Genomic DNA, 55,911 nt, shown 5'->3' with positions numbered 1-55,911 from the left:
TAAATAGTAAGAGATAAGCACCAAGTTGTGTACCAGGTAAAAACACATCCCATTCTGCCAGGGATGGCTGATGTGCTGACACTAAACAGGAAGAACATTAAAGAGGAAAACCAATTACCTTGCTCATTCTTGGTTAAATGGAGCAAAAAATATGAAGCTGCAGAGAGCAGGGAGGGGCACCCAGAGCAAACACTCGCACCTGAAGAAACTCTACATGTGAATAAGCAGCAAAGCCTTCCAGGCAGGTCTGGTTTTTTCCACTGTGCTGTGACCTCTTCAGCAGAACAGCACATGCTTGTCTGCAAAAAAGTCAAAGCCAGTTTCTGATGTGAGGTCGCTGGCCACTACCATGTATGATTACAACCATGCATTTTATTCTGAAATGTCCTCAGCATGTCCATAAAGACAGAGGGACAATATGATCATTATGCCACTCATGAAAAAGTCACTGTTCCTCGACTGCAACTTTCAAAGCACTTTAAAAAAAGTATTTCAAAACTAAAAATAAAGTTTTTTTTTATTAAACTCACTATATCATAAACTACTGGAGACAGTAGCCTGGAAGAGGCTCAGGGAAGACCTCATCACTCTCTACAACTCCCTGAAAGGAGGTTGTAGCCAGGTGGGGGTTGGTCTCTTCTCCCAGGCAGCTATCAGTAAGACAAGAGGGCATGGTCTTAAGCTCTGCCAGGGGAGGTTTAGGTTAGATATTAGGAAGAAATTCTTCACAGAAAGGGTAATCAGGCATTGGAATGGGCTGTCCAGGGAAGTGGTGGATTTACCGTCCCTGGAGGTTTTTAAGATGAGACTGGATGTGGCACTTAGTGCCATGGTCTGGTAACCACAGCGGTAGTGGATCAAGGGTTGGACTTGTTGATCTTGGAGGTCCCTTCCAACCCAGCTGATTCTATGATTCTACACTCCTAAGCCACAGTTCGCACTGGAAGCTGCATTTGTCCCACTTGGAGCAAAGAACAGGTTCTCCCGGCTCTCACAAACCGGACACATCCGAGTTTTCTCCTGTCATTTCGCTGTTACCAGCACCCAGGGCCATAAGACGTCGATAAGGGGGACCAGCCTAGGACACCATCCCTGCAGCAGCAAAGGGCTCAGCCCTTCCTTTCCCTGAGGCACACGATCCGTCAACAGCTCTTAGGGCGACAGCTCTATGTCATGCCTCCTCTATCATCCCCATCCCGGGGATGTGACTCCAAAGGACCGAGGTGACGCGGTGCGGCGGCACGACCGCGGGACGGCCGCTGCAGCCCAGGGCCCGCAGAGACATCTCCCATCACCCCTCCTCCTGCTCCGCCACCTCCCAGTCCCTGCGCTCCGCGGTTCGATTCCAGCCCCGCCCCGACAAGGCCGCGCCGGGGCGGGGCGGGCCGGGCCGGCCGATATTAATCGCGTTTGAACGCGGGGGGGGCCGTGGTAGTGGTGTCGGTGCGGTCATGGACACCTCTGTGCAGCTCAATACCGGGGCCAAGATGCCCATTCTGGGGCTGGGCACATGGAAGGTACCGGGGCTCTCCTTCGCCGGCGGCGGCGGGTGCGGTGGGAGGGAGAGGAGCGCGGCCGGAGCGCGGCCCGGACCTTGCGGGCGCTGTCGTGACCCCGGCCGGGCCGCTGCCAGGGCCCCCTGCTTTGCTTTGTTTTAATCGGAGGTTGCTTTCTTAATTTTTATCTTGCTGTGAGAAAGGCTTTCGGTAATGCGTTGACTATAGTTTGGGTTTTTTGTTTGTTTGTTTTTTTACCATGGCTTTTTTTTTTTCCAGTCCGAACCGGGGAAAGTAACAGCTGCGGTGATGGCTGCTATCGACGCTGGATACCGTCACTTGGACTGTGCCTTTGTGTACCAAAATGAAAACGAAGTTGGGGAAGGGATCCAGAAAAAAATCAAAGAAGGTGTTGTGAAACGAGAGGACCTCTTTGTCGTCAGTAAGGTATGGATCTGGTGATATAGGATACCAGGAGACACCTTTTTTTTCCCTGAGTAACCTCCGAGTTCTTTACTTTCCTGCTCTGGGATGCAGTATTCAGAACATCCCTTAGACCATTCCTGAGACAAGCTTCTTACTTTACCTCATTCTGTATGGAGAATTATGCAGAGTATGTGTCACAAATGTAGGTGATGCTTTCAATTTTTCCTGCCGTGAAGTTATGCTGTCCTTTTTCAATCCGGTATCTGACCTTATAGTAGCTGTTTTTTAATATAAGTCTTAGTGAACGAAACAAGACTGCTTCAGCTGTATGCCAGGACTTTGTGTGCTGCCACAGCACATGTTGTCCAGTATCACAGGCCAGTCCTGCTCACAGAGCAAACCCCCTTTGAAGAGCTGTAGGGTGACCCAGTTTCACATCACCTTCTGGACGGGACAGGCACTCTCCTGAACAGTACAGAAGGTTTCTGAGAGATTTAACCCAGGAGGTTATAGTGTGCCTTGGCGTTTTGTTTCTAGCTGTGGTGCACGTTTCACGAGAAGCCTCTGGTGAAGGGAGCCTGCCAGAAGACTCTCGCTGCTCTAAAACTGGATTACCTGGATCTCTACCTCATCCACTGGCCTCTTGGTTTTAAGGTACAGTGACAGCAATGCCCTTGGCTTTGTCTGTTGTGATTGGCACTTTAGAAGAGCTATATGGCTTTATAGACTAGTGATTGCTCCAGCTGTTACAGATCATCACGTGTCTGCTGTGTGCCAGCACTGCTCTGCTGCTCAGCTTTACTGTGGCCACATGAGCCAGGCTGTTGATCCTTACCTTATCAAGGTTTATGCTTGCTTGGCACCTGCTGCCCTTTTGATCATGGAAGAGGTAGACCTTGAAGTAGGGGTGGGTTTCCCTGCTGCAAGGAGAAGTTATATCTCTCTCCTTTTGATTATTGCCTGTGTTGCCTTTTATGAGTCCAGAGCATGCTCAGCTGACAGTGGTGTGGTTCCTTCTTTTTGCTATACTTTGCTGTCTTACAGAAGTTCTTTCCTCTGCACGTTACAGAGTCACATCATAAGAGATTGTTTCTGTCTTTAATCACTAAGTCTTTTAATACAGTACAGATTAAACTAACCTTTACTATAGATGCCTTAGTGTTTCATAGACCTTGGATTTCAAAATTCGAACTTTTTAGTTCCGAACTCTTTTACTGACTGCATACAAAGGAACCGGTGTTGCAGTTTGAATTTGTCCAAGGTTAGTCTTTCAGTTAGAACTTGGTCAAAATCTTCTTTATACTTCTTGCTTCTGGCATAACTGTTCTCCATGGCATCTGTATTTTTAAAATGAGTTTCATGTGGACAGAACTATCACAGTGAAAATATGTTGTTGTGTAATAATGTATCAGTGGAAAATAACTGTTTTGAATGAAGTTGATACTTGGCATGTAGTCCTAACTGGGACACAGGCTGCTCCAACTTTCTCTGTGCCAGCAAGTTAAACACTGAGTCTTCCCATGAAAGAGACCTGTCAGCAGATCTGGTCCAGTATAAACTGAACATGTTCCAGGTCCTAAGTGGGTCCTGATTTTGCATTCCAATAAAACACTTCAATACACCCAGATACAAACTGTGTATTTTTGTAAACTGGCTATAGTCCTACTTTCTGTAGTACAAGTGGAGACTTAAGTTTCGTCATTTTGATTTTGATGAGCCACGAGGCAGACACAGTGTCCACCTCAAGTACCTGTCCTTACTGGGTTGACTGCTAGCAAAAAAAAAAGCCATAATACCATGTGAAAACAAATGAAGACTGGAGACTAGATAGTGACTGTTAGTATCTAATAAATTAGTATAATAATAAGTATTACTTGTTCTCCAGTACAAATTTGTAGTATGTTCTTCAGCTGGTGTTAACCCAGCCTCCCAATAAAGAGTGTTTCAAGTATTTTCTCCTTCACTAACAGGCAGGAGAGGAGCTGTTCCCCACAGATGACAAAGGCATGGCTATCCCCAGCAACACAGATATTCTACAGACATGGGAGGTAAGTTTAGCTGCAGCATGAGAATAATGTGTTCTGGTCTTAGCAGTCTCTACCATGTTTTCATTACCTTCAGCAGTCTAAACTGTCTCTTGTGTTTAGATCTGTTTGTAAGGGCTCACTGGTACAGTAGTGTTTGTTGAGTATAATTTCATTACTTGCAACTTCTGACTTGCTGTGAATATCCCCAGTCTCAAAGAATGAGTCTTTTGAGCATTGGTGACAGGGACAAGGCACAAATACAAGAATGCTCCAGGTGATTTTTCCTCGAACTCTGAAAATCTGAACACTTATTTCAGGGTTCTCATGAAGGAAACAAAGCCATATCAGGAAGAATGTGTTCTTCAGGCCCTGCTTTGTGTGCTAGAGGCTGATTTTGTTTCTTTCTGTTAGGGAATGGAAGAGCTGGTGGATGCTGGTCTGGTAAAAGCCATTGGAATCTCCAACTTCAACCATGAGCAGATTGAAAGAATCTTGAGCAAGCCAGGGCTGAAATACAAGCCTGCAAATAACCAGGTAAGCTGCAAAGTGACAGCAAGCAAATGTTTGGATGGTGGTGTTTTTTGTTGTATGGTGGTTTCTTGTTTTTTTTTTAAGAATGACTAACATCTTGTTTTGAAATAAGGTTATAGTAAGAGATAATGGAGTATACACAGCATATTCTTTCAATCCCACCCTCTAACTGCTTGTGGATGTACAAGGTGTTGGTTTTTTGTGGATTTTCTGCACTGCTGCCTGGAAATCTGACAATGAGCAGCTCCAGAATTGCTTTCTGTAGGTGTTGAAGGAGGGGGAACTCAGATGAGGTCTAAAAACTTCATTGACACAGCTTAAAACTTGGTGTATATATAGAAAATTGGATGACCTCTTCATAACTCATCTGTGGAGAGGCCAGTTCCTGATGACTGAGAGAACTGATCAAGAACATGCTTTATAGACCCCTCAGAGACTTAATGAGGGTTAGGAGGAAGGAGGAAATCTAGTTGCAAGGTAGGCCACGGAGTAGAAGTGTCCAGGTACATAAGCAACACTTGAATAAAATCTTAGGAAAATTCAGACTGTAGGAAAACTTGGGAGATAATCTGCTCTAATTCACAGCTCAGAGGAGCATCAGCTGTGAGATCAGACCAGCTTGTCCAGAGCTTTATCCATCTTGAAAAACTGCAGGAATAGATACTACACAGCTTCCCCAGGAGATGTACTCTGCTGCCTGACCCCCTGCCTTGGTTGTGTGGTAGAGGGAAGGAGTTTTCCTATATCTGGTGTCAACCTCTCGTTTCACCTTGTATCTCATGCCTTCCTCCATGTAGCACTGAAGAACTTGGCTTTGTCTTTGGATGACCTTCTTTTAGGTACTGAAAGCTGTTGCTAGGAGGCCTGAAGCCTTCCCTTCTCCAGGCACAACTAGCCCAGCTCACTCAGCCTTCCCCAGGACAGCGGGTTCTCCAGCCCTTAGCCATCCTGGTTTCCTCTGCTCAATTCATGGCAGTCTGTCAGTCTTTCTTCTACTGAGGGGGGGCTGGGAATGGGGGGAAAACTGGACACAGTGTTATGAAGATAGTCTGACAAGTGTGAGTAGAGGCGGATGATCACTTCACACAATTTACTGTCTGTGTTCCTGCTGCCAGGGCTCCCTGCTGGCTCATGTCCAGCTCAGCCTAATATGGCCCCCAGGCTGTTTCTAGCATACTTGCTTTGCAGGCAGTCAGGCTCCAGCCTGTGTTCTTGCCAGGAGGCTTTTATTTCCCAGGTGCACGGCTTTGGACTGTTCCTTCCCATGTGCAGGTCTTCATGTGCAGCCTTAATGAATTCCTTGAGGTTTTTATTTGTGTGTTCTTCCTGCCTGAGTGGGTCCCTCTGAAATGGCATCCCTGCCCCTGTGTGTATTGACTGGTCATTCCCCAGTTTGGTGTTGCCTTAAAGTTTGACACGATTGTAGCATGGCATAGGTTGTTAAAGCGGACAGGTCCCAGGATAGACTCCTGTGAGGTCTAACTAGTCTTGACCTTGATTACTATGGTGTTTGAAGGACTGCAGTCCCAGTTATTGATACCTCATTACTAGAACTGGGTAATTTATTGTGGCAGCTTGAACATGTGTACTGAAAAGGGGGTTTGACACCTTTTTTTTCAGAAAGCTAAATAGGAGTGTTAGTCTATTCAACATAAAACTGAAATGTTCTGACGAGCAAAAGAAATGATTCTCTGATGTCTTTTCATTATCAGTCCCAGTGTACTTTTAGAGAACTTACTGTAAGTTTTATGATGGCTTTCAACCTCTGCCACACTTCATTACCACTGTTGCTGTATAATAATGACCCTGGTCTCTTGCACAGAGGTCACTATCTTGGACCTCTCCCACTTGTAAATGTTCTCAAGCTCTGATTACTATAAGCAAGTTTAGCCCAGAGCAAGAGATCTTTGGTCTGTGTCCTTCTGGAAAGAAATGCTTGCAAGCCTGAAAGCTTGTCTGTTACTAACGCTTATCAGTTGGCCTAGTAGTGATAGTGCTTCCTGAAAACACTTTCTCTGTGCAGATATTTCACATGTAATCTACTATCTTCATGTCATTCCCATTCTTAATTTCAGTGCAATCGGGATGTGTGTTGTTTTCATTTGTAGTGAGAAATTAATTTGACAAGGTAGTAATTACGTTACAATGATACTGTTACTTAATTCAGTAAGGAACTCTGACTCTTAAGTACACACACACACATGCAGCGTGGATTTCAAAATCTTAAGATGATTGTTTAAATGGACATCATAGGCTTTTCATCCTGGTTCAAATGTAATACTAGCTCAGAAGTTTTTCAGTGTGGGTGCCAGTAAGGATGACTTTGCCTTACTTATGTCGTATAAATTCTGCCTGTTGAATACTTTTGAGTAGCTGTCTTTCTGGAGCTGCTGAAGCTAAATAAACCTGTCCCAAAAACTGAGCTACACGTTCTGTTTAATATTCCAGCATGGCTCAGAAGGGAAACAGGCATGCAGGCTTCTGATAACAGCAAGCAGCCAGAACCACAAATAAAGTGCTTGAGGCTGTAAACTGATCCTATGTTTTGCACTCTCTTATTTCACCTGCCAGCAGCACGAGTTTCTAGGGACCTCCCTCAGAGTGCAGCTGCAGGAGTCTCGAATGGCAGGGTCATCAAAATGGTTCTTGATGTTGTCTGCTGAAAGCAAAGTAGTACTCCCTGGTGTGAAAACTATCCTGAAAGTCCCTCTATGCAAAGTATCGAATATTCATGTTCATTCACTACCTCTTGACACATGAGTAGTTTCTGTTCCATACTGCATATCTGTGCATTTGCTTGTCAGAACACAGGTCCACTGTTAAGGAGTCTGTGTTCTGTTGTGTAGTTATTCTTGTGGAAATTCACGTGAAGTACCCATGCATTTATAAAAAGTCTGTAATGGACAGTGGGCCGAAGGTCTAAAATCTGTAGCAGGTAACCATTCTCACCATTTGCAGACTGGAGGTGTTCAGTGGTGAGTATTGACACAAAGCAAACAAAACCAAATTAAACAATACTGTCATTGAAGTAAATATGGTAGCTGTAAAAAAAAAAAAAAATATTATGGCATGTTTAATTAAGGATGAAAAGAGAACTTTATACTTCCTGGTCTGTAATCCCGTTGCTGTGATTTTACTGTTCTCCTGTGTGTGCATTTTACTGAATTGTCTCATTGAAGCAATTATGTAGCTGGTCATTCCATGTGTTGGAGATGATCTGTATCAGCAAAGTTATAAGGAGTTTTTATACAGTCCTTGAACCCTTCATTGCAAGGAGAACTACAAATAGTAGAAAAGGGGTGGTGGCATACAGAAAACAAAGGCTGCATGATACTGTTTAGAGACTCTAAGGTAAAACAAAAATTAGCCTTTGATTAAAAACTGATTCCTGGAACATGTTAAAGCAGTTAAGTCACTGTCAATCTCTATACTTCTATGTTGCCAGGTTGAATGTCATCCATACCTTACCCAGGAGAAGCTGATTAAGTACTGCCAATCCAAAGGGATTGCTGTGACAGCATACAGTCCCCTTGGCTCCCCTGACAGACCATGGTAAGATTGCTTTGGAAGGAAGCTAATGTGGATTATGCTTGAAGCAGTGAGACTACTTGTGCAGCATTAATGGTTCATTCAAATACAGATCTCTACTAGGTTGGATCTATGGAGATTTCTTGCCATTCATCTTCTTTCCTTTGTGTAGGGCTAAGCCAGAGGATCCTTCCCTTCTGGATGACCCCAAGATCAAAGAGATTGCAGCCAAGCACAACAAAACCCCAGCACAGGTGAGTAGGTGGCAGAGTACCACTTCCTGTAGCACAGCATAAAGGACAGTTAATGGCAATGTAAAGGACAGGGTGGTTTTTCTTTCCCTGTCACCTGTGGTGTTAAGTAGCAATGCTGGTATGTTTACTGTGAGGCCTTCAGTGCACGCTTGCAAAGGCACTCTGACCATCACAAGAAAGATGTTGTTGACCCATCTTCAAGGCTGTTGCTGTCCTTCAGCCTTCCCATCTCAAGTCCTGTTGGAGAGAAGTGAACACTTGAATAGCCTACTAAAAGTCTTGGTGGGAAGGAAAGAAACTGAGTATTGCTAAACTGCATGGCAGAGGAGAAAGGAGACCTATGTGGGGCTCCACCACTTCTCTATTTGCACTTCAGAAGGTACTGCTTAGAATTCAGGTATGATTTGAAATGCAGCTCCAAGTAATGGGCTAATTCTGCTGAATTGTACTGTTTACATCAAATGACTGCTGGAACAGGTTCTGCTTGCCTAGAACAAGAACCCTCCTCTCTCTGATGCAGTGATATTGCCTCTTGCAGGTTCTCATTCGGTTCCACATCCAGAGAAATGTGATCGTGATTCCCAAGTCTGTCACACCACAGCGCATTGTGGAGAACTCCAAGGTGAGGCAGTAGGAGTGAGCTGGGTGCTGCCCTTCAGGGCTTCTCCCTGCAGAGCAAACACAGATCCTTTCTCACCCTTCCCAACTGATACTTTAACAAGAGGACTGGGCTTTTTCTCTCCTTTGTCTAATGAGGACTGAATTTAAGATTACAGCTGGAGAGCAGGGCTGAACAAAGCTTTTGGAAACACTGTCCTGGTGATCTGAGCAGTCACGTTACACGATGCTTCCTGTTCTATGTCTGTGAATGAGTCATCTGACAGCTTGTTTGGGGACTGAATGCAGTAGCACACCACAAAAGACTTCTGTAGAGCAAGCATTGTTAAGAAAATGGTTCAAAAATACCAGGACTATGTTGCTGCTTTTGATTCAGTGATCTTGGACTGAAACCAGTATTAGGATTTTGCTTCCGAACGCTTAGTTGCATTCAGTGGAATATTGAAGTCTTGCAGCTGTTTCTCTGGAATAGGACAGAAGGATGCATCTTTCACAGATGGAGGCATTGTGCAACATTTCAGTGCTCTCCAAACTTCTTAAAATAGCTGGTGCATGTGACTGCAGCTTGATTTTTTTTTTTTTTTTTTTTTTTTTTAATTCTTGTCTCTCCCTGCCCACCTCTCTCCAGAGGGGTCTCAGAAATCCGGAGAGCTGTCTCTTTCCTTTCTCTTCATGAAACAGTCACTTTTTCTAACAAGCACTCTACACTGTGGACTTGTTCTTTAATATTGTGATTTTTTTTTTGTTCGTTTGTTTGTTTGTTTTGTTTGTTCTGTTTTTTTTTTTTCTTACAAGCACTGATTTGTCAAAGAGGTCATTTTCAGCTTTTTCTCTTATTAGGTGTTTGACTTTGAATTGACTAAAGAGGAGATGGCAACTATTCTCAGCTTTAATAGAAACTGGAGAGCCTGTGCAATGATGATGTAAGTAACAGCTTAAAGAAAAGAAACTGTCAAGTTATCACATAGTTCAGTATATGAAGTTATAGATAGTAGGCTTAATTTAAATTCACAGTATGCAAACTCAGTTTCCAAAGGGGTCATCCTCAAAATAACTTTCCAGAGTAAGATTTTTCAGTGTTCATTTTTTGAACCAAAACATGGTGAGCGTAGACCAAACCTCATTTTCAGTTCAGTCTCCAAGAAACTTTTAGTAGCTAGAATTGCAACAGGAAGCTTCTTATTCATATTGGAGAAATGAGCATGATGCAGGCTTAAATTATTGATTAACTTTGCTTGTGGTATTTTGTCTTTATGCCGTGACCCCTAAGCATGTTACAAAACCTGTATGTTGTTCAGGAGTTGAGAAAGTGGACGAACACTCAGAAAGCAACAGGAGGATTTACGACTTGAAAGCCTAAAGCCAGATAGGAAATCTTTGTTGGAAAGCTGCAAAAAAAGGTCCTCTGTCAGTAAACAGCAAAATCCTGAGTTAGTTGTCTGCAGAGCACCTAGGTCACAGCACCTGAGGTGCTTGGAGCCCAAACTACAGAAGGCACTGAAAATCTTTTTGTTTGCAAACGCAGCGTCACCAAGGAAAACAGAGGAACTGAGTCTGCTTTTATAGGGTTCATCTTCCCCCCCGTGGTGGTTCTTTGAAGTGGTTACAGCTGCATATAATGTCTTTCAGGCATAAGATAATCTTTGCTTTTTCATTTCCTCCAGGTGCAAAAATCACAAGGGCTACCCTTTCAATGCGGAATACTGAAGATGGTTTCCTGCCTTTCTCCAAGTTCTCAGATACGCTTCTACTGTTGCCTTTGAGTTGTCTATGTAGCTTTTTCACTGCATCAGACACCCTTCCACACCCCTAATGTTTTTCCTTTTTTTTCCCTACAAAGATGCAGTATATGTACTCAGTGACTTTGTGCTGTTTTCTTTTTTTTGGAAGAAGGAAATGCTGAAATGGTTCTGAAGAGCACACTGTGTGGACTAGTAGATTGTCTTTGCCAAAACAGCATGTCTGGAATTGGTAAGCAGAGAATATTGAGCAAGCTTGAAAAAGCAATCACTTTTATTTTGGAATTCTGTGAATTGGAGCTAGTGCCTATTGTTTTCTGGAAGGACCAGGATATTGGCAGATGTTACATAATGAGGTCTACTTTTTTCTGATTACTTTTGGGTTTGGTTTTGTTTCTTTGTAAAACTCCATACTTTTTTCTGTAGTTGGAAGTACAAGTTGATTTTGAAGTGTACAGCAGTTTCTACATGGGGTAGCTCTTCAAAGAGTGTATAGGTCCTGGTTTCTTGGTGATATAAATGCTGATTTTGCTTATAATAAAATAGTTTCATTACTGTGTGTAATGAGATGGTTATTTCAGCAGTGCTCAAGTGATAGTAGTGCTGGAATAGCTGGGTTATATCAGCTGTCTCTAGAGATTACATGAAAGCAAGGAAAATTATCCCTCACAAAATCATCTGGTGTCAGTGTTAACTTCCTGTGTATGACAGCTGTCTGCTGGTACATGTAGAACACCTGAGTGTGATGAACTTGTGACCAATGAGTCTGTTTGAGCATCTCTTTAAACAGAGCTGGTTTGGTGTGTCTGACAACTAATACACTAATGTTTAATTCAGCTTATATTTTACTGAAGTGATAGTATACTTTGGCTAGTAGAAAACTTACTCCGTTGAAGACTTGAAGCCTATACAGCAACCCATGGGATTGTTTTAATAAGCAGTAGAAACCTTGCCCTCTCTGGTAGGCAGCACATAGTACAGGAAGGAATTCTGTGCTTGCACAAGGTACCATTGGCAAATATAGTGAAAATGGCTTTCTAAGAAAATCCTGTATCATGATCTTGCAAATTAGAAAATGAATGCTTTGTTCTAGGAGCACAGAAAAATACACTTATACTGTTTGGTTTTGTTTTTTTTTAGTATGTGAGGTGTGTTTGTCCCTGAGGGCTCTTTATGATTTTCATAATACTTGCAGGTAGTGGCTTTAAAGTTGTTTCTGTGTGAGAGCTGCTTCAGAGTATTCACAAAATGTATTTGGTCCCTGGTGAAAGCAGTGACTAGTGTTGGGTGATATTCTTCCATGTTCCTGTAGGGTTTTTTTTTTGTTGGTTTTGTTTTTTTTTTTTTTCTGATGTCTGAGTAGATCTGGAGTATGAACAGTCCTCTGAAGGAAATTGTGTAGGCCTGGCAGAAAGAGGGTTCTTTCTGAAGACCCTGGATAAAGGGAGGCACCAGAACTATTAGTGCATAACAAATCTAAATGGTAAATGTAAGGTAGGATTCTGATTGCATAACTGCATAGTGTACCTTAAAGTGAACTCACTCAGACAGGTTAAAATGTAACATGAAGGGAGCTGTAACATGAAGGGAGAAGTATTTGTGAAATAGGTGGTTTGTTTCCTGGTACTGATAAAAAGGTATTAAGGAGTCATACTAATGTAAAATTTTTCTTTCTGATAAATACTAAACCATTACAGTGAGAGCATATTCTGTAATCTCAAAATGCTTCTTTTAAATCATTCCACTATCACTAAGACCAGATTGAACAGTTTTGGTTACAGTACTTTACAATAGACCAAACAGAAAAGATTGAATTAACTTAAAACATGAGGAGGAGAGAATTGGTGTCTGACTCCAAGTAATATTCTCTTCCAGTGCTGATTCTTCTGATATAAATTGATTATAAGCACTTTAAATTTTGGGCTTTAAAGCAAATACTAAAAGCTTCAGCTCTGAAAGTGTTTTTGTGTGTCTCTAATGTGATAAGCAAAAGCCCAAGGGCCTCTAAAAAAGCCCAGAATGGCTGATGTTCTTTGCTTAGTCCAAGCTGTGAGAGAAAACTATTTGGGGCAATGTTGAATGGCTGGGAAATAACACTTTTGTGACAAGTGTGTTCTGGCAAGAAGTTAACATTGAAGGTCAGGATTTCTAAAACAGTACCTCAGGTTCTGTTAGTTTCCTCTGTTTTCATTTCACTGTAACTTTTTATGAAAGTTTGTGCCTGAAATTTTCCATTCTCAAAGTAGGAATTTTACTGGAGATGACTTTACTGGAGAGACTACTCTGCAGCAGAAGGGAGACTGCCTAGCACTCAGAGTGGAGTGGTATTGTAACAGGCTCTCTCTGTATTTCTCTGGATGACTTAGCAGAGAGGAATTTGGAAAGGGTCATTCTGGGACACAGTGCAGTACTTAACCGGCAGAGGGCTTGGATCCTGGTGAAATGTGGGAGTGGGAATAGAGGGAAAATAGAGAAGCATCTGAGTGAAGGAGAAGCAATGCACAAGCTTGAACAAAAAGCAGGCTGTTGTCAGAAAACACGGGAAGGGAGTGATAGCAAACCCTGTCACCCATAATGTTTTTGGATTGCTTCTTCAAGGGCAGATATAATTAAATAGGGCTGACATAGAGGAAGAGGCAGACTAGACTGTGGCCAAGTCTTCATTTATTTTAGGTTCATCTGGGAATTGCTATGGTAAAATAAATGTCTGTTGTGCCCCCATATTGTACCACACTCTCTACCTACAAGAGCAGAGATTTCCTTTCATCTCCTAAAAGGTGAAGTGGAAAGATCAAAGAGTTAGATATCCGGAGCTTAACATTCCTGCTAACTGAGCTCTTCCTGCCTAGAACTGTTCACAGCATTTGTTTTTGTATTGTGATTTGACAGATCTCTGGGTACCTGATCAAAGAAATTAAGGACAAATACAGTCTTGTAGCTCTTCCAATGAAAAGTGGCTATGTTTTGTTTTGTGTTTTTAATTTAAGAACTTGTAGTTCAGCCCCACCTTGACAGCCTTTTCCCAGACATTCTCAGGGCTCTGCTGCAGCAGCTGAGCTACTGTGATACTGTAGCACACCCTGTAAAGAGGATTTCCAGTGTATAGGAAAGATTAAGAGCAGGAAACAGAAAAATCATGTTCCTGGGACTGGTAGAATCAGTACTAGTACAAAAATTGTTTCAAGTCCACCTGCACTCACTGCTCCAAATGATATCAGATTAGCAGGCCTTTATTTTGTGTTAAAAGAAAATGGCTCTGACAGAACAGATCCATTTCCATGGTAGCAAACAATGATGGTGAACTGATTTATCAGTGAAAATGGGTAGAGAAATTTGGCAATTACCTCACTGGAGAAGGCAAGATAGTGTTTTTGGAAGTTTTTGGGGGTAGTAGGGGAGAATACAAGAAGTATCTAGAATTGACATCTTGCTGGTCGAAGGTAGGATAGCACAAATAATCTGACAGGCACAGTGTGTTTCAGGTTGCAGTTGATGTTCCTTTGAGAGAAAATGGCCTGACTTCTGGTATTGGAACACAAATAGCCAAACCTGCCTGGCTGGAATCACTTTTTATGTTACTCTGTAACTTGGTGTTTGTTTCCCTCTGGGAAAGGGAGACAGGATCTCTCCTCTTGCTGAGCTCACAAGACTGACTCAAGTGTGTGTTGTAGCATTTTGTGCAGAGTTGTGATATCTGGGGCACAGGAAACTACATTATTCAAAATGGGAAAATAAAATTCTGTATGTGGATTTTTAATCTATATTCACTATCTTGAAGATGCAGTTAGAAATCTGGCATCTTTTGCTTAATTGGGGCACAGAACAGTTGACTTGGGACAAATTATTTTCTTTTAAATCATTTAATAATCCCCTAGTTTGTCATCTATAAACTCTGTCAGTAACTATTTGTCATGCCTCCATCTGCCTTGTCCTTGGCCACTAAAAAGTACAGAGCTCTGCCTTATTCTGGCAGTACCTTGCTTATTTGGGCTGTGAGGGAGCTCTTAAAACTCTTTAATAGGCCACTTTGCTCTTGCATTTTAACTTGTTAAAGTGCATGGTACAGGACCACTAGTACAAACATCTGCAAAACTCCCATCTTTTTTCCAAATCCTTCAGAAAAAATTAAAAAAGCTGAACGTAGAATCTGGCTTTTCTGAGCAGAAATAGACCTGATTACAAGCCAACTGATAGTTGCTCATAAGAGCAGCTTTATTGAATCAGATTAAGTATACACACATTGTAGCATCCTGTCTCCAGCTGTGGTCAAATTAAGTTGCTGAAGATGAGTAAGTTGAGCACTGCAGTGGTGTGTTCTTTAAATATTCTAACAGCAGTTTGAGATCTTTTGTGTTTAACAGCCATCAGTTAACTCTTTGCTGTTCAGTTAACTTCTGAATCTGTTTCATCCCAAGGGAATGATACTTTACTCTCACATGTTGTCAAGAATTGCCATTTGTTTTGGGCTTGTCTGCTGCTAGATTCATTTGATGCTGCTGGTTTTTACAGATAGATGCCAACTGGTCTGTTTCCAGTCATGCTTTCCAAGCTGCCCCACATTTGATAAGCTTATGGCATAGCTCCCTGCACTTGTGTCAGGTCAAGGAAAGTCTTGGTTTCCTTAGTGGCCACCTGTATAAATTATTCCTAGGCCATTGATTATCCTGGTCAGTCTTCTGTAAATCTGTAAGATACAAAGGAAGGCTTTGTACAAGTACTACTTGTCCAGGAGTGCATGCAAAAATTTAATGAAATAGGTCTGTATTTTACTGTTTCTTTTGCTTCTCATTCTATGTGCTTTTAGATGATACTGACCTCAATGTGAGAGAGCTTGGAATTCTGGTAGATGAAAACCCTGAGCAGCAATGATAAGCAAAGAGTTTTGGGTTTAACCTATTGTTCATTGCCTACATTATCCTGTTCTCCCTCTAAAACATGGACATAACACTTTACTTTTTTTCACCCAGTCCCTTTGGAACTTTTCATGAGGCTTAATTCTACCAGAATGCATGAACTCCACAATCAAAAGCTCAAGTCATGGGACAATGTGTTTGTAATACAAAGACAAAATGCCAGGCTAAGATGTTTTCATTTTTACTGGTTCAGTCCAGTGGCACAGATAATCTCGCTGCACACTAGGAAGGATGTATGTCTGGGTTTGGTATAAGCACTGCTGCATAGCTGATGGAAACTAAAAATTGTTTGGGGATACTATAAACTTCTTACTGTAGTTCTGACAGAAAGCTGAGGGAAGTAGGCACACAGGAATAGAAGCTACTAGTCCTTCAAGGAACTTGCTCTGCTCCTAGAACTGGTCATGGTGACTTTAGCCTTATGCTGCATACATGACGCTGAGACAATATTCATGTTCTTTTCTTGAGGCATATTGTGTGTGTAGCATGGCATGTTCACTCTTGGCTTCAAGAGATGGCCTTGGCATTTTTAGATCTATGAAGTACTAGACCCTGCTGGTATCTGCTCCTCATTTTAGACATTCATTCTACCTGAGGATTAAGTAGTGGCAAATGTTCCATGGGCCACTGCAAAATATGTGGGGACAGATTTGTCACTGCCTTGAGGCTTCCTCAGTAGCCTCATGCAGTTAAATTAGTTACAGCCACACAAAGGGAGTGGGTTAAATGGCCATCAGTGTACTTATTCTTGCTTATTATCACAGGGTTCTGATGAATCTGAAGATGGACACTAGAAAGTTTCCAGTACTTGTCAGTGTGGCAACACCTTTGCTGCTGGTCCCTGCCCTGACAGAACTAAGCTCTTCAGAAGACAGTTGTAGCTTGTCCCTTCTCTTCTGCTGCAGTGATCTGACCAGCGAAACACTTGTTTTTCTTTAGTTAACAGAAGAGCAGTTAGACAGCAGTAAAAGAAACTCAAGTTTCTAGCCTGTCATGGCAGTTTTTATTTTCTTAACAAGTAGGTTCTGCGTAAAGCAAATTCTGGACTCGCAAAAAACCACAAAAGGCTGGAAGATTTTGGAATCCACAAAACTGCATACGACAGAGGTCGTGCTTTGTAGTGTTCTCTCTACAGATAGTGGATGCATTTGGAGCAGTGCCCTTGTGGGACATGTATCGGGGTAGGGGAAGGGGTGAAGCTGGCCCATGTGCTTCCTGAGCAGCTGATGGCAGCAGGCCTGCTGCTGTGGTAGCTGTGAGGCAGCAACACTGCTGGAAAAGGCACACACTGTAAATAGGGCTGCAGCTCTGCTGCAGAATAGAAGGCACTTTTATTCCCCAGTAACTGACACCACCCAAATTCTTCTCCTTATACCTTCGCTGAAGTCTCTGCAGCTGAAAAAGATCTATTGTCTCTAAAACAAACGCACAATCTCTGGCTTCTAACTTGTTTTGAATTTTTTACTATTATACTGCTGCTGTGATCATCTAGTCTGACTTCCTGCCTACCACAGTCTATAAACATCCTGTAAATAGCTTCGAGTCTGATAGCTGTGATTAAATTGGAATGTTGTTAGAAAATTCCTATGAAGTAGCAAATATGTCGAGATAAGCTGCACACTACAGCCTTAAATGGGTATTGCTTCTACTACTGCAGATTGGAAACAGATCACCTTCCATATAGTACACTTTCTAACTGCATCTAGAATGATATCCTGGAACTGATCTTTTCAGTGTAGCATGTTCAGGAGGAAAAAAAACACCAGAGAATACCTGTTACAGGCACCTTGCTGTCCATAGCACTGCACTACAACTGTTTGGTGTCAATTCCTGATACATTTTCCAGAGCTCTTTCTTTAGAAGAGTTGCTGTAAGAAATCCAGTTTGATGGGAATTGCTTTGCTGTTTCTAGGGCACCTGTTATTCAAACAACTTGCAAAAGTCGAAAGTAGCTCAGAGATAGGTCATTTCCTTTATTAACTACAAAGAAAATCAGTTGGGAAAGGATATCCATGAAGTGTGTATCCTAACTGAACCTTAATTACACAATTGTCCTTCCTCTCTGCAGGCAGTGCTGATTCACATTGTTCTGCTGGGCTGGAAGAGCCTAAAGCATGTCCAGGAGTTTTGAGTCATCTGCAAGAGTTCAAGAGCAAGAATTCTTGATTAACAGATGCCTCATTAAAACACATAGGCTGCAGCAGCACCGATTTTATTTTTTTTTTCTTTTACCAGAGAAAACAGCATCCCTTGGCATCCTTTGAGTCAAAACACAAGCAAACAGTATCTAGGGAGCAGTACAGGAGAGCAAAAATTTATGATTGGCTCTTATGAAACTGCCCAACTTTTGTGCTTGTTAAATATGACAGTTGCCAAACAAAATAATTCCTGTGTCTCCTTTATCAGACTTTGGATGTGCTAGGAGACATTCACAGTCTTAACTGCAGCCACTCTACTTGATAAAGGCAGTATTTATATACTCTTGATGATACTATAAACCAAACATACAAATCTCCTGCTAGTTTATTAGTTTTTAGCAGTTCATAAATATAAAACCTCATTAAGAGAAGAGCTCCTGAATCATAATTAAATGACGTCCTCCAAAAAGTTTTCAGTCTGTTACACTGAAATTACTGAACTAAGACTCTCAAGTAGCATATTGTCTTATCTCATAAAGATCTTTTGATGTTGAATGGATTGTCTTGTGTTGAAAACTAAAAGATAGTGTTATGTTTTGACCTGTCTAATAATACAACTAATAGGAGAATCTAAATTTCTATAAACTTTGTCAGGATTTCTATTCATGACAAAGACTGCTTTTAATAAATCTCAATTTTTTATCGTTACTAAATAAGAGAATATACATTCTGCTGCAACTGAGACTTTTGTTACAAGAGCAGAGCAAAAATACGGATAAAGGACTGATATAACTGTGGCTGATAATAGGGGAAGCAAATGCATCCAGGCTCAAAGATTACTTTTCAGAATGCCTGTGAGCTGCCTTTTCCCATCTTATACTACATATTCCACTTCTATAATGAATTAATATACCAAGTATTGCAATTTGCTTAAAACAACAATATACAGTCCCAAACCAGGGAGGATCTGAAGATGGTGTCTCTTTTAATCTTCCAAAAAAGGGATAGTCCTTGTGATTTTTGCTTCTAGAAACTAAAACTGTGAACTACAGTAAAAACACGTGTGTCTGCCACAGGGCAGTGGAAGTGAATGCTTGGTAACCTACACATGTATCAGTGACCTCGTTCTCAAAGGATAAAGTATCTCTTGCTTAGCTGAACATGCCAAACTTCCCTGAGATACTAAACAGCTCTTTTGTGAACTCCCAAGCCTACAGTGTGCTGTTAGGTAAGTGGGTAACCCAGGAAAACAATAAATTGCACATCTTGGTAAGTCTGTATCTAACCATTCTGTTATCTAGACACTGCCTTAATAACATTGGCATGAGTACATAGGCACAGCTCTTCACTTCAAAAACACTCACGACTCTCATTCTTAAAATGGAGTTTATTTACACTGGCTATCCCTTATGTAAAGGAGCCAAAGAAAACAGAAAAAAAATATTACCACTTATTTATTTTGGAATTTCCAGCTGATTTTGATTTTCAGATAGCAGTTTGGTATGCATCCAGTACAAGATGCCTTAACACACAATGTGCCTGCAGAAATTCCAGTGTTACCAACCTGTACAGGATGGGCAATGCTCTAATAAACTCAGTTGCTGTATTCCAGCAAATATGGATGTGAGGAGGTAAAGTTTCCAGTGGGGCTATCAAATACTACCTGTTTAGAGGATATCCAATGATAATCCAATCTTGCTAAAGCCTGGAGGAGGAGGAGATACTTGCTTAATGCACAGATGCGGTATCTTGAAAGCAAGGACAATTTCCTTGGTCAGTTCAAAGTCAAACACCTGAATAAAGCTCCCAAACAGTTGGGTTACTTCAGTTTGCAAAGACAGAAGTAAGATCATTTGCAGAAAAAATACCAAAACCAGGCTGAAGCCCTAGGAAGTATGCAATAGGCACATTTGTGGAGAGAAATGAGTAAATGTCATAAAGTTACAGTGCTGGTTGGTGGGGTCTAATTGCATCATCTCACTATGTTCTAATGAAGAAGACTTGGCTCCTTCTAAAGTAATTTTTTTGCATTCATAAGGAAGTAACCTGCTTGGTTAGGTTACTGATAGACAAAAGGTTTTGCCAGTTCTGACTATGAAGGGGATACTTCGTGCCACTGGCAGAGTAGGGTTTTTTCATGTATAAAGCTTTAACACCATTAATGATTCTGTAAGGTACCTTTTACCTTAAAATTTTCTTCAATGTGCTCATGTTGACAGCTTTGGGAATTGTATGCATGTTTCTTTAAATCTGAACCCAGATAAGCATGTGTCAGAACAGATAGGGAGTTACACATGAGAAGAGCTGCCTGTGTTCTGAAAGCCAAAAACCATATGTGCCTGTGTGGCTACATGGAACAGCTCTACTGGTAATCAGAGGTGGCTCACACAGGAGAAGCACTATAATAAACCTTTCCTAATTATTACATGAGCTCGTTAAATCCTTATCAGTCTCTGAAGCTGCAGTGACAACATGGGAGTGCCTTGAGCAAGAGTTCAGGATTGGCAGGGATGTTGTGTGGAGAAGTGGCCAGTGTACCCATTAAAGCCCCCAGGGCCATTGGTAATCTTCTGTTCATTGTTAAAAGTAATGCAGAGAGAATATTTTTTTAAAGCATTAAAATGTTTACGAGACACAGCTGGAGCTCAGCTTTCCATAATACCTGTGTAAATAGTTAATTTAGCCCAAATGGGAAAACTACATGTCACCAGGGAAAATACTGTGACCAGTATTAGCCTGAGCTGGGGTTTTGTTGTATTTGAGTGTGATTTCCTTGATTTGAGGATCATCAAAAAGGGAAATATGTTCAGGTTTGGACCTGTGACAATAAAAAGCGAACTTCAGCAGTCAGATGCCCGCTGTCTTCTCCCTCAAGCACTATAGCGTAAGAATATTATTGAAATGATAAAATAGCATCATCTTGCACACTTTAATTTACCATCTTTTTGTTCCTTCAGTCCCTGCCTTCATTCTTTTCCTTTTATAACTAGTGCACACATGAGAAGAGATTTGTAGTTCCTAATAAAACAGGTCATTTTAGTCCAGCCTGGGAATTTCTTTGATCTCGATCCCCAAAACTTTCTCTTGTCCTTCACAAGTACAGCTGCTCTGCTAAACACCCTGTCCGAGGTTAGAGAAAGCTGTGAAGACTGGAGCAAAAGCAGAATTTCTTCAGGTCATCTATTGAAAATCCCTTTATCTCAGCAGGACTGCAAAGGTATTATTTTTGTAAGCATCTGTTGTTTTGGTTTTTTGATGGTTTTGTTGTGGGTTTTTTTTAGTTCAGAAGTTCTCTTATATGTTTAATAAGCCCACCCAAGCTCAATTAAGAATCCTCTTCACTGTTTTCATCAACTAGTTGATCCTTCTAAATATGAAACTGCAGTAACAGCAGTTAGTGACAGAATATCACAGTAAGTGCAAGAGAAGTTTCTGTGTGTGAGATTTATAATTGAGTAGTAAATCTTTTTCTAATTTACATTAGTTTAACTCTGTGAGAGTTCATCCACATCCTAAGAATGGTTTAGTGCATTGACTCCAATCTACCTCTAGGAAAGAAATCTCACAAAACATTCACAACCATGGCCAGTGGGGGGCTCCAAGGGGACAATATGCAGTGACAGAGATCCCTTTGGATTGGCAAAACTTAATCAGCTCTTCCTGAGGAAGATGGATGACTCTCAATCTACCAAAAAAAAAAAAAAAAAGTTAAGTTTCACCTCTCAGAAGCAGAAGGTACTTCAAGGTTTAGCATCACTATAGTGACATACCAAGCCCCATATTGGCTTTGAAAAGGTGGTTCTTTTTGCTGCTATGGGTTTTTTTAAGGGAGTTAACCAGGGTTTCAGATCGGTTCCCCTTCTTCCCAGCCCTACCTCCAGCAAGGCCCATCTTTACACAGTAGTTTCTCTTTCTAGCTGCACACCTCATTTTTCGTGACCTCTCACAGGCCCTGTATCAATGGGCTCCAAGGTCCAGTTGTGCACATCCAGCTGAAGCACCCAACTCTCATGTCATCCCATCCCTGGACCTGTCTATTCACGCAGCCTTTTTCCTTGGGAGCTGTGGGAGAGGAGAAAGGTAAGCCCTGCCATGTTCTCCATTGCAGAGCTCAGTGCTTGCAGCAAGAAGAAAGGCAAAGGTTGCACTGTCACCCCAGGGTTGCCACAGGCTTGTGTGACTGTGGCTTCCTGCACAAAGACAGGCACAGGATATTCTGTGCTTCTTGTTACAATTTAGCCAAACACAGGTATATTCCCAGACAGGTATGAAAAAGCACAGCCTTAACAGAGAAGGTATTTTTTACTGCCAGAGTTATTCCATCAACAGTGCAGCACCCCAGACAGGTATGATGTCAGTACCGAGGAGCTAGAGAACAATCTACCTGATTATTTGCAGGTTTGTGTCTTAGGCCTGGTTTTCTCAGGAGCCAGTCTTTCTGTTTGCAGTTGGAGACTTCAATAGCCTACATCCACCAGCTCTTCTCTAGCCTAGAAACACTACAGAATCAGACTGCCTACTTTTTTTTTTAATGTGGAAAAAATGCCTGCACAAAGACTTCAGTGGTAAAAATTATCATGACTGGGGTCCTCTTGTGCTGTGCCATTAGTGCAGTACATGAACAGTGGGGCTCTGGTCAGACTCAAACTCTCACATTGTGTGTCATCATACAGATAAACAGCAGCATTATTTAAGATGAACAACTACTACACTATTAATATTTCAGTAGAATATGACTATTTTGAAATATTATCCCCAGGCAGACCTTCTTCTTATAGGTAAAGGAGATTCTTTTAGGATAATTCCTCAGCTAACAAAATAATTATCCCATAATTAAAAGCTCATCATTTGGAACAGTGCATCTTGACAAGGAGCTGTTCTGGGATAGCTAGAGCAGGATGGATACCTGATCATCAACACTCATTAATTTCCCAAGGGAGATGTACCATTCAGCAGTGGCATTATAGTATAAGCAGCACTGTGTTCCCCTACCACTGCCTATTTTCGTTCACACTAATGAACAATAAAACAGCCAGACAGCTCTAATTAGATTGGCACCTCCAGCAGAACAGAAACGGGAGAAAATAATCTACTACCAGCCTTCAAGGGCAGAAAATATCCCTCTTCCAAAGCAGAAATCCTTTTTATTTGAAGTGTCTGTCATAAGTAAGAGCCTGAAATGCTTGATTTTCTCCTTCAAATGAGCAATAAAAACGTACCTTACTGCTCATCTGACAGAAGGAAAAAGCATCAGTGAATTCTTCTGGCTCTGGTCGACGGCAAGTTGAATATGAGTCAGCAGTGCCCTGGCAGCCAGGAGGGCCAACTGTGTGCTGGGGGCATCAGGCAAAGCATCACCAGCCAGTCCAGGGAGATGATTGTCCCCTTCTGCTCTGCACTGGGGTGACCTCACCTTGAATATTGTGTGCAGAAAGATATTAGGGAGCATCCAAAGGAGGGCAACGAAGATGGTGAAGGGCCTTGAGGGGAAGCCGTGTGAGGAGCAGCTGAGGTAGCTTGGTCTGTTCAGCTGGAGAAGAGGAGACTGAGGGGAGATGTCATTGCAGTTACAACTTCCTCATGAGAAAGACAGGAGGGGCAGACAGTGATCTCTTCTCTGTGGTGACCAGTGACAGGACCTCAGGGAATGACCTGAAGTTGTGTCAGGGGAGGTTTAGGTTAGACATTAGAAAAAGGTTCTTCAGCCAGAGGGTGGATACTGGTAGGGCACTGGAACAGGCTCCCCAGAGAGGTGGTCACAGCACCAAGCCTGACAGGTTCAAGAAGAATTTGGACAATACTGTAGGGCACAGGATGGTCCTGTGCAGGCCAGGAGTTGGACTCAATGATCCTTGTGGGTCGCTTCCAGCTCAGCATGTGCTGTGATTCTTCTTTTGACCAACCCAGGTGGTTAGAGCCTGGTGCTAATAACGCCAAGGTTGAGGGTTCGACCTCTATATAGGCCGTTCATTTAAGAGTTAAAGTCAGTGATCCTTGTGGGTCCCTTCTAATGCAGAATATCCTGTGATTCTGTACCTGACTGTGCTAGCACGTGGTGAGGGTGGAGGGGAAAGGAAGCTCAAACCATCAGCCAAGCAGGAATTTGAGCTTGCACCCAAGCCCTGCCTCCCACGCAGCCTGTGCTTGTGCCTGTGTTGCACAGAGAGCTTTAGCAAAGGACTGTGGCCAAGTTCCACTGCTTTCTAGAGCAGGAATTTTGGGTTCTCTGAGCACATTGGCACAGGCATGTTGGCTTTTCTGGGGTCTGGACAGCTCAGGTGCAACTAAAGCCTCCAAAAAATGCTCAGAGAATGAAATGGGGACTGAAGTGACAGCATGTCAGCTCAAGGCACTGCAGGGTACACACACTGTCAAAGATTTCCTCTTGCCATGCCCAGCCAGTCAGTTTAGTAAGCAGTAGACATAAAAATACGTAAATTTTGGCAAGGTGGTACAAAAAAGGAGGCTAAGAGAAATCAGCAATCTGAAATACTTTATATTGGAAATTCTCTCAGAACAGTTCCCAAAGTGGAAAGTTTAAAGTTTTCAGGCTGTTATTGCAAACTAGCAAGAATTTTTCAGCCTGTTGGTGAACGTACCTCCCACATGTCCAGGAAATCTGTATTGCTGGGAATGATCATGCCATTTCCATCTGCAGGAATTTGTTCCTCTCCTGCCTCTCATCACAAAAGAAAACCAAGTTTAAGATAGGCAGAATTGTAAGTAGTTAAGGAAATCACTTAGAAATTGAGCAAGTGAGTGGAGCTTGAGACACGCTGGATATCCTGACTTATGTTTGTGTTGGGGTGAGATGTGGCCAAAACCCTTAATCTGTACCAACAGAGTAATCTTCAAGAAAATCTGCCTTTTGAGAATCTGTCCTGCAGGCAGAGGAAGGGCAGACAGTTTTGTGTGCCTCAGTCAGGTTGGGGGAAGGCCAGAGATGTGACACAATAGGGAAACAAGGATTTATTTAAGCTGGGGGTACAGAGAGGAGAGAAAAATAGGAACTAAATATTTCACAACTCTTTGATCTGGATAAGCAAATGACAGCTAAACCTCATGCTTTAAAATTAATGTGATCTGGATGGTAATTTGATGCATGACATGGAAATGCTGAGCAGGGTAAAATAAGATGATTTTTGTACTACAAGACCTAGTTTAAGCACCCTTTCTCCTAGTCACTCAGTGCAGAGGTTTATCATTATGTCCTAAAGAGGTTTAATGACACTCCTCGTTAGAAAGGACTAAAGGCATGTCTGGTCCCAAAGGCAAAAGGTGCAGAGCTCTGACAGATGGCTCTCAGGAGTTTAAGTCACAACACCTTGAATCCCATGGGCCAGTACGTCAGGTAGAGATCCAAATAATCCAGCTGGAGGGCAGCAAGTGTTTTCTGGCACGCCTCCTTCAACAAGGATCTCTTATGGAGGGTGGACAACAGCTGTGGGGGTAATGCAAAGCCTGGGAACTGCTCTCCTGCCCTCACAGTGGATGAGCATCCCTGGCAGAGAAACATACAGCACAGGCACAGAGAGAGTAAGATGAGGGAGTGCCACTTTTATGCACCTTATTTTATTTCAGTACTGTCCACTAAATAAAATGAGAATGGGATACTCTAACATTCCAACAATTATTGCAACAATTAAAACAAAGAAAAAAAGTGAACCTGGTGAAAATCCATCTGCCAGGTTCCAGCAGATAGAAGTTACTTTATTTTTCCTACCATTGTTGTTGGGGGGAAAAAACAAAACAAAGCATAACATACAGGAGTTAACAGGCTGAGGCCAACAGCACAGCAGGAGTGACCACGAATACAATAGCTCTGTTTCCTATCTTGGAGGCAACCGAGAGCATGGCCTCAGTTCCTGTCTCCATGGCTGACAATGGACATGGACTATAAAAAAAAAATCACTCTCAAATCAAGCCTTTTGTTTTTCAAGGGCTGACCTGTTCCTTCCCCCCAACCACAAAATGCTTTGCTGTGAGAGAGAGGAGTTAATTCCCAGAGCATCTTCATCTCCTGACACTTTGCAGGTTGGAACCCTGTGTCTCCTTCTGAGAGCTGGCTTCATGTGAGACACGTTATCCAAGGACATACCTTACTGACAATAAAGAAGTCTTCTTGCCTCACAACCCTCTCCTCAATTTTTTCTCACAGTGCATCCCCACTCTGACCCCCTTTCTGGTACATGTAGGCACAATCCAAGTGGCAGCATCCAACATCAATGGCAAACTTCACTTCAACTCTCGCTGTTCCTTGGAGAGACTGAAACCAGAAGTCAGTAATTTGGTAAATAGCAGATTAAGAAGTTTGCTCTTCTCCAAATCTGGAGACTTTAAACCCTCAACTGATGAGGTGTTCCAGTCTGGATCTTGCTTTCATTAGTTTTCTGAAATAAGATGGCAAAGGGAGTCACTGACAAGTTGCCCGAGCTGATCTGCCCTTTTCTAAGGATCGAGCGCTCACTTTCAGACACTAGGCTGTCTTGAAATAAGTTCTTATTTTCCCTGAAATTAATGGCAATTTTAGTGGTGACATGAGGAAACGAATCACCTCTGGAATGTGTGCTGGCCCTGCACACAAACAATCCGCCTCTTGTTGGCACAGGACAGGGAGGTGAGAGGATGCAAAACACTACAGACAGTGCCACCTCCTGGGTAAAATACACAGCCATGCTACTCAATAACAAAGTAAATCCCTTCAGATTCTTGCCTTGGAGACACCAAAGAGTTGTTTGATGGCTGAATCCAGAAAATGGCACTCCAAACGGAACCATGATTCAAAATCATGACCACCTCCTACATTTAAACTTCATTACAACCCCATCTTTTTTTTTTTTTATGATTTCACTTCTCCAGGTTTTTCCAATCAAAGAGTATTTGGTTGGTTCACTTAAATGAACAACAACAAAAAAACCCACATAGAAAATGCAGCAATTTTTGCCCCCCCAGGGCTGCACACATCCAAACAGCCAGTTTAAAGTTTTACAAGTCTTCCTTTTTGCAGCCCCTTTCCCCATCCCACCCCTTCCTACCTGTGAATGCTGCAGCTCCCAGGGTGGCATGGGGAAGCAGGCTAATGGTGGCCAAATGCTAGGCATTTTGTAGCTTGGGAAAACTGTCATGCAGGAGTGATCGGCATCGCTTTTGGGTAAAAGGATTGGTGGAGAGCAAAGGAAACAACCTACTCTGTGGTTACATAAAACTCTGTAACACGAGATTTTTTCAGAAAAAAATAATCCTTTTTTTTTTCATTTTACATGGTATGCACTGAACAGGGCTTCAAGTCAGAGCAGCAGGGTAAAGGAGGGGTTCAGTTACAGCACGAAAATGCTGAAGTTGCTGCGAGAACCTTGAAATTAAATAGCTTTGAAGAAGTAGTTACTGGGGGTTTGGGCCAGGTTTTCATTGTATTAACACAAGAGATTGATTGTGGTGGCAGAGATCATGTGTCCAAAATATTCCTTCTGTTTAGTCCTAACCAGTTGCTATTAGTAGCTTAATGTGTTCCTTCAGAGAGCTCATCCATCACAGCATTGGTGCCCTAAGAGGCCCCCCACAAGGCACACTTTGGTTTTTAAAGCCTTCTTTAGCTACTAGTGTCCTTTGTCACGAGAAAAATCAAGACTGAAAGGGTTAAACAAACTCAATCATGCTTGTTTATATAAGTTATGTGCTGGTTACCAGCAGCTGACCCAAAAATACAGCAAGAATAAGATACTTTTATGCTGACTGGAAAGTGTTTCATGGAGTTGGCAAATTGTAATTCAACATATTTTGTTTCCAGTCTCAGGGGAAAAATCGGCTATTTTTTCTTAAGAAGATCAGTTTCTTAAAATTTTCGGCACATTTCCAGACTACTTTTACACTCAGTATATCCTTAAACCTACTCTCTTCGTGAAAGTCCATTAGGTAAGATTGCAGGAAAGTAGTTTGGGCAGTTCTTTACCTGCAAAAGTGCTGTGTACTCATCCACTGCCATGAAAATAACTTATTCACAGGCTCTAAGGAGCTAATGTAAATCCCCATTTCCAAATCCACTCATTGCTACTTAAGTTCCTAGATCTACATGCACTCATTAAAGATGACACCTACATGACATGATATTAATACTCAATGCCAAAAGCAAACAAACAAACAAACAAACAAACCAAGCTGGGCAGACATTTTTACTTTTATAGTATGTAATTTTTTTTCCCATAGCTAAGAAAAATCTCCTTCTGCCTGTTCTCCACTATCACTCATAAGATTTCCTGAGGGGCAGGGATAAATACCTGCACTAAGTGAAATATTTCAAAAGGCAAAAAACACCATACAAAGGATCTGCTGCATTTTCCTGACTCGAAGAGGAGATTGCTGAAAAAGTCTGCTGTGATTCTCAGCAGTCTCCTGCTATCACCGGCCTGACCAGAGGCACAAGGATGAGGAGAGGTCCCCAGCTCCAGCAGGTCCCCAGGATGGGCATCCTTGCATGGGTGGGCAGCTCCAGGTAAGTGGCCATATACAATCTCCCAGCACCTCAGGCAAGGAGAAGCTCCTTGCAGACCTTTTAAATTGATCTTGCCCCTCCCTCCTGCCTGCTGACTGGCTCCAGACAAGGCAGAAGTGGTATGATAAGCAAGAGGAGTCAGGGATTTTGATTTCTCTCACCCGTCAGAGAACTTAAAAACTTAGTGCGAGCTCCTCGCGTGAATTTATTGAGTGAGCTCATTGTGGCAATTACTCAGATTGCACTGGCTGAGCTTGTAGCTTTTTGTATACCACAGTCTCTACTTGTTTGCAAGAAGAGTGGCAGCTGAGGAGTTTGTACTTGCCCCAAGAACATTTCTTGTCTCATCTGTCATGAACACATCACTAGAAGAAACCCCAAAGATATTTTCTTCAGGACAGACCTATTCACAGGAGGGATCATTGTTAAAAACATTCCCAATATTGCTTCATCCCCTAGGCACCAGGCACCCATATTATATATATATATATATATATGTATGTATGTATGTATGTATGTATGTATGAGTGGTCTCTCAATTCATGTACTATTGTACACACATTTTTTCTCAGTTTTCCATCAAACTTTTTCTGTCATTCTGCAACTCCTCAGTCCTTACTTACCATACAAAAGTAGTCTCTAATATCAGAAAACACATTTTTAAAACTTTTCCTCCTTAGATTAGGGATGTAGCAGTCCACTGAGGATCTGAATTAACATCTTCATTGAAGACCCACTTAAGTTTTCACCAGGGTTTCTTCATCTGTTCAAAGAACTTCATAGCTATGGAGAATATTTCACTCTGACATTCAGCTTCCGAGACTGAATGATGGCTTATCTAAGAATGATTTGCCATATTATACAATATTTTAGGTGGAATAGTAACTGAAAATGAATGTCCCATCTGATTTTCCACTAATTTATAATCTCCCTGTGTTTCTCAGGATTAATGCTAGCATTCCTAAGATATGATAATGATATAATATATTGTCAAAGGTCAAACCACCTGATTGTACAACACATTTAAAATATTTTGATCCAATTTACTTGGTATATTTAAAATAATCAAGTAGACAGGGGATTATATGCCCATTAGACTATTAAGGACAAACCCTTAGAAGCATTTTGACATTTCCACAGTGAGATTTGTCAAGAACCAGAGGGACAACACATTTCTTATAAGCATGAGTTCTCCCTACTTGAGAGAGGAGTAAGAAAGAAACAAAGCTTTGCCTTTTGAATAGCCATCGTGTAAGTTCTGTGGGACTCTTAAAAATCAAAATTACAAAATCTGCAAGACTAATGATCATTAATGTGGCACACTTGTGTATCCTGGAGCAGCCACTGTGGCATTTTCTGTATTTACCCGCTTTTTGGAAGCCAAACAGTTTAGAGTGTCTTGTCACTTGAGACTACGTTACTGTTACTTTATGGCCCTTTCTGAATGCATGCTGTCCTACATTAGACTTTTTTTTTACACTTCACAACTATTAAACCCTCTTCTGCCTAAACTGAAAAAAATCAGTTTTATAAGGCTTAGTAGGAATAGCAGCGTATTCTGGGAAATCCAAAACTCTTTACACAGAGTGGGTTTGACCCCAGCTTGGATGCCCCAGGGTCCTGCAGAAGGAGCTGGCATGGTACCTGGTTTCAGAGCCCTGCCCAGAATTTTGCAGGATTTCATTTTAAAGATATGGGTGATAGGATAGGATATGATATTGTCTATCCAGCCATTAATGGACTTTTCCTTCCCTGTCCTATCTTTGCCTGTTTACAGACAAAACCAGCCCTGGGGTAAGAACATGTTTCAATCAGCAGCACCCCAAATGCCTAGTGACCCATGGCAGGTCACTTAGTCCAGGCACTTTTTGCTGTGTGCAGACCCTGCATGCAGAATATGCTCAACCTAAAAGCAGAAACCTGTTGGTTTGAAGCTAACACATATAAAAGTCAACAAAACCTAAGAGGCCACGAGGCTGGGCATGAGCACATTCAGCACCCCCATGGTAGAGACCCAAAGAGCCCCAGGGTCCACCCTGCTGCTCCCTACAACAGGTCCCCAGAGGTACCAAACTCTTGTCCTCCAGCATCACATTTCCTTGAGGGTTTCGTACCTTTGCATGTTGAACAGTTTTTCACTTGTTTCCTCAAGTCATTGCTTGTGTCTGCCTCAGCCAGTAGCCTGGCCTCCCTATACCTCAGACCTCCTCATTTCCCCATCCTACAGCTTGGCAGTTGGAGCCAGAACTGGCCAAGGATTTGGACTGAGGTGGGCAGATCACTGCAGCTTTAGGACAAGCCAAAGGAGAACTCTTTTCATTTTGTTTCTGAGGTCAAAAAAGTCAGGCCTGTCTGCCTAAATTCTGCAAGGAAAGCAAGGTTTAACCAGCAGCTGTACTGTTCAGGGCTGCTACGTGGAGATTTCATTCACTTAGGTGGGTTTTCTCCTTATCTGTGAGAAAGAGGAGAGGCATGATGACCATGACTCTATGAATCATCCATTTGATGTCCTGGTCACAGAGGCTGCTGACATACCTGTACAGGTGGTCTGCAAGCAAGGACAGGAAGAAATTCCCTTCAGCTCAGTGCAGAAAATGATGTAGATTAACAACAGGCTGCCCTTCCAGCCGTTGTGTCTGTGTCTTTTAGTGGTGCGTAGCCACCGCCCTAATGGGAGGGACTTTCTCGACCTCAGCTCTGCCCATCACAAAGGAACACATGGAGAGCATTATCCCATTCCCTGTTCTTGCAGTCCTTCACACAACAAAGCATTTTCATACATAATCAAACTGCATCCCATGGTCTACCAAATTTTCAGTCATGAGTCTATTTAAGAAAACAGTCAGTAGCACAGAGCACTTCTTAAACCTTTGTGAAGGTCTTCATTCACATTGTAAGTCCTCATTCAGTTTTTCACTGGACTTACAACTTTTTTCCTTTAAATCAGGTAGATTTAGCTCAGCAGCATTTCTCTTCCAGTGTTTTTACTTCATATAAATTAGAAATTTTTGTTACCTATGAAACTCTCTAAAGGGTTGGTGATTTTTGGGCACTTTTGCACAGATAGGTGCAAAGAGTGTTGAGCCTCCCAACTAGAAGCTGGTAAAATATGAGGCAGCCAGCCACATGGGAAGTAGCAGAGTCAGAGCTAAACAGCTCTCTTGTAAAAACAAATTGCTCCATAAAATACCTTCGAAAGGTTGTTTGAGGTTTCTGTTTGCACTTGTTAGGCAAGTGCTGCTTTCTGCTCACAGCTTCAAGCCTAAGCTGTGCTAGAGAAGAAATACCATATGGATGTACTGGCAAAGATGATTTGGCCTTGTCATCACCAAAATGTCCCTGGGAGAGGTATGGCCTCTGTCAAGGCAGGACCAGAAACTTGGTTCTAAGGAGAGGAGACCAGTAAGACAAAAGTGCCCAAAAGGCAGTGATATAGGAAATGCCGGGGCCAGTAAAGGGTCAGCACTCTCTGGATACCAGAAGAGCAAAAACTAAAGCTGTCCCCAGATGAAAGACAGGTAGAAACTGCCACTGAGAGAATCTGCTTATCAGATCTGTTATCTGTTCTCTGTTGGAAGAAGTTGCCTTTGACAGCCGTTCAGTGCAGGAAAATCATCACAAGATTTGCTATTGGGGTCTATCGGACACAACAGATTGTTGTGATCCACAAAATTACCTGTAAAGGTATTATCAATTAAAATCACTAGTAATGCTAAGTCCTAATAAGTTTTACACTTTCCACTGTAGTTTAGAGTAACTACAGTTTTATCAACCCATGTTTTTTAATCTGTATTAGGATGTGCTTCTTTGGACGTATTTTATAAATGTAGATCTCATGTGCAGCTTTTTGTGTAGATACCAGTGAAAACTAGTTGATAAATAACCCTCATAAACTAAAATTATACTGGAAGTAAAGTATCAAAAATTATTTTTTTACTTTTACTTTCGTGTATAATTTTTGGTATTTACAAGATATTGACATTTTGTAAGTTAGACATGTGAGGTGTATAATTGTTACATAGATTTACATTTTTTCTGGTTTTCTCTGTGTTTCCTGAAGGTGAGGAATATCCGAATCTGAGGAAATGTCTGTCAGAGGTGAAGCAGAGAATGTGTAATTTGCTACTGCTCCTTCTCTTAAGCCATGGTAATCCTAAACCAAACAAAAAATGGAAATAAGGAGTTACCAGGACCTATAAAATAATCTCTCCACACAGATACTCTTGGCTTTATCTGGGTTTTCAAAGCCCTTGCTATCCATGCTGGGCTTCATTTGCACAGTGACTCAAACACAGGGCTATAATACTGCTAATACTACTACTACTACTACTAATAATAATAATCTCGACTCCTTTGTGGTGGCTCTGTGGTGATATTTTTCTGGCAGAAATGCAGGAGCTGTATCTTGTAGCCACCCCAAGGCAAGGACTCCACATTACCACTGGTCTCCATGTTATGCCTGTACAGTACTGAATCCCAGGCACTTTGCTGAAAGGGGGTTTCCTTAGATGTAAGTAAACTCCTAGGGCAGTTTATCCAGTATGTGGCTGAGCTTTGCTGTGGACACAGAGGCAGCCAAGGTGACTTTTTGTAAAAGCAGCTCAGGTCAGGCAGAGTTTTTGAAACTGAGTTTTTAAACTGCCATGCAGTTTGCACACCCTCCCGCTCCTCCCATGGCCCATCTGCATCTGGAAGCAATATAAGCTTGACAGCAAATCTGAAAACATGACAGCAAAAAACCAAACCCATTGTGTCTCCAGCACAAGGGTGAAGTTTCCAGGTTTAGCTGCTTTTCCTTGGTTCTTGGAGCTAAATATTAGCAGCAGTTCTACCCCAAATACTTAATCTGAGCATTCACCTCTGGTCATGTGGCCTGTGGCCTCCCACCTGCATTTACGGTGTTTAGGAACAACAGACCAAGAATAAACCACAAGACCCATTTTCTAGGGAGTTTATCACATAGTATTTTATTCAAAAAACACTTACTATTTTTCACTGAGATTGATATTTTTTCACTGACTGGAAAGATTCTTAATGTATCTCAGCAATTGCTTCCTTGATGGGTAACATCCCTGGAAGGTTATGACACATTTAAGGCATTTTTCATAACCATAAGTTTTCAAATTTCAAGTTATGTCTAATTAGAAATGTCTCGTCAGTCTCTTAACCCATTAATTTCCCAGTTTCTGGAAGTGCATTATTTTTCCACCCCTTCACTTCAGCAAAGTGCTGGACAAGGCAAACAGGAACTTGGTTTTCTTACTCATCCATTGCAAGGTGCTTTAGAAAGATTGCAACACATTCTTGAATGTGAATAGGCTGAAAATTCCTCATCCTGGTGACAAACAACACACCGGGATATTTTAAAGAAGAAGGAGCAGTATAAATACAAGAGAGTTGAGCAGAATAACGGACCTTGCTGTACAGCAAAATAAATACCTGCTACACTATGAAAGTGTAATTTCATAGCTATGCTCCAAAATGTCTCAATTTACCTTCCACATACCGACAGAAAACGGACATGATTTCTGAACTTCATCGTCATTATCAAAATATAATTAAGTTATACACAGCTGCTATTAAATCTGCATTAGTAATTTTAAAATGTGTTCAGTCTCGCAAAAATAGCACCTTTGTAAAGATACAGTCAAACTGCTGGAATCCTCGATCCCTTCACAGGATGTGGTACAATAATGCCACCAGGGCATTAAAAGCATCACAATCAAATTTTTTGACTTTCCTCACAATAGACCTTTGTGATGAGCCTTCAGAACACTCTTCTTTACGCTGTCACATGTGACCAACCTTCTTTTCTAGCTCTCTTTACATTTTCCCTCTGTGTGGTCTTGCCATGGGAGTACAGGTCAAACCAACAGCACAGAGTAACAGGACTCAACAGGAGATTTAAAAATTACCCACTTTCTTTATACAGTTGTTCTCTCTAGAACATTTTCTGCTTGAGGGACATTCCCACTTCAAGGGCAGAAAGGGAAAGGCAAGGGCAAGACAATTCCAGCTGGTAACCAGGTGAAGAATACTTAAGGAAAATCCCAAAAGTTCAAGCACAGCAAGGCATCTTACTTCCCCTATCACAGTGTATGCCCTGCATCATGTAAAATCACTAATTAGCTTCAGAATCTCTGTTACTCTGAATATTTTCCTCTCTACAGGAAAGAAAATGCATATAAACACCTAATAAGTGTGTTAAAACAATAATCACCTGTACAAATATATATGAATTCATCTTGTAAATCAGACCTGCTACAATAGCTCCTGATTTAAAACACCTCGTTGTGCTGACACCAGCTTTCAATACATCTCAGCCCCTGTAGTGATTCATTTTCCGGGAGGTTTTAAGGAGTAAGAGTCACTGGCATGTGGCATAAAGGTTCTGATCCTTCCTGCAGCTGTTTCTGGTGACTTCTGAGGTCTCCTGCCCAGCTTGCCAGCATCTCACATGGTGCTAAAAGGGCAAAGTCTCAAGCTCTTACTGGTCAGGTATGGCTATCAGTGCTCCCCAGTCATACCCCACACCTCTCTGGAATATCACACAGGTTTTCAGGCCAAACACTTCCCCTGTATGGGAATTTAGGCATCATCATTAAGGAAACTGCTAAATCAGCAGAGGCAAGGACTAACTCACTATCTTTTAAAGATGAAATGAATATGCAGAATCACATAAATATAAAAAACATATGAAAGAAAAAATTTCTAGTTACAACAGTTCTTAGATCCTTTTTCTAGCTGAGTGTTTTTCATAAATAAATGTGAACACAGAGGTTGTTGAGTGCAAAATGTCTTTCTTATGGAACATTTGTGTATGTCCACTCTTGCACAGAGGTGCTGAGCTCCATGGACAACTCACAGCTTTCCCAGACACTCTTATAGTCCTGGATAGGGCTGCTGAGGATGTTTTTTCATGTAAATCAAGAGATAGGCCGTTTCTCCCCTGTAGAGGCAAAGAAAAAGAAAAATGCGATGTATATGTATATGTTTGAAGATCTAGGTTGCAAATAACCTCCCAGGTTTGCTCCTGCCCAGCTTTTTGTGGTTTGGATCAACTAAGCTGACCCTTTCCAGTGTTCCTGAGAGAGCATATAAAGCTGACTCCCTGTCAGCACTTTAGCTTATAGGAGGGATCATCTCCCTCTTAGAATTATCCCACTCTCATAAGCTATTTTCTTATGATGCATCAAAACAAAAAGCATGCAAAAATCCTGATTGATGTATCTAACTGCAGCCAGCCTCATTTGTGACTACTCAGTAACCCTAGAGGCTCCCAGTATAGTCATATGCAGTCCCATCAGAGTAACCAGAATACAAGGATGCCTCTTCTACTCTCCTGCGTCCCCACTACATCCCAGACAATATACAATTCAAATCATAGCAAAGGCTACTCTCATTCCAAAATCCAGAGCAGCATTAGGTAAAAACAGAGATATGTTTTCATACCAGTAGAGGTTGGAATGTCCATAGGTGCATTTAACATCATCCCATGATACCTAGAGAAGAAAAACACACAAGAGGAGGTTGGTAAAAACTCTTAGGAGATGGACAAGTTGTGATACCAGTGCACCAGTTCTCATAAGAGTGGTGTAAGTGGCACTTCCAGGAACTAAGCACCTTTTAATAAATTGGTTTATTGCTTTACGAGGAAAAGTTCCTCTTCTAACACAGTAGAGTACATAAAGTAGGGGTATAGATCAAATGGCTGCTTTTGCAAGTCACAAAGCAGAAACTGAGGCCTTGTTTGGTGCAGAAGCAAGAGCCTGTAGCAGAGGTGCACAAAGCTCTGCAGCTTCTTTTCCTGGTTCTCTTTAATTAGCAGTCAGTCAGACTGAGCAAGATCTGGAGGAGAGGTCGGGAAAGTACAAAAAGAAACGTGGATTGATCTCCTCACCTGGCAAACCTGAGAATCATTAAAGCAATACCATTTACACTCTGTGAGGCTTTGAATGTAGGCACAGTAATGTCCACAACTAGATGATCCGGAATGAGCAACAACAGCAAAAAGGCTATACTGCCATGAGGCCTGCAAAGAGACACAAAGAGTAACTTTTAGTGCAGTAATTCTCATTTGCCATTGACTGAAGAGAAGCAGCATCCAGGACAGCAAGGATGTGGATTTTGTAAGGAGAAAGGAAGAAGAGCAGATTAGCTTTGAGGATCCTGCCTTTTTTGCTCTTACCCTCATAGTTTTGCCTGCCAGCTATGGGCTGGCAGCCTCTCTGGAGATCACAGGAATGTGAAAAAGGTAGAAGAATAGCAAAGGAGTTACACTACAGACAACACCACACAGGTGACTTTCGCTATTGCCACATTTCCCTCTTTTATTTCACAGTAAGGGGGACGGATCCACAGTGGGGCAGATCACTCTCATCAGCTTGGCAAAGCTGTTGTTTCCTTGCTAAGCTCAACTCTGTGGCCAACAACACTGCATGGGAAATACCAGGAATGGAGCTCCCCTGCCTTGGACTGGTGAGATATGTAAAACTTGGCTTTTGTCCTTATGGCAGGAAATTCCAGTTATTGTGCTTTTGGTGATTTACTCTGAGCACAGAATATTGAATAATGACTGAACCAGTTAAAACCATGAGATGTGAGGCAACACCAGACACAGGTGAAAGATGTCTGAGACATAGAGTTTTAAGACAGGCACTTTGAAATCAGGCAAGTACCGGTGTGATCTCTTAAAATTTTATAAGACTTGAGCAGAGAGGAGAAGAAAATCTTCTCTTTTTTAGACAGCCTTAGGAGTATCTCACCTTTTCACTGTCATCTGCTTGGCACTGATTTTCTGTCAAGACTCCATTGAAATCAAGGTCCCGTGGGAATGGGAGATAGTGACTAAGCTTGTGCGTGTAGGATGATTTTTCAAAGCAGAAGCGCTTTAGGTGTATGGTCAGAGTCTGTGGCAGATAGACAAGCTTCATGCTCTGTAAAACAATAAATAACGTGATTGAAAACTAAGGAATAAACCTGGGGAGGTAGGCTGGAAACAGCCATTGGCATCCAGTGCATATAGCGTGGAGAACAGTCAGTGCTACAAGTGAATGGCTGCCAATTGCACCACACAGCAGATGCCAAACCTTTGTAGCCCATTTGCACACAAGACACATAATGGAGCTGTGATAACCAAGTTTCTCAGCTTCAGTGTGATCAGCACCCAGCCTTGGGTGTGTCAAGGGCTGCTTCATTTCTCATCTGCTTTCCTAACCCTAGATTGGTAGCACTAGGTAGGGTGAGGAGAGGCAAGTCAACTTCTTTGTGACATGTGACCACTGGAGCTCTGTGAAGGATGTCAAGCTGACAGCTCATTTCTTCCAGCACTGCCTGTTGCTGCCATGGCTGCCACTAAGACATATGGATTCATTGTGGCCTCAGAGGCAGCCCAACAGTGAAAATGTTGTGGGAAGTTCCCTCCAAGCCTTGCGCTAAGGCATTCTCCCTCACACTGCTCTCTTTAACACACTTCCCTCTTCATGAAACAGCTAATTCATCATCTGGCACAGACTGATACTCTGAAAAATGGAGAGCCCAGTGGAGAGCAGGGAAGAAAGGAAATCATCCTACAATATCCTACTTTTAGATGTATGCACAGTTTAAGTAACATATTTTTGTGCACCTCTGCAGCTACGCAGCAGTGTAAAGGCCCACAGTGCTCACACAGAATAAACCAACAGAAGCTCCTCTTCTTGGTGACTTAGAGTAAAACTCATGAAATCCTTTGTAGCAAGAGCTACGTCTACAGCAGGGAACTTCCTAACAGGAGGAGAGATGCATGTGGTTTATACCTTGTTGATACTTCTGTGCTGACAAATCTGAGTTGTTGATCTCCTCTTAAATAGATATGGTTGAGTCCTTTCCCCACCCTTCCCAGTCCTAAAGGAATTTCTCTGTGTGAGAGACTTATGGGAAAATAATTCTCTGATTACCTTCAAAAAAGGTGTTTTCATTCCACACTGTTGACAGAAACACATGTTTTGACCAGTCAGCTCTTCTGGATGGAAAAAGTACTGTAAACAGTCCTCCTATGAAGACAGAGGAAATTTCTTTCAACTGAATTCCTTCAAGCTGGGTTTCTATTTCTACTTTATTTCACAGAATACAAACAAATAACAAAACTACAGAAGGCATATTTTATTCAAAGGACAAAAGACTGCCTAGCAGCCTAAAAAAAAGGTACCTCATTTTTTCTAGCTGCTATTATGATTGCATTAGTTGGGAAAAAAAATGGAGATACCACATTTTTCACAAAGAAGATGTTGACGCACACGTGTCTTTTATACCTACTTCAAAGCTTTAAAGGTTTTCAAAGAGTAATGATGAAAAAGTATAAAGTGGTCAGGTGGTCCAATAGTGAACTGGCACCTCAAAAATCCACTATATTTGTGGCAGCACCTACACAGTCACCAGCACTGCTCTATCTGCAGCACTGATTCAACAGTGAAAGACCACTGCATTGGGCAAACACAGTGTGTCTGGCCAGAGATTCCAAGTTACCTAGGGCACCTCACTGTGGTATCTAAGGTCTCACAGGTACACATCACTGCGTAGTTTGAGTCTTTGAGTCTGTTACAGAGTATTTAGCCAACATTCTTTTTAGAAAGGTGATTCAAGGACTTTATTTTCCAGCCCCTAAATCAAACAAATTTTTTGAGACCTCTAAAACTCTTCCAAACAAATAAGAAATGTGAAGGAGGAAAGACCACCCCCTGGTGGTCCAAAACGCTCTACAGAAATCTTACAGAGATTCTAGATGCGACACAGGAGACACCAGTGCTGCAAGGAGATGGCTCCCACAGTCAACAGAGGGGAATCTTTCTCCTAAGGGAACAGTGTTGCCACTAAACTTACCAGAGTCTTCAGCCTGTGAGAATTGGAATCCAACACCGGCAGTGGAAGGGTTAACATGCAGCTGTTGTTCTTTATTTCAAAAGAGCAATTCTGACAGGTCAGATGCTCCTGTATGCAGATAGTGTACAAATCACTCAGCTCTTCAACCTGGAGGGACAAAAAAAAGGCCAAAACAAGGTTTATGAAGATGACAGATGATATATACCTTGTGGGTGGAAAAGTCCACGTGCACGTGTTATTTCAAGCCAGGTTACTGCTTTAATGTTCAAACCAAATTCTAACACTGACTTATGTGAACAGGCCAATTCCCATAATTCAAGGGAGGACAACTCCTTCCCCTCATCTCCTATCAGAGCGGAGAGACACAGCCTATAAAAAGATCAGAACAGGTAAATGTCTGCTTTGATGCAGAATTGTACTGTTTTGTTTGAAACTGCAAAAGAAGCCTGTTTTCTGTATGAAGAAAACTATGACTGAGTCAAGGAAGAATCACTTTTCTCTTCCCAGTCTGCTAGAAGAAACTGTCATATATATAACGTACTAACAGTGACTAACTAGAATGAAATGCACGTGGCTGACTTCAAAAAATGGAAAAGCTGTGTCAAGGCATGCCAATAAATGCTTACAGAAATTTGGGGGGAAAAAAACAAATGAAAGAAAACTAAATTTGGTGTTGCAAAAAGATCAATTTTTTACTTAATAATCAACTCTCCCGTTAGAACTGAGACTCTGGCATGCCCTAAGAGTAGGAAGAACAAAAATTAACTGTAATTCAAAATGTTGTAGGTTATGAGATCAAGACTTCCTCTCCCATTTGAAAGATGTGAGGAAAGACCCAGACAGGGGATGGACAATTTTAAGAATTTAACTTAAGACAATTGTCAGTGAACGGGATCCTTCTCCAAGGAGCAGAGGAAACAACACATGATAAGGGCCAAAGGACCTGGTGTTCATTTCAGTTACCATCCTTACCAGCTCTAGCTTTTTCATCTGCTTCTTTATCAAGTTCCAGAGACGCAGAAACAGCTGAGCAGCATCATGCTGCACAAACACTGGACAAACAGAAAACACAACCCCAATAAGTACTGTGAACAGCACCAAGCACAAGACTTCCCACAGATGGCAAAGGTAGAGTTACTGTCCCCCATTAGATCCAGTTTTTTGTCCCTTGCCACTCTCTGCCAGGGACAGAACTTAGACTGGACAACAGCTGCAATCTCTCCATGTGACCTGAGCAGGCAGTGGGAAAAGATAAGAGGGCTTACACCACCCATTGCTAAAGTTGTGTACTTGACACCAGGTGCAGGGCCAAGAGTACACCAAATACCTACCAGAAAACAGGGATCAGATGTCTCACTGATTTGAGAGCTGTATTTCATAGCATCATAGAATTGTTTGGGTTGGAAGAGACTTAAAGGACACCTCTTTCCAACCCCCCTTCCATGGACAGGGACATCTTCCACTAGAACTGGTTGCTCAGAGCATTTTCCAACCTGGTCTTGAACACTTCCAGGCATGGAGTATCCACAACTTCTCTGGGCAAACTGCTCCAGTGTCTCACTACCTCAGAGTAAAGAGATTCTTCCTAATATCAAATCTAAACCCAACTTCTCTCAGTTTAAAGCAATCACCCCTTGTCCTATCACTACATGTCCTTGGAAAAAGTTCCTTTTGAATCCTGCTTAGAAACACTACAGGGAAGATTCTGTTCTCTTTTTCACCTTTATTACACCACAGACCTTTTTCCCCTCGTGAAGGCTATAATTCTCCTGAGTGCTGAGATAAAATTATGTCTCACACACCAAATAGTATAAACCCCTTGATCCCTATCCAGGCAAAAAGCACATGGTTTCAGCACAGGAAGCCAAGTATGATGAAGTGACATTATGCTTTGTCTTTCCACTCCGGCTAAATTGGCATATAAGGAAACCTAAGGTGGTGGGATACAGCTCAATGCACAGCTTGCTTAGAATGCCTCAGCAGGGAATTGCTTCAAGATTAAACTTAGGGGGAAGGAAAAGAATCTACATCCTTGAATGTGAAGAACTGATTTTGTCAGCCAGTGATGAACTCAAGAGTTAGGAACTGGGCAAAAATTACATGTAGTATAGCAAAATCATAGTATTTCTGGACTACCTTTTTGCTTGATCATAGGTGGAACAAATTTTGTAGAATAATCCAACAACCTGATATGGAAGTGCTTTCAACTTCCCAGCAATGTAAGTCTGTGGGTACTGACTTCAGTTGTGTTCTAGTAAGATTACAGACATCTCTGATTAAACAAAGCTCAGAACATACACCTTTCCTCATGTCTAATAGCACATTCATGATCCAGGAAAAGAACCACTTTCTGAGATGCTGGAGTTTAGGAACCACACCTGAATTTTAAAGAAGAAGGAAAAGGTGGGAAATAGTCAGCTTTACAAATTCCCTTTGGGCATCTCTCTTTGACAGGAAGAGAGAAGGCAGACAGCAAAGCCATTCAGAGTAAGGGGGGAAATGATGCAAACAGAAATATTGAGTTTATCTTGCACTCCTCCTTAAGAAAGATGGCTGGCTACCACCTACCCTTTCAGTGCTGTCCTGTTTGGGCAGGAGAGTTGGGCTGATTTCAATGGGATGAGGTTCAACAAGGCCAAGTGCCAGGTCCTGCACTTTGGCCACAACCCCCTGCAAGGCTACAGGCTGGGGACAGAGTGGCTGGAGAGCAGCCAGGTAGAAAGGGACCTGGGAGTTTGGATTGACAGGAAGCTGAACAGGAGCCAGCAGTGTGCCCGGGTGGCCAAGGCCAGTGGCATCTTCGCCTGGATCAGGAACAGTGTGGCAGCAGGACCAGGGAAGTGATTCTTCCCCTGTACTCAGCACTTGGTGAGGCCACACCTGGAGTGCTGTGTCCAGTTCTGGGTCCCTCAGTTCAGGAAGGACATTGAGGGGCTGGAGCAGGTCCAGAGAAGAGCAACAAGGCTGGTGAAGGGACTCGAGCACAAGTCCTATGAGGAGAGGCTGAGGGAGCTGGGGCTGTTCAGCCTGGAGAAGAGGAGGCTCAGGGGAGACCTCATCACTCTCTACAACTACATGAAGGGAGGTTGTAGCCAGGTGGGGGTTGGTCTCTTCTCCCAAGTAACCAGCAGTAGGACAAGAGGGTATGGTCTTAAGCTCTGCTAGGGGAGGTTTAGGTTGGATATTAGGAAGAAATTCTTTACAGAGAGGGTAATCAGGCATTGGAATGGGCTACCCAAGGAAGTGGTGGATTCTCTGTCCCTGGAGGTTTTTAAGATGAGATTAGATGTGGCACTTAAGTGCCATGGTCTGGTAACCACAGTGGTAGTGGATCAAGGGTTGGACTTGATGATCTCAGAATCCCTTTCAACCCAGCTGATTCCATGATCATACAATAAAGATCAGGACAGTCGGATACACCCTGTGTATTTGTACACATAGACAGACTCCCAGAATCCTACTGTCACCAGTCACCCATGCATTCAACAATCTCTCTCTGCTTTGGGACTTTGACCAGTTGGGAGATTAAGACAGTAAATTCTTCTCTGCCCTTATAAAAAGGAACAGGAAGTATATAGTTTCTATCCTTGGGGATCTGTGTGAACTTATCTTTTCCATACTATCGCTTTCTTCTAACAAGTAACAGCAGCTATTTCACTATTATGATGCCAGTACAGTAAGACAAATCAATCTCTAAGCTGTCTTCTCAGCCCTGCACAGCCCTTTCCCCTTGGTCAGTATCTGTAGCTGAGTCTTCCAGCAGTCTGATAGACTGGTCTCCCTTTGGACATCAGCAAGGACATACAGCAGGGGCTTTTTTCCCCCTCTTCACGAGCAATACACAGCATCGCACCCACAAGGGGGAAGCAGCTATAAAGAGCACTACATCACCATGTACCTAACTCCTGACATTTCTGAATGCAGATGCTGGAGTCTGCACTGCTTGTTAGTGCTGGGTAATCAACACCCCGGTTTGCAGGCAGAGGTGGGCATGAGGCACTGCTGCTTACATTCCACTCTGTGCGCTGAAAGGCAGCAAGCGAGTTCTGTGGGGCGAACAGCTTTGCACTTGCCACGCTGCATCTCCTCCAGCAGCAGGAGCATTTGGTACGGGACATTGCTCCTCCTCTGCGCACACGGTGGCACTGTGATCCTACAAAGGGAAGAAGCAACACGGATGGTCATCAAGGGGTACAATGGAGAAATGTCAGACATCACACCAGAAGGAGCAGAGGTAAGTAGCCCAGCTAGCAACTCAAGAGGAACCAGAATGGGTATATTTTCAGCAAAAGAAGGAAAAAGAGGAAGCAGTCACCTGCACTAGCTCACCCCACAGCGCAGGCTGACAGTTCCAAAGTGAAAGGCCACAATGTTAAGTTGGCCTGTTCCTGAGTAAGAGACAAGCCAAGCAGGACCTCAAGTGCTTTCTGGGCTCTAGAAATAACATTAGTTACAGCCAGTTTCAGAGCTGTTCTTCCCTCCCACTGATTCATGTCCTCATGCTCAACATACCCTCAAAATTTCATGGGCACATAAATCATAATGCTTGTATTTCAACTCTATGCCAACTGAAAAGCTCTTTATCCTCCCTAAATTTATTGCAGTCTACAGGTTTTTCTAGGTCTTTCTTCAAATAACCATGATAACCTACTGTCTACATTATTTAGCTTTGCCCATTCATGACACTTCTCATCTCTGCACATCTGTAACATCTTCTTTCTCCTCTGCACAGTAGTGAACATCTAAGAAATGTAGAGAAAGAACTGAATAGGAACGATCCACTTAGATGATTAAAGCTGCAGTGAACTGAGTAAATTGAAAACAAATCCAACCAGTTATTACTGTAGTTGGTAGGAAGACAAAAGCCCAATTCCTCCTCACAAACAACCAGGGAGAACAGTCAAGTATGACAATGTAAAGCTATGTATTCTTGATCTGCAACAACATTATTAGTCTTCTCTATGAGGTGCTAACCAGGGCAATCAGGGGCCAGAGGCTGGGGATTACCAAATGTTTATGTTTACATGCTTAAAGTTACAAAATTAATAATGGATATGGTTAGGCACAACACATCCTTTTTTAAAATGGCCTATGAGTAAACCTGGAATAAATTCATATCCTCTTTTGGAAAAGAGAGATACAAGTCATAAAGACTCAGTTCAGGACTGCAGCGTACTGGTGTGCCAAGGGCACACGAATCAGAGATGACTAACAAGTCAGAATACTGCAACTTCTACTTTTGCAGGCTCTAGACTATGTATGACAGACACAACAAGGCAGAGACCTTGCTGAGGGAGCTGAAAGCACCTTTGATAGCACCTCAATGACCTAATCCTTCAAATGTACATGCCATATAAAAAAGAGGGGGAGGTAACAAAGCAACAATGGAAGTATCTCTGGTAGTTCAAACAAGTGGTACCTTCGAAGTATCCCTGTGAAGTGTATATTCATGAGGAACACTTGGAGCAGAGAGTTCAGACAGCAGCTCTGTCCAAGGTTATACAGTCCAATAGCTCCTGTAGGAATAGAAAAAGAGGAAGTGAGGCCTGGAGATAGGTACAAGAAAAGAAAGTGAAAATTATTTGAAAATGGCAAACTCCTCTTGCCATTCAGTGGTATAGGCCGAGCATCTTGGTCAGACTCGAAAAAGTGTTCAATCTATTCTGTTGCTCGAGTAGATAACTTTTAGTTTTGTTTGGCGATTGACAGGAAAAACCCAAGTGAGCCTGGATAATGATACTCAGATTTCTCCCAGTTCCTCTATTTTAGGTCCTCTGAAACCACCTGAAACACCTAAACAGAAAATAAAACCACAGGAGGCAAAGGCTGCCTGTACAAGGACTTTTATTTAGTCTTTTACACAGCCAAGCCCAACAAAAAAATTAAGAGCTCCATGTGGGATGAGATCCTAGCTGTCCATTACATAGGATTCAAGTTTCCCCTTCAGCCTGTCTCTGGAATGCTTTTTTTTCAATTTCAAAGAAAGGAACTAGCCTGAGAGAAGAAGCAAGTAACAGCCCCTCCTGCATCTAAAAAGGTGGCATGTTCTGTGCCCCACTGTGTAGGATCATGACCAAAGCAAGCACAGAAAGGGTTAACGAAGCAGTGGACATTGCCAGAATGGAAGAGAATGTGGCAGAAGGTGGGAGGAATTGTCTACAAGGTGCATGGAGCCAAAGGTCGCGTGACCCAGAACAAGAAGATAATTGAAGAAAATAAGAAAGCATGTTGAAAGTTGATAGCTGCAAAGATGGACATTAGTTGTTTAACAGGTAGAAATATGCACACTGTAATTTTATAGGGCCAAGTATTGCTTGTTGATAGGTTGAAGAGGCTTAGCTAACAGACCAGAAATGAAACTAGTTCCTCTATAAATAGAGGCTTGAAATGAATAATAAATGATTCTCTTGCTGACCAGCGAGGGCGTCCGTGCCTCACTCGCTACACCCCACTGGAGTATAAGCAACCCTGGTCAGAAATCAGAAATTTTGCTTCTGAAGTCATCACCAAAGAGAGAGAGGACATGGAATGGAAATCCATAACACCTCTGAAATACATACAGTTGGTGGTAAGGGTGGGCCTAGTTCACGGTTTAGTAAACCCAGAATCAATGCTGGCTTTGTTTGGAAAGAGACAGAGCCACCATCTAGACCTTTTGGGCTTCAATGGCCAATTTGAGGACTTAAAATGGGAAAAAGCTAAGAGATCCTCATGCAATCCATTCTCCCAAAACCCAAAATGGTTATTTGGCAGGACAAAATGGGATTCATCTGCATATTCCTCAGTGAAGGAGTAAGGAATAGGAGAAAATGAAGCCCGAGGACAGAATATAGAACAGCAGCCTCTAGAAACAGAAAATATTAGAGCTAAGAACAGACTAAATATTATTACCATTTTTTAAGTCTGCCACACCAAAGACTGATGTCAGCCTCCGTTCTTTGGCCTTCAGCTCTTTGGTTTCATCTTTATTACTTTGTACTTCAGCTTCTGCCTCCATGGTCTCACTTAGTGCCAGCTCTGGTTTCTTGCCTCTTTCTTGATGTCCACTGTTTTGCCCCATCTACAATATTGTAAAAAGACAGAAGGATGGCAGAGAGACACAGCAAGATCAGAAAGAGTGGGAGCATCCAAAACCACAGGATTTGTCTGTGGTATTTTCATTATGAAAAAGGTGAAATCACAGAATGGTTTGGGTTAGGAGGGACCTTAACCTAGTTCCAACCCTCCTGCTACAGGCAGGGATGCCACCCACTAGATCAAGGTTACTCAGGGCCCCATACAGCCTGGTCTGGAATATCAATAAAATAAGCAAGATTACTGCAACAGCATTTGGTGTATTTGAATAACATGGGTATTGTAGCTGTGCAAGGTAACAGAGCTTAATGGCAATTGCTCATTCTGTCTTCCTCTCGAGGCTATATAAATAAATGAACCTTCAGTTCCACAGAAACAGCTCCATCTAACTAGAGAACTCCAGATATCCCTGTTCAAGGAGATTTCGTAAATAAGATGATTAAAATTATCCCAATGGCAGATGTTGCAAAACTCCTATGTTTAGTAAAAGCAACATTTTATCACCCAAAGTACCCCAGGTATTCAAAAGGGCAAATTTCTCCTTTTTTTAGCCTTTTGACCTGATAAGCATGTTTGGTTTCTGTGCTGGGCTCCCCACACTGTTTTTAAGTGCCTTATTCACAGCTCTACTGTGGCATTTCGGACTGCAATTTTGAAAGACATTTAAGAACTGAAATATCAGTTTCTTTTTCTGTTCCTTCAAGTGATCACAGGCAATTGCACAAGGGAACCATTACAATACCTTGACTGTGGACAGACCATTACTCTGAGACATTCTCCTGTGACTCAGCTACTGACTACTAAACCAAAGTAAAAATACACGAGCAAAACAATATGATAAATGTTCAAATGGAATTATACAAAATTGAAACTTTTTATAAGCCCACCTCCAACACAAGGAACAGAATTAGAAAAAAGTGGGTATGCTTAGGGAAGCATTCACAGGTGAGGAGGGGGGGACTCACAAAACAAATGCTCAGACATTATTATTTTAAAAATATTAAACAGCACATAAAATGGACCTAAGGCCAGGTGCTGAAAGAATGAAGAAAAGCTACCAAGAAAGGGAGATAAGCAAAATATCCTGATTCCACCTTTCACAGAAAGAAAATCTTTGTTTTAAAAGCATGTTTTCAGGTTAACTGTGCCTAATAATGTCAAATATCAAAGCTTCTGAAGATTGAAGCAGAAAAACTAGAAATGGATTGTTTTCCCAGTTATTACCTTTAAGCTTAAGTATAATTATTTCCAACTGTACTTTTGAAGATTACTTTTGAACTCTGTCATACACTCAGATTCACTAAAAATTGTCGAATTTGCTGAGAAGTTTATTTGGGGGAAAAAAAAACAACTCTGACAAAGATAGATTCAAGAATATCGCTTTCTATATACCCAAAATCCAGTGATTAGAACAGCTATGGAGGAAAAGAGAAATTTTATTTGATTTCTTCCTTGGCAAAACAGAGTGTGAACACACACTCCCTCTTTCCCTGGAATTGATTTAACAGTGCATTCAGGTTTCTGAAAGCCCAGCTGGTGTGGGAGCCCATCTGGGCCTGTACCATGAGAACCACTGGGTTTAGCTGGTTGGCCTTAGTCAAAAGGTAAGGGACGCTCACAGCCAGTGGGGATGTCAAAGAAGACAGAAAGGAGAGGGACAGGCAGTGCAGAGGTAGCAAAAAAATAGCTGGGGACGTAGCAGGGATGAGGCGAATCAGCGAGACATTACTTTTGTCAGGATAAGATTAAGGGTAGGATTAATGAGTAAACTCAGGGCTTTGGGTGACTTGAGAAATAGGTAGAAAAATACTAGGCCATGGGGGATACAGAGAGAGGAGGACTTGGGTTTCTGGTTCAATGAAACTCCCCCAGGCACCTCTAGTAAGAACCCTGGTACTGGAGCAGGGACACGAATACAGTTTCCCAACCCTGGCATGGAACTGCCTCACTTTGTCTGGCTGTCAGCAATAAAGCATTCCTAAGATTTGCACTTGACAGTCTTTCCGCTGCACAAGTGTATAAAAAAACTGGTGATTGAGCTGAGGAACTGAGGAGCAGGCTCCCCTCCTGCCCCCAATTTCTCCTCTCTCACCAGAGGAGCGGGGTTATTTCTCAGGTTTTTTTGCAGGTCAGGGGTAGGACTCAGTACCTTCAAGTGTGTGGCTTGGCTGCACCAAGCAACTCCACTAGCATTGGGAATCCTGTAATCATCTAACCCTCTCACTTGCTCTCCCTCAGCCAAGCCCATCATCCTCCCTCTCATCCTGGACTGCTCCACAGTCCATCTGCCCTCCCAAGACACTGGCTTCTCACAACAAACCCCCAGTGGTGCCTTCATGCCTTGTGCCTCAAAGTGCCCCTCTGCCTGAGGAGTAGCCCCATCTCTGCCCCTGGTCACCCCTTCCCCACCATCGTTGTCTCCTTTCCCTCACGAGCATCTTGGGGCACAGATGGTGCTGGGGTGGGCGGTGGGCTGCAGGTGGGAAGGCCAGGTTGGATGAGGCTCTGAGCAACGTGGTCTAATGGAAGCTGTCCTCGCCCATGGGAAGGGGGTTGGAACTAGGTATCTTCAAGGTCCCCTTCCAACCCAAACCATTCTATGATATTATGACTCTGTGATGCCCCGAGGTGCTCCTCGAAGGGCTCCAGCAGGGACTCAATGTTATGACCCATCCTCAAGGGGAAGTACCTAAGAGCACATCACCTCCAAACTTCTCCGGGATGCGACTGAAAGGAGACTTCCCACCGTGTTGTCGAACCATTCTCCCTTATTTCCCTCTCTTTTTATTACCTTCCCTCCCGGCACACTGCACCTCTGCCTCGACGTATCTCACAGACCAGCAAAAAGGTTTCTTACCAATTACCGCAGGACCCAGCAGCGCTTCGAGCCTCGGCTGGACCTCACGTTCACCTGTTGACAAAGGGGGGCAGCGGGGGCTCGGAAAACCTGCCTGCCCGCACCGGAGCGGCGCGGAGGAGCCGCTCACCCGGGGGATACGGGAAGGCTGCGGGATCCGGGAGGGCAGCGGGAGCCGGCAGAGCAGCGGGAGCCGGGAGGGCAGCGGGATCTGGCAGGGCAGCGGGAGCCGGGAGGGCAGCGGGATCTGGCAGGGCAGCGGGAGCCGGCAGGGCAGCGGGATCCGGCAGGGCAGCGGGATCCGGCAGGGCAGCGGGATCTGGCAGGGCAGCGGGAGCCGGCAGGGCAGCGGGAGCCGGGAGGGCAGCGGGATCCGGGAGGGCAGCGGGAGCCGGCAGGGCAGCAGGGCGGAGCGGGGCCGTCCCAGCGGAGCCGCTCGGGCTGCGTCAGGCGGAGGCAGCGCCCGCCCCGCAGTTTTCATTTCCCGCTCGCCCGGGAGAGAGGACAGAAAGTGAAACAGCGCCGCCCTGGGCCGCTTCCCGGCGCGGAAAGGCAGCCGCGGGACCAGAGACCTCCCCCAGCTCAGCGGCCGCTCGTGGGGAACTGCTGAGGGTGGCACAGCACTGGAACAGTGATGCCAGTACTGCCCAGTACTAAATAAATACTTGAGAAAAGCAGCACTGCTTGGTTGTGCATTAAGGCTGAAGTATTTTTCCTGCTTTTCGAAAGCTGCTCAGGATGAGGAGAAATTGCTGAAATTCCCTCTGAATCCCCTAGCTGCTCTCTGTTGTCCGGTCTCATGAAATGTAAGTAAAAGCAACTGCAGACGCTAAAAATGGAAATCTTTCACCCAGCCTGTTCAGAAACACACATTTGTAAAAAATTCAACAACACTGATATAAAGCAGAAGCAAGCAACAGCAATAAAGCCATTTGAAACCATTACAAGGACAATTTTTAAAAGTAAGTACAAAAATACGTGCAATTCTGTAGTTCACTCAGCAACTTTTGTGACACGTTCACGAAAAACAAACCTGATGGAACTATTGCTCAAGAAACACAAGCAACATAATAACCTACTTGCATGACAGTCTGATTTGATGCTTGACATCATAGTTCTCAATAAATCCATACACTACACATGTGGCAGTTATGCTGAAAAAATGACGTGGCTAAAGCTGCTAATATTTGCATTAGGTTATCCTGTCTGCAACTTGCCTCTCAGAGTTCATAACTTGATATTCAGTGCATGATCAATGACTTTCTTTTTCCATTTCATTTTCATCCATGAAAAATACAGTGTTCTGAAAACCTCACATTTTTTAAGGCCAGTGCCAAGTTTGATTCTACATTTTCTCTAAGAAACAGTAAGAACAAATATAGAATTTTAGCACACTTCAACAAAAGTAGTAATGTATTTGACCTGTATTAAAGACTGATTCTGACAGAAGACACAAACAGCAAGCAACCATCCGTTAATAAAGAAATTATTCAGCATTAACATGGCCATAGTATTAATGAATTCTTAATGAGATAATGCTGCTTACAACTGATTTTCCACGAACGAAGTTTTCATGGCATTATACAGTGGACAGACATATAATTTAAGGAGCAACTGAGGATAATAAAGAGATGAAGCCCTCTATTTATGCACCAGCCAGGAAAAAAACGGCATGATCTCTGCAGTGGCAAGACACAGCTGTCACACTGTGTTACCATGGTGCACTTCCTGCGTGAGGAATTACAAATGTCACATATTTAATGTGCTTTAGATGTGATTACAGCACCCAAGTTCTACCAAAACAGTATAAAGTTTTCCAGTATTTTCATTACAGGTTTCTATTTCCAGGTATGTTTGGAAGTGTTTTTAAAAAATCCAGTTTGCCAAATTGATACCTGCTACAGAAAATGAGAGTGAAAAGTTTCTTGTTAGGTATCAGTGTGAGACTTAGGGAGATTTCTGAAACTATTCATTAGATATTGCTTACAGGACAATCAGTAGATCATTTTCCACAGTAAAAAGAACCACATTTCTTTTAAAAAAATGTATTCTAAATAGGGAATCTCAAATTCACTTCTGAAAACAAAATTAATTTTTTTTCTTCTTGTATAGGGCTTATTCTTGAACTAAAAATATTTTTTAATATCCAGGTGTAATCTTAGTTCAATAGGTGAAAGAAAACTCCAAACTAATGTCTGAAAAGTGGCATTATCTACAGAGGTCTCTCAGCCAACTTGTCCTTTATATATTAAATCCTGTAATTGCGTAATATGATGATAAATCACAGTAAATTTGAAGGACATTATTTTAATCAATGAAGGACATAATTTTAATCAAATAAAAGATCTAGTTTATTTTTTGACTGAAGCTTGCATAATGAAGGAAATAAATAGGTTATTTTCTATGGCCCTGAACACTTGCAGTTTCTGTTTGTGTCTGTGAGGTAATTGAAACATTTTAGCTGTTGTTTAACATCTAAGCTTCTGTGATTATACATCAAGACATCACTTATTATCATTTTAAGTAGATTTTTGTGCTCTTTTTTCTTATATGTGTAGGCAGAAAATATAAAACCTGATTTAAGTTAATCACCCTACTGTAAATTCAATATAGTGCATAAGTAAAACAAGTAACTTCAAACACTGTGGTGGATTCAGATTACAACTCAAATGAGAAGCAGAAGCCTTTCATGTCCAAAACAGTCAATCTAATGATCAAATTACAAGAATTTTTTAAAAAATAATTCATAATGGAGACAAGTTTTTCTACAGTTCATGTTGAATTTTCTACTTGCATTCCTTCATACTTCGGCCACCAGAATGAAGCAGGGTGAACCGTACACGTATTGGTTGCACTGGTTTCATGTTTGTCTCCAAGTGTAAAGCAATACTCTTAATATACAAAAGATTTTCTGTTCCACAAAAAAAAAAATCCCCCACACAAACCAACAAAAGAAGTGGAATTCAAGCACGAGGAAATTATTTTCAGAGTGACAGCCAGCTCAGTAAGTCCCGATGCGCTGCTATCCAAAACACAGTGTAAAACCATTAATTTCTCCCTAAGCTTCAGTGAAACCTCTGAAGGAAGTCATAAACTCCATTTGAGATCTTCTATGGGTGTGGCCCTACTGGTACGACCTTTTTAATGATCCTAATTAACCTCTTGGTTAGTTGTTTTAATTAATCATAGATTGCATGTAAGGTCTTAAATCACTTTAAGCCAGCATACACCAAAAGTAAACACACTTCCAAACATTTCAGAAGGCCACCTCTGACCTCCAAAAGTGACTACATTTAGCAGCTGCTCCGAAACAAAAGGTACCAGGTAAAAATAGTAGTTGCTGTCCCTTTCTTTCCGTCAGCACTCTATCAGAAAGGTCTTGCTGGCCTCTGCTGGGCAGACGATCACTTGCAGTACCAGCAGTAGGACTAGGTGTTTCCTTCCCATTGGGAAGTACTGTCATTCACTACCAGGGACTACTCTTGCCTTCTGCATCTAAACTGAAAAGTTTCCAGCTCCAGTTTGCACAGAAAAATGTGCAGGAGAAAAGCCTGTTTGGACTCCTGCTTTGCACCTTCCACCTCGGCTCTAACTGCAATCACACATGAATGTTGAAAAGTGAGGCTGAAAGAATGTGATGGTCCTTACAGCTGAGAAGGAAGATGGAGAGCGCTTGCAGTGGGACTGCAGATTACAGACTGTAAAGGAGAGGACTGTGACTCGATTGTGGTGTAAATACAAGGTTCCGAACAGAAGGGGCCATGTGAGAGCAAGCTTTTTGTCCCAAGCATTTCTCTCTGAGGGGTTTATGGAGCAACAGGCCCTTCTCAGTCTTGCCAAGTATGAAATGTGCATGAGCTTCTCACAGAGAAAAATGTGTTAGGAGAGAAACAGTGTAGCAAACTGCTTCTGTGGAAACATTCTGGGGCCTCGTACTTTCTTTCTCAGCTCTTCAGTGTACCCCATTCTGTCACTCTTGCAGCCTGAATCTAAATCAAAAACTGTCTGGCTACATCCTGCACAGATGAATGTTCCACGGTAAAAGACTTGCTCAGACCTTGATACAAGATTGGAAACTCCATGATCAAGTGGCAGTTCCTTTCCCCTTGCAGGATATGAGCTACAGTCACTCCATGGAGCTCTGCACTTTCTTACTCAACTATATCTGCTGTGAAGCACTTTCAGTCTTGCAGAGTCTGATACACTTCTAGCACAGAACACAGTTACTGAATCTCCCCTTTGCCTCGCAGCCTTCCATGTAAACACCACACACTGGGGCTTTGCACCTTCCTTCTCAGCTGTATGAACTGTCACATTTTTTCACTGTCAGATCCGAGTTTCAACCCTTAAAATGTTCTTATGCTTCTATTAAAAAAAAAAGGTACCAGAACAAAAACACAGGGTTGCCATTAACCTTCCCCTGCTGCTGATAAACTGCACCAAATATATGTACCGCTGCTCTGCACTTATCTTCTCGTACCACCACACTCTTGCAGTCTGAATCCAAACTGGAAGTTTTCCAGCTACAGCTCACACAGATAAATGTGACAGGATAAACAAACATGCTCTGACATTTCACTTCATGTTTGAAAACTCTTATACGCATCCCTATCGAGTCACTTTCCACTTGCAGCCAGTAAACTGCGGTCACACTGTGTTTCTCTGCACTTTGTTGCTAAGCTATTGTACAAGCACGTACCTTCAGTTATGCAGAGAAAAATGGGCTGATGTAACTACCAATAAAAACATGTGGCATAACAGAAGAAGTAGCCTGGTAATTTTTTGCCATGGCAGCATTACTGCAACAAAAAACACAGTGCAGCTACGCAGCTTCCTTCTTATCTTTTCACTCTCGCAGAGTTTAACTTAAAAACCTTAAAACATCCCTCAGCTGCTCCAATACGAATGGCCAAAGAACAAAATCCCAGAGCTGCAAAAACTGCTGCAACGCATGTTTCTCCTCAACAATGACCTCACATTAAATCACACAGGGTCTAAAGCTAAATGGAAGTGTTTACATGTAGAGCTTGAATATGAAAATGTAACAGCATGGAAAGTTTTGCTGACCTTCCCCCTTAGAATTAATAACTTGAAATTCAGACCGCATTAGAGTGGTCCAAAGAAATGTGCTGGGAAAAAAACTGCTCATCCCTCGCCCCTTCTATTCAGAACCTGGTACTCCCACCAGAAGTGACAGTCCTCTTCCACAGAGAGTTTGTAAACTACAGTCCCACTGCAAGTGCTCTGCAGCTTCCATCTCAGCTGCAAGTACCATCACGAACTTCCCAGGCTCACTGAGACCAAAATGTTTATCCCCCTCACACTTGTCTGTGCGAGCCCTACAGCAAACCTCCTTAGGCACTGGGAGATGGCAAGTGCGTGATGGTAGTTAGAGGTGAGACAGAATATTCTGAGCAGGAGTATGAACAAGAATTCTCCCAGTACATTTCTCCCTGCAAACTGAAGATGAACACTTCCTGGCTAAAGGCACAGTACAACAGAGACAGAATAAGCAAGTTCAAAGAGATGAGAAGGAAAAGTACAAGGCACCGGCCTCCTTTCAAATAACCAGTCCGCGATACTGTTTCTGTCCTTACACATATTTCAGTGCAAGAAGCCTGCTCCATACTGTGCACCAAGAAAAATGTGCTGGGACAAAAAGCTTGCTCAGCCCTTACCCCTTGTCTTCAGAACCTTCTACTCACATCACAAGCATGTGACACTCCTCTTTCCCAGAGAGGTTTTAAACTGACACCCCACTGCAAGTGCTCTCCATCTTCCTTCCCAGCTGCAAGCACTATCGCACGCTTCCCAGGCTCACTAAGGCAAAAGTGTTTATACCCCTGTCGCTCTTCTGTGGCAGAGGAATACCAAGCCTCCTTGGGAGCTGGATGGCCAATTTCTGTGCAGGGATCCTGTAAGCAAATGACTGCCATTCTACCCAGGAAAGAGAACCCTTACTCTCCGTATCTCAAGTGCAGTTGGTGGGCCACTCTTGGCCCTCCATGGACACATAGAGCTTTCTGTGTGGGCACCTTCTGTGTGTGGAAGGAATCTTCTTCCGTACTGAATTTTGAGAGTCAGACTGCCAATTTCTGTGCAGGGCTCCTGTAAGCAAAGGACTGCCATTCCATGCAGGAAAGAAAGGCTTGACCCTCCGTCTCTCACATGCAGTGTGTGGGCCACTCCTGGGACTCCATGGACACATAGAGCTTCCTGTGCTGGCACCTTTTGTCTGGCAGGAATCTTCATCCATATTAAATTCTGGGAGTCGAACTGCCAATTTCTGCACAGGGCTCCTGCAAGTGAACAACTGAATTTCCACCCAGGAAAGAAAGCCTTGACCCTCTGTATCTCATGGGCTGTGTGGGGGCCACTCTTGCCACTCCATGGACAAATAGAGTTTCCTGTCCTGGCACCTTTTGTCTGGGAGGAATCTTCGTCCATATGGAATTTTGGGACTCAGGCTAGCAGTTGAAGCACAAACCTGAAAAAAGCAAACAAGAGCCCTTATCCCCAGTAAAGAAAGCCTGGAACCTTTGACTTTCTGGTGGGCCAGCCTGGGCACTCCATGGACAGCAAGAGATTTCTGGGCCAACACCTTTTGTCTGGGAGGAATCTTGGTCTGTATGGAATTTTGGGAGTTGGACTGGCAGTTTGAGCACAGGGCTGAAAAACCTCAACAACAGCCCTTCTCCCCAGAAAAGAAAGCATGGAACTTTTGGCTTTCTGGTGCAGTTAGTGGGCCACAATGGGCACTCCAAAGGCAGCAAGAGCTTTCGAGTGTAGAAATTTGCTAGCAAGGAGATGGACGTCTCTAAGACCATTTCAAAAGTACTTGGATTAGTTCACAGCAAGGCTGTAGCCCCATCCCAGAAAGTCACCAAATTTGTCAGCTGGGATTTCCCCTTCGGTCTTGCTTTTAGCTAGGCTAGAGTTCATTTCTTCTCAGGAGTTGCTCCGG

At 42.6% G+C, this 55,911-nt stretch overlaps 2 protein-coding genes and 1 pseudogene across 2 annotated transcripts; 1 reads left to right on the top strand and 2 right to left on the bottom strand.

Annotated features, from left to right (window-relative positions):
* The first annotated feature begins 1,378 nt into the window (after positions 1-1,378).
* LOC113955318 (aldose reductase-like) lies at positions 1,379-11,183 on the top strand. The gene is made up of 10 exons (XM_027660657.1): positions 1,379-1,517; positions 1,776-1,943; positions 2,460-2,576; positions 3,893-3,970; positions 4,361-4,483; positions 7,926-8,032; positions 8,181-8,262; positions 8,801-8,884; positions 9,721-9,803; positions 10,545-11,183. Exons 1-10 carry the CDS (start codon positions 1,452-1,454, stop codon positions 10,585-10,587), a joined length of 951 nt encoding a protein of 316 aa, XP_027516458.1. The 5' UTR covers positions 1,379-1,451; the 3' UTR covers positions 10,588-11,183.
* A 2,413-nt stretch (positions 11,184-13,596) lies between these two features.
* On the bottom strand, positions 13,597-28,171 carry LOC113959266 (annotated as a pseudogene).
* A 6,700-nt stretch (positions 28,172-34,871) lies between these two features.
* On the bottom strand, positions 34,872-49,093 carry LOC113959311 (ubl carboxyl-terminal hydrolase 18-like). The gene is made up of 11 exons (XM_027668241.1): positions 48,948-49,093; positions 45,908-46,084; positions 44,436-44,532; positions 43,027-43,169; positions 39,989-40,068; positions 39,017-39,163; positions 38,095-38,190; positions 36,925-37,095; positions 36,060-36,191; positions 35,612-35,661; positions 34,872-35,108 (listed from the first exon to the last, which is right to left on the bottom strand). Exons 2-11 carry the CDS (start codon positions 46,074-46,076, stop codon positions 35,042-35,044), a joined length of 1,152 nt encoding a protein of 383 aa, XP_027524042.1. The 5' UTR covers positions 46,077-46,084; positions 48,948-49,093; the 3' UTR covers positions 34,872-35,041.
* Positions 49,094-55,911: the final 6,818 nt, after the last annotated feature.

This window comes from Corapipo altera, unplaced genomic scaffold (genome assembly GCF_003945725.1).
Source record: "Corapipo altera isolate COAL_440 unplaced genomic scaffold, ASM394572v1 1, whole genome shotgun sequence".
Lineage (NCBI taxonomy): Eukaryota > Metazoa > Chordata > Aves > Passeriformes > Pipridae > Corapipo > Corapipo altera.
This window is presented reverse-complemented; position numbering and strand designations above follow the sequence as displayed.

Bases quoted from the DNA above. Each gene is read 5' to 3' on its own strand.
- LOC113955318 (XM_027660657.1), top strand. From the start codon at position 1,452: ATGGACACCTCTGTGCAGCTCAATACCGGGGCCAAGATGCCCATTCTG. The intron at 1,518-1,775 runs GTACCGGGGCTC...TTTTTTTTCCAG, and splicing joins TGGGGCTGGGCACATGGAAG to TCCGAACCGGGGAAAGTAAC. The intron at 9,804-10,544 runs GTAAGTAACAGC...CATTTCCTCCAG, and splicing joins AGAGCCTGTGCAATGATGAT to GTGCAAAAATCACAAGGGCT.
- LOC113959311 (XM_027668241.1), bottom strand. From the start codon at position 46,076: ATGGGGCAAAACAGTGGACATCAAGAAAGAGGCAAGAAACCAGAGCTG. The intron at 40,069-43,026 runs GTAAGCAGCAGT...CTGTTTGTCCAG, and splicing joins TTCAGCGCACAGAGTGGAAT to TGTTTGTGCAGCATGATGCT. The intron at 37,096-38,094 runs GTAATCAGAGAA...ATTGTTTTACAG, and splicing joins TGAAAACACCTTTTTTGAAG to AGCATGAAGCTTGTCTATCT.